The sequence below is a fragment of the Lactuca serriola genome, chromosome 1 (genome assembly GCF_051521515.1).
Source record: "Lactuca serriola cultivar US96UC23 chromosome 1, Lser_US96UC23_V15, whole genome shotgun sequence".
Lineage (NCBI taxonomy): Eukaryota > Viridiplantae > Streptophyta > Magnoliopsida > Asterales > Asteraceae > Lactuca > Lactuca serriola.
In genome coordinates this window covers 33,432,288-33,504,376 of record NC_136408.1, presented here as the reverse complement: position 1 = coordinate 33,504,376, position 72,089 = coordinate 33,432,288, and the positions used below count along the sequence as shown (strand labels likewise).

The 72,089-nt window shown below is 40.4% G+C and overlaps 1 pseudogene; it reads right to left on the bottom strand.

Moving 5' to 3' along the window:
* Window positions 1-13,610: 13,610 nt before the first annotated feature.
* LOC145053347 (very-long-chain 3-oxoacyl-CoA reductase 1 pseudogene) lies at window positions 13,611-63,592 on the bottom strand (annotated as a pseudogene).
* Between the last annotated feature and the right edge of the window lie 8,497 nt (window positions 63,593-72,089).

The following is a 72,089-nucleotide window of genomic DNA, read 5'->3' as shown; positions in this document are numbered from 1 at the left end:
CAGTCTGAAACAGACGAGAGATAAGAGCAAGTATCGTTTGTTTGAATCTGATGTACCATTGAATCATATCATTGAAGTATTTGATATCATCCGCTGCATTCTCTTTACACTGACGGATGATCGACAACACATGCTCTAGACAAGCAGTGGTATAAAGATGTTTATCCGCTAAAGCAAAGAGACATTTTTGTCCTTCTGCTCTAGTGAACATGACCGAATTACGCTTCGGGTCAATCTTGCCCATCTTCATTTGGTTGAGATCACTGGCCGATCCAACAAGAGATATCTTCGGTTTCTTCTTGAAGACTGTGGCTACCTCCTGATCCATCAAGGCTACCTCCATGATATAGCATACTAACATCCTTTTGAGATGGTCTATAACCGGACCATATTCAGCTTCATTCGTCAAGAGGATGTTATGCAAAACGATCCAATCATGGGGGTTGAGGCTCGGTAGATCTGCTAAGGATATAAGATGTTCGGTTCTTGCAGACCCTCGAATCACCCTGAACCGAACGTTGATGAATCTCCCTTCGGTATACGGCTTCAAAACCCGAACATTAACGATCTTCTGAGCGCTCCATGTTTGGTACTGTGGTTGAGCAGCCTTCAGATAGAAATCGATTAACTCCCTATCAACCTCAGGATTAGGATGAGGGACTTCAAAAATGTTGGAGAAGGCGTGGAAGATAAACGCCTTTCGAGTCAAGGGCATATCGAACTGCGAATCGACAGAATTGTAGCAGTCGAAGGAGATCACCGGTTCGAGCCATAGGATGCTAGGAGTATCTATGGCCTCCTTTATCATTCTCTCCCGAGTCCAAGCAGGGAAAAGAGTCTTCCTGCTCTCGAGGAGATCGTGGGCTTCTTTCTTCTTGCGTTTGGCTTCTTCAGCTTCTCGCGCCACACGAATGTTGTCATTATCAACATTGCGACTATTTTTGCGTTTCAGCAAGTCAGCAATGGTTTCTTTATCATCATCATCTTCTTCCTCAGCTATTTTCTTTCCTTTATCCTTCACACCCGAACCCGGAGTTTGACCAGTAGGAGGAGGTTCGGTGGTGTGAGCAGCTTTTGAGGAAGGAGGTGGTTTCGATCCGGACTTCACTTCTCCCCCTTGTTTCGGATCGGACACGAAACTAGGTAGCCCTTCTATTTTGCTGAGGAGGTCCAGGGCAGGAGCAAGTTTTTCAGCAAGGGTTCGCCTCACCGAATGATTAAGAATCGGATCGTGTGCTTCCAGGATGTTGGATAGGGAAGAGTGTACATCTGAAACACATGTTTTGATAACCTCCCGTTCGGATCGAAGAGCTTCAATCTGTTGCTGAGAGTTTGAAAGATGAGCGCTCTTGACCTTGAGGGCGGTGGTTTTATTAGCAAGAACGTCCATTAACGAGTTTTCGGCAGCGAGATCCTCTTGAAGTTTAGCGAGGCGCTCGTCAATGGAGGTACGAAGGGCCGAGTTGTCGTCGCTGATGGATTGGCGAAGGGTAGCGGACGACTTCAACTCCGTTGAGACGAACGTGGCCAATTGTTGAACGATTGGTTCCAAAGTTGTCTTTGTTGCATCAGCGTTCTCCTGAAAGGACTTTAACAGGGAAGAGGCTTCAGAGAATAGTTTATCGACTTTTGCGGTCGCTACCTCACATGCTTTTGTGGAGACGTCTATTGCTGCAGTGGCAGAGGCGACGGAATCATGCTGAGCCCTGGAGAAGGCATCAACAATCTTCTGAAGAGCGGCTTTAGAGAGAGAGGACTGAGTGTTGGAGGATGAAGCAAGAAGCAAGTCAACCTTCTCATTAAGCTCCTTAAGATGCTTCTTTGTTACTGGAGCATCGTTCTCGTCGTCGCTTTGAACTTGAAACGGACTAAAGTAGACCGAATCGAAGGTCATATTTTCCCCTCCAAGGAAAGGGTTATCTCCTTCAGAGGCATGACCAGGAGATGTTGGGGGTGGTGAAGCTGGGGGTGTGGTGGTATGTGTAGGTTTAGGTTGAGTGTTGGTGGGGGTAGTGTCGGGTGGTGGTTGAGTGTGGATAGGTTCGGTTGTATGTTGGGTTTCAGTTGTATGAGTAGGTTCGGTTACAGGTGGTGTTTCGGTTGCATCGGTATGAACCCCCGTATCAGATACGTTGGTTGTAACCTTTGCGGTGGCTGTTGTTGTTGTATCAGTGAAAATGGGTGGTGGTATAGGGAAAGAGGTTGAAGGAATGGTGGTAGTGGGAGTTATGGTGGGAATGGAAGTAGGGATTGTTTGAGTGGGTGAAGGAATGGGTGAGATATGGATTTCCATGTCTGGGGTAGGTGATCGGGGTGGGGTGTTGCCTCTTGGAGGGGTTTCGCCTCTTTGGGAGCCGTCCGAACCTAAACTCTCGCCTTCTGAGTCACTCGAAGAAGAAGGGATTATGAGTTTGCGCTTCGGTTGAGTCTTTCGCCTCTTCGGCTGCGGGGACGGAGCAGCTTTAGTTGGTTTCCTCTTCCTGGGAGAAGGACCTTTAGCAGCTTTGGTCACTTGCTTCCCTTTATCCGCCTTTTTGCCCCTATTAACAGGCTTGTCAGCATCATGGATGGACTTGAGCATTTCCTGTGTGAGTTCCCTCGGTCCAGACGCCTTGAACTCCTTAATAGTCCTGATGATCCTGCTGTCAGATGGAACATCGCCGTACATTGTCTCCGGAATGGATCCAATGAAAGAAAACTTGGATGCATCTGAGACGATGATCTTCGTGGTATGAAAAGTACCGATCGAAGACATCGATGCACCGACAGCAGTGGGGACATCGAACTTATCCATCGCCCATTTTGTGATGAGAGTCCAGAACCGGGCATACGACACCTCAGAATGTCGTGAAGAAGAAGAGAGGCTATGGATGAGTTGCTGCCAGAGAACAAACCCATAGTCAAGATTGACACCGTTGTAGACGCCATACATTATCGACAAGAAGAGTCGACTAGAACCATCGGATCCTGAGCTCCGTTCAGATAAGCCCTTGAAGAGGACTGTGAACATGCCGTTCCATTGTGGCGGCAAACAGGATTTTTTAAACTTCGCGACGGAGGTGAGCACCTCCGTGTACCCCATATTGTAAAACATGTTGTAAAGATGCCCAATCGGAATCGTCTCCGGATTAATCCTTGAAGGGTCAGCAGCAAACCCTAGCAGTGTACCAAATCGTTGCCTTGAAATCGAGGTCTTGTGATCAGAAACCTCGAAGAACACCCTGTCGACTGCTTTATCGTAATGTGCAGTCGCATACACCTGCGAGAGGAGCTCCATGGGCACAGTCTCAACCCTAGAAAGTGCAGGAGCAATTTGTGAATACTTCAGGCACTCCATGATCGGAAACATGTAGGAATCGTACGCCTGAGGGGCTAGGTCAATCACCAAACACTGTTGAGGGCGAATGGGAAGGATGTGTGAGGTGGCATGGACTGAGGATGATTCTGCCATTGTTGAAGTTGGGAAGAAGAAGAGGAACAGTAAAAGCTTTAGGGAATATTTGCTCTCTTGGAAATTCGGATGCAGTAAAGAGGTAAATGGGAGTGGAGACTGCCTTTTATAGTGGGTGTAAGGAGAGAGAAAAATATGTTCAAATCTTCTATGGAAATACGAAAAGGTTTTCCGGAATGACAGATGCGTGACAGTTAAGGCATGCGATGATCACGTAGGAGAGAGAGTGTCAGATTCCTAGGAACACGCCGCCCAACAAGCGCCGTTTTAGAAGAAACCGTTTCAATTCCACACGCGCCTTGATGTGCCAGAGAGGAACCGCTTGAAATTCGCACACACGTCCATTATGTCAGTTAAAGAATGGGCGTTTCAAATTCGCATGCGTCCCTTTTTAACCGCCGTTTGAAATTCAATCTTTTTATCTCCCGCCTGAGTCAGCAACCCTTCATCTTATCTTTTAAATGGCATCTTTTGAATTATTTTCCCACGTGGATGATTGTTGACCATGTCTTAATAATTAACCACTAATGCAATAAAACAACCTGTAATTATTAGTACCAGATTTTTGGAAAATCAAAGATTTTCGTGCTAAGAGTGTAAAAAGAAAAGAAATAAAGCAACTCTTTTTTTTAGGAATAAATGTGATGTCAAGAATGACATGAAACAAATGATCCCGGGCACGAATCTCTTCCTTCAAAGTCAAGAGAGACCTTAAAGTGTTAGTGTGGTTTCCCGTTGAATGACGATCAAACATTTATTAATAAATGTTGAAAGACTTCTTTTAATTAGGCTACGTAAGGGTGGCTTTCGCTTTGATGCAACAATTCTAATCTTGAAATAAGAAAGAAAGTGATCAAAGTACTTGTGAGACCGGTGTAGTCTGTTGAACAAGTAGGTAGGAATTAATTTTAAAGTGGCTTGGAAAACATGAAATCTCAACACAAAAAATGAAAAACTGGATCCCAAGGGAAGAAATGTTATGGGGTTTAACAATTTCATAGGAATCACACAAAATAAATTTTGAGATTTCATCAAGGTACATCCGTCAATTCTTTGGTGAAAACTTGAGCAAATTAATTGTTCACCGTCAATTCAGATTTGGTGTTGAATTTTGGGTTTCACTCAGCTCGTAGTGGCACGAAACTAAGATCATAAACACAGTTGTTGTGTAACCATAAACCTCAGTGGTAATTTCTGAGAGTCTCAAGGGTTACATTGATGAAACGAATGTAATGGAGATGGTGTAAGAAATTAAAGTACCTCAGCTGCAAAAATAAGGACCAAGCAGAAAACTCTGATCTCATATGAGAAGAGAGTGAGGTAGCTCACGATTAGAATAAATGTGGTAGCCTAATTGGGAAGACAAGGTTTGTTTATACCAGGTCATTAAGGCTATTATTCAAAATCTTATGAGGCTTGGGACACATACAGCAGCATGCTTCTAGGGACACTTAACTAATCCAACAATTTTTATCCCCATAGACGAACGAACACACAAATAAAAGAAAAAAAATATTTTTGGAGTTTTTGATATATGTAAAAAAAATAAAAATAAAATAAAAAAATAAAATAATAAAAAAAAAGAAGTAAGAAAAAAAACTTAGAAGGATTAAAAAAAACTTTGGAAAAATTTGGTAACCGAACCCGAACGTTCGGTTGGTTTTGGTTGAGAAAAGTTTTGAAAAACCGAACCCGAGCGTTCGGTTGGTTTCGGTTTTGAAAAATTTTGAAAAACCGAACCCGAGCGTTCGGTTGGTTTCGGTTTTGGAAAATTTTGAAAAACCGAACCCGAGCGTTCGGTTGGTTTCGGTTTTGGAAAATTTTGAAAAACCGAACCCGAGCGTTCGGTTGGTTTCGGTTTAAGAAAATTTTGGAAAACCGAACCCGAGCGTTCGGTTGGTTTCGGTTTAACAAAATTTTGAAAAACCGAACCTGAGCGTTCGGTTGGTTTCGGTTTAAGAAAATTTTGGAAAACTGAACTCGAGCGTTCGGTTGGTTTCGGTTTTGAAAAATGTTAGAAAACCAAGGAATTTAGCCTTGCAATAAGAAAATACTTTTGACAATAAGATAAACAACTTTGAACATGAAATGTACAACCAAGAAAACTACCTTTGTGGTGATGAGCGAGTCAGATTATTTAACCGAACATGAACGTTCGGTCAATTTCGCTTCTTACGTTTGAGGTTGAGAGGTAGTTGGAGGTACTGACTCTGATTCCATCATACCTAGCCCTTGTAAAATTTTGTTGAATGATGCTTCAGGAAGAGTTTTGGTAAAGACATCAGCCAGTTGATCAGTGGTTCGAACAAAGTGTACTTCAACGTTTCCATCTTCCACATGATCTTTGATGAAGTGATACCTCAGTGCTATGTGTTTGGTTTTAGAGTGTTGCACTGAGTTATGACAGATCCTAATTGCACTTTCAGAGTCACAATATAGTGGGATCTTCTTCATATTGAGTCCATAGTCGCGAAGTTGACTCTGAATCCAAATCACTTGGGAGGTGCAGGATGCAGCGGCTATGTATTCAGCTTCGGCAGTAGACAACGACACGCACGTTTGTTTCTTTGATTGCTAGCTAACCAACTTCCTGTCAAGGAATTGACAGCCGCCAGTGGTGCTTTTTCTGTCGAGTCCACATCCTCCAAGTTCTGCATCTGAGTAGGCTTGAACGAAGAAGCCTGAGTTGGAAGGATACCATAGACCTAAGGAGGCAGTTCGCTTGAGATATCGTAAAATATTCTTTACTGCAAGCATGTGAGGTTCGCGTGGGTTTGCCTGAAATCTAGCACAGTAACACACAGAAAACATGATGTCAGGCCTGGTAGCAGTAAGATACATTAATGAGCCTATCATTTGACGATAGAGCCTGATATCAACAGCCGGTTTGTCTAGGGATGGAGTTAGCTTGGTGCCGAATGCCATTGGGACTTTGACTTTGGAATCTCCCATCATTCCAAACTTTGCTAGGAGAGTCTTCGTGTAAGCTTCCTGATTAATGAAGATGCCTTCGGGTCCCTGTCTAATATTTAAGCCAAGGAAAAAGTTAATAGGACCCATTGAGCTCATTTCAAATTTAGTCTCCATCAGCTTTCTGAATTCAACTGTTAGGCTGGGATTCGTTGAGCCAAAGATGATATCGTCGACATAAATTTGAACGATCATAAGTTGGTTACCTTCCTTTTTGCGAAAGAAGGTTGGGTCAACCGAACCTTGTTTGAATTTAGACATCTTTAAGAATTTAGTTAGCGTTTCATACCAGGCTCTCGAAGCTTGTTTGAGTCCATACACAGCTTTATCCAGAATGTAGCAATGATTTGGATATTTTTCATTCACAAACCCAGGAGGTTGCTCCACATACACTGTTTCTTCAAGTTCTCCATTAAGAAATGCACACTTGACGTCCATTTGGAAAACTTCAAAGTTTTTGTGGGAAGCATAAGCAAGGAATATTCTGATGGATTCAAGCCTAGCTACAGGAGCGAAAGTCTCTTCATAATCAATCCCTTCCTCTTGACAATATCCTTTCACTACTAGACGAGCTTTGTTCCTTATGACATTTCCTTCCTTGTCCATTTTATTCCTAAATACCCACTTGAGACCAACAACAGAGGCTTCTGGAGGAGTTGGAATAAGGCGCCAGACTTTGTTCCTTTCAAATTCGTTCAGTTTGTCTTGCATTGCTTGAACCCAATCGGAGTGATCAAGAGCAGTGTTAACTGTCTTCGGTTCAAATTTTGATACGAATGAGTTAAACATGCAAAATTCAACTTTGGAAAATAAGGATGTCTGTTTTGCCTTGAGTTGTGATCGGGTTAGAACCTTTTCAAAAACATCACCAACAACTTGAGAGATAGGATGGTCTCTGGTCCATTTGGTGAGAGGTGGGTAGTTTGGATCAAAGGTTGGATCTAATTCAGCATGTATCATTTCTTCTGGCTCGGATTGGCTTTCGTAGTTGAATGACATATCAGCTTTCTCCCCCTCGATTGATGAGCTTTCAGGAATACTTTCAGAATCTTGAGCTTCAGAGGTTTCTTGTGGTGCTGGTCTTTCAGGCGTTAAAGCACCGTCGGATGGTGAAGCACTCTCGGTTAGCATAGTGCTTTCGGTTGGCAGAGTGCTTGGCTCCCCCTTAACTTGTGAGCTTGGCTGGGATGATGATGGTGGATTCTCCCTCTCGACTGAAGCATTGGGTGATGGAGGTTCGTCAGAGATTGATCCTCCTTCATTTATTCTCCTTGCAGCTTCTTCGACAATTTGCCTCATGTGATCTACTTTATTATCTGTTGCGCCTGCTTCTGAGAGTGTGGCTTTCTCTGGTTCGTCGAATAGCTCCAGAAACTTCTCGTATAGATTAGCGATCGAGACCGTAACCTGGCCAGTTTGAGGAAAGATTTCCCCTGCAGTGTTTACACAGGCCTTTAGCTTTTTGACATAGCTATCATCGAAGGTCACGTAGTAAGTCTCTTCAATTTTCTTGGAACGCTTGTTTAAAACCCTGTACGCTTTAGAAGTGAGAGAATAGCCCAGAAAGATTCCCTCGTCGGCTTTGACATCGAACTTGTTGTGGTGTTCCTTAGAGTTAAATATGAAACACCGTGAACCGAACACGTGGAAAAATTTCACATTGGGCTTCCTATTGTTGAGAATCTCATAAGGTGTGAGCGTGAATCGTTTGTTGAGATATGACCTGTTCTGTGTAAAACAAGCAGCAGAAATAACATCAGCCCAAAAATAAAGAGGTAAGGAAGCGAAACTTAGCATGGTTCGGCGGCTTCACACAAAGATCGGTTTCGTCTTTCGACAATCCCGTTTTGTTGAGGAGTGTAGGGAGCTGAGAAGTTGTGACTAATCCCCTTTTCTGCCAGGAATTCTTCGAATTCTCTATTTTTGAATTCCAGACCATTTTCGCTTCTAATGTTGAGAACGACCTTCTTCAGTTGTACTTCAATCTACTTGATAAACACCTTTAGCTTGTGAGTCGCTTCAGATTTAAGCTTTAGAAAGAACACCCATGTAAACCGCGAAAAGTCATCAACAATAACAAGAATATACTTGCTACCACCGATGCTTTCGATAGATGATGGACCACATAAATCAATATGAAGTAATTCGAGTGGTTCAACAACTTTCGTGTTAATTATAGATGGATGACTTTGACGACTCTGCTTCCCCATTTCACATGCAGCACACAAATGATCTCTGTCGAACTTGAGCAATGGAAGACCTCGAACATGACCTCCAGTGACAAGTTTGTTGATATCTTTAAAGTTGAGATGAGAGTCTTCGGTGCCACAACCAGCTTTCGTCAGATTGTGCTTTTGATAACATGCATATAGCTGGGTTTCCTTTGATGGGTTTGAGGTTTAGAGGAAACATTTCACCTTTGCGTTCAGATTTGAGAATGACTCTTTTCGTCTTCTTCTCAATTATTTCAGAACCCTCATCATCGAATGAGACTTTGAGACCGGTACCTCCAACGAGCTGAGATACACTGATGAGGTTGTGTTGTAGTCCTTCCACGTATGCCACCTTCCTTATAGTGAAATCACCATTGGTAATCATTCCATAGCCTTTTATGGTGCCAAAGGAGTTATTTCCAAATTTGACGTTTCCACCATTTGAAAGAGACCGGTATTCCCTGAGTTCTTCTTTCCTCCCTGTCATGTGACGCGAGCAGCCACTATCAATGTACCATTCTTCGTCAAACTGCTCGTCACTTATAACCTGCAAAAATCAAGCAGATTTAGGAACCCAAAGTTTCTTGGGTCCACGTGAGCCTTTCACAGGTACAGGAATAGTAAGAGAGATGTCAACAAGATATGTTCGTTTTATTAATGTTGTTTCATCTTTCTTTTTGATGGTAAAAACTTTGATTTTATTAGGATTAGGTGCGTTCGGTTTAGATTCCGGTTTGGATGCTGAAACCTTCTATTTGCCTTTTTGTTCAGCTGACGAATGAGATTTTTGAGAACGAACAGAATGAACTTTTGAGTGAGATGGAGATGAATTGGAAGAATTAGAAGAATTAGATGAGTGAGAAGGAGAGGGCTTAGATGACTTCTTGTCTGAAGACTCTAGGTGACCCTTTTGCTTTTGATCATTGGTGGGACTGACCTTAGAGTTTTGATCTCTTTTGATTTCAGAACCGAACCTTTGCTTTCGGTTGGAGTCGTTCTCTGAACCGAACCTTTGCTTTCGGTTGGTATTCTTTTCCGAACCGAACTTTGGCTTTCGGTTGTTGTGGGTCTCGTGCTTTTTAACAGGGTTATTCTCAAACTTTAGATTCTTGTCTTGATGTGAGAAATATGTATTCTGGGATTGCCAGAATTGTTTCCTTTCAGAGAGATTCTTCCTGTATCTCTGATTCCTTTGACGTTTCTGATTCCTCATCTGCTTCGGTTGATGATGGATGTTAACTTTCATTTTTGGTTTCTCTTTGGCTGGTTCACTTTGAACTGAGGAAGTTTCACTAGATGGAGTATCTTCTTTTTCCGGACTTCCATTTTCTTGAGGAATGTCTTTCGTACCACTAGTACTTGGCACATCAAAATTATCTGGCTTGTTCAAGGGTTCTGGTACATATCTACCTTTACTTTTCCATGAGGTCCTTTCAGATAACCCTACCGTTTCATCAGCATTATCGATTGGAGCGGACCAGAAAAACTCATCGCAGCCATCAACATTGTCTTCGTTTACAATTGCTGTGAGTTCAGCAGTTTGATGTTCGGTTACTCCTGTGACCTTGTACACTTGATTTGGAGTGGTCCTAACCTTTTGATATACAACGACTTTCTCTGCTAAGATCGGGGACTTTTGTTGGGACAATCGAGCGAACTCCATTGAATTTTCTGAAATTAGATTCTTGTGGTTTTCAGGTTCGCTTTTCACAAATTCTGAGCAGTCAACCGTGTCCTCTACCGAAATTTCACTCATATTGTTGTCCTCATTAAGCTCAGATGCATTTTCAACATAAATTTTGTTTTCTGAGCTCAAGTTGGAGTTTAAAGAGTCAAATTTTTGTATGGTTTCGGTTCTCAGTTTAAGTCTATCATTTTCATCCAAAAGGTTTTTAAGCATGTCCTTATGGTCCTTGGATTTAATGAAAGATTCTATTTTGTCCAGTCCATACATATAGGTCGGATTGACGTCATCAGATGATATCACACTCTCACAATTATAAGCTTCAACATCAATTTCATCCTCCTTAAACTCAAAGAAGGGCAAAATCATGCGATGAATCTTTTGTCCTATTTCACAATCCAAGTGAAGCTGAGTAATATTAGTGTAAAGACGTTTTGCAATCAAACAAAAAACATTTCGCTGTTTTAACAACTTTAAATTGTCTCTTTGTAAATAAATGTTTTCATCTTTTATTTTAACTAATTCTGAATCCTTCAACTCGATCCACATGCGCCGTTCCTCACTCTTCGAAGACACCCTGCTTAATTGATCAGTTAGGTTAGAATTGGTGACTCGAGTTTGAGTTAAACTACTATCTAGATGAGAAATTCGTGAATTAACACTTTTTAGTTCTTTTTCATATGAGCATTGTGGTACTTTAAATGAAACAAAAACCGATTGTACCTTCTTGATCAGTTCATCGAGTTCGTTGAACTGCACGCTGAGCGGTTTGGCTGTAAAGCACATATCCTGCTGCTCCTTCGGTTCATTGCTTCCACCATCAGTGTTGTATCCCCTCATCTGAGATACTTCGGACACCATCAAGCACCTTCCTCCACTGCTCTCCTCTTTTGCCACACAAGCCGTTCCATGAGAAGGCTTCCTCACTTCATCGTCTTCGGAGTCGGTTGACCAAACTTCCACGCCACCGAACTCGTCATCAACAACCGAACCCTGCACAATTAGAGCATTCATAGAAGGGTTAGCGGTAGATTTCTTCTTTCTTATCTCATCAAGCTTTTTCTGCAGCAACGCTTCCTCATCCTTTTCCTCATCCTTTTCAGCCATCTTTTTGAGGACACAATCCTTAGCATAGTGGTTTTTCCCTCCACAGTAGTAACAGCTTACTCCAGAGTCACCGTCTGCCTTCGGTTCCTTCTTAGACTCTTCAACCTTCGGTTCATCTTTAACCTTTTCTGAACTATAACTCCCCTGCCAGTTTCGGTTTTTGTTGCTGGGGAATCTCTTCTTAATGAACCTCTTGGGGTTAGACACCATCATAGCATAATCCTCAGACGTGAGGTCATACTCCTCCAAGTTGAGGTCTTCGTCCTCCATCACAGCTTTACTTTTTGACAGGAGGGCCAGCGAACCTAGGCTTGAGACAACATTCTTCTCCTGCAACACAATCTTCTCCTGAGATTTGAGAATGCCCACCAGTTTCGCCAAGGAATATGATTTAAATTGCTCATGGGCTTTAACTGTAGACACCACTGCTCTCCACTCTGATCTTAGACCATTTAAAAACGTAACCTTCTGCTCAATAAGCTTCCTTTCGATGTCATGTTTGATCATCTTGCTGAGAAGATGATTGAAGCGATCGAACGTTTGGGTCACAGTTTCTTCGGCTCCTTGCCTGAATTCTCCAAACTCATACAAGAGTAAGGTTTGGATAGAGTGTTCAAGATCCTCGTCTGTAGAGTACAATTCACGTAGCCTATCCCAAACTTCCTTTGCCGTCGTGCATGAACTTACCAACCTGAAAGTGTCAGACTGAAGGGCGAATCTGATCAATCTTAACGCCTTGATATTGCACTGGAATTTATCTTTTTCATCTTGCGCAATATCTTTAACATCTTTCAGAAGATCATTATACTCTTTTTGAGTTTTAATAATCCTTGAAGTTGCAGAATGAGAAAACGGTCCAGAAATAATTGCTTCCCAGATGAGGTATCCATTATCCTCAGATCCTATAACGTAATCTTCAAAGTGATGCGCCCAGACTTCATAATCATGGGTGTACAGGATGGGAATCTTCGTGGTAGATCCAATGCTGTTCGAAATATTGATGGGATTCGATTGCGACTCGTCCATAATGATCGAATAACTTGTTTAAAGATCAGACTTGTAATAAATCAGATTAGGGCAAAACAATAAATATCAAGATACGTCAATAATGAGATGACGGCTCAATAAATATCAGTAATTGCGGAAAACCCTAATTGAAACCTTTTTCACAGAAAAGAAGTGTATCGATTACACAGCCTCCTGCTCTGATACCAATTGATGAGATTAAAACTTAATCTTGAAGATCGATTAGATCTTAAACAGGTAAATAAAGATTAAACAGCAAGAACACGAAAACAATAAACAACTCAAGAATGAATCAAACGTGTCGAATGATTATAAAACAACCCTCAGAAGAGCTCGATCAAGAACATCAACTGTAGAGGGTTAAAAGGTTTACAGGAACGATGAAGAAAAATTAAAGCTATCGTAATTCTCTCTATTGTATTCTAGATCGTTAACCTAATATGCATGCAAGCATATTGTTATATAATAAACCTAAGAGGCTCACGGTTGGACAGGCCCAAACCGGAGTACAAAATAATTGGACTAATAACCGAGCCCAATGACGCAATACTTAAACAAATCTTCAACCCAACAAAAACATGTCTATTTAGTCGTAAAAACATTCCTAGTGCATGTTTATTGACTCAAAATTAAACCATGTATGCTTTTAATTTGATCGTAAAAATGAAAAAAAAGAACCATGGATCGAATTAAATTAAATAAAGAGACAATTAACGACCAACTTACGTTTTGTTGGCAGCATAAACGTAACAGCCCAGATTTTACAGAAAAAATTTCATTTATTTAATCATAAATACCAACCACATTTGTTTCTAAAATCCCATTACATAATCATAGTGTTTCTTTAAAAATCAGAGTACCAAAGACTAAGTGCGGAAATACTGGAGAATGCATGTCACACCATCAAGCCGGGCCCTTGCCCTTACGGTCAGAAGTACTTGAAACAACCAACAAACTGTAAGCATACGCTTAGTGAGTTTCCCAAAACACACATAACATATAATCACATAATGTCATGCACACATACACATAAACTTGCCATGGACCCCCTCGATGGTCTTCATATGGAATGCCATGGGCTACCCCCATGGTCTTGTATCCCCGAGCCATGGGCTCCCCCCATGGTCTTACCAAATGCCATGGGCTCCTCCCATGGTCTTCACATAAATCTATAATCAAATAGCAAACCATTACATATTCCAATACTAATCATCTCTGATCAATTAATGTTTAATTAGAGTAAGTCTTAATCCATTAAGCCCTTAAACTTTCACAACACAGTCCCAAAACACATATTTAATGAGGGATTTATTGCATGAATGGAACTGAGAAGCCAATAAAGTTTACAACTTTAAGTCAAGAGGAGTCATGAAGGGATCAGATCTAACTTATTAACCCCTGGAAACCTCAATATCTTGGACAACCCAACCAAAATCCCAAAATCATGGTAAAACTTTAAACAAAGAGATCTAGATGCATACAAGGCAAGATGTCAACTTTATACCTCAAGAAGACTACTATTGGTGAAGAGTTTCTGGATATATAATCCTTCTTCCAAGCTAGATGCTTCCAACTTCCAATCTCCTTCCAAAGAATCACCAAAATCAATTCTCTAAGCTCACCACAACTCACACACTCAAACTTGCAAGGTGACATACGAACTTAGGGTTTCTGGATAAGGGAGGCCGGTAAAGAGGCCAGCCAGGGGTTTTATGTTCTTTAAATAGGATGCAACACCCTAAAATTAGGGTTTCATCCCAGCCGCCAACTCGTCGAGTTGGGTCGTTAAAACCCGCGACCACAATATTCTCAACACGACGAGTTGGAGCTCCCCAACTCGTCGAGTTCCAACAATGATTTCTAATATTTTGAGAAATGTCTTATACCTGGACCAAACGTTACAATAAATCGCATAGAGAGGATGCAATGGTACAACAATGGCAGCACCCGAACCAATATTAGCAATGACACCTCTTTTCCTTTCAACCATTCCTTAAATCACAAGTCTTGTTACCAAACTCATACCTATCATAATCACTTTCATCACATGCATCCAAACTTCTTATTCAACCTCATGAAGAAACCTAGCTGCAGGATAAGTCACCCTGACATTTTCACCAAAATACCCACGTCCAGTTCGTCACCATAAATCACCTTCAACATATCCCTAACTCCAACCACCATATTCTCGGCGGAAAAATCCATAGTGAAAATCTTGATGTTAGTGGTTGGGTGCATCGATACAATCCCATCAGAAACTTCTTTAAGCTTGGGAAGGTTTACGCTAACCAAGATTAGGTAAAGACCCATTTAAGTTAGTTGGAAGGCAAAGACTTTGCCAATGTCGTTAGTTTCTTCAGTGATGGTAGCCCATGAATCATAGTTTTTTAAGTTCTCAGGTGGTCAGAAAAAAGTGATGACAACCCATTTGAGCAGAGTGGTAATGAGTTTGAAAACTGAAAAAAAAAACTAATTACATAAAATGGAGCAATTATGTATTTACATATGTTTATTTCATTTATATATATTTTTAATCTATTGTACATATATTTTATTATACTATAGGATAAATGGAACACTTACATGTTTTCATAAGTTTATTTCATTTATGTTGAAAATTTGAAAAAAAAATGAAACATTAGTCATAAAATTGGAAAATATTGAAAACTTAATGTAAAAAAAATACAGTGTCTTTTACGCCACATTTTGTTTTGCTTCTTACGCATCATTATGGTACGTCACTAGTGACAACTGGATGACCAAAAACAAACCGGTCAACTGGTCAGAATTGCAACAGATTGAAAACTTAGTGACTTAATTGTAAAAGAAAAAACATTTTGTCAAAATCGGAAAAAATGAAATGTTAATGACTTTTGTGCAATTTACCATATATAGAGAAATCTCTACAAAAGTCCCAATATTTTTGGCTGGTTTACGGAATAGTCCAAAATTATTATTATTTTTTTAAAAAGTCCTAAAACCCGGTAATTTTTTTTTTATTCTGACTCTTTTTCCGGTTCAGCCCATAACAAATTAATTTAGGTTTATTTCGTAAATTGGCCAAAAATATTGAACCTATTTTGTAAACTAACCTAAAATATTATGACTTTTCTGCAAATACCTTTATTTATATTTTTGTTTTTTTATTGAAAACTCAAGTAAATATATTTGTTATTATCAATATTATTAATTAAATCCATATATAAATATAATTTAAATACATATTTATACATATAAAAATGTATTTATATGTAAAAATACGTATAAATATAAGAGAAAACTACAATAAAGCCTACATATTAGCCTCATAATCGATTTACTCCTTATATATATATATATATATATATATATATATATATATATATATATATATATATATATATATATATATATATATATATATATATATTATTCAATTAAGTCCCAAATATCGGTAATCGTATTCAATTTAACCCTTTGACCCGGTCAACAGGTCATCCAACTTTCAAAAATTATATTTTGGGCCCAGCTTTTAAAACTTATTACAAATTTGGTCCAAATTTTACACTTTTGGCCCAGATTTTAAATTTTGTTACAAATTTGGTCCAACTTTCATAATAAAATTGTAAAATTTGGGCAAAGGGGGTAAATTTTGGACCGAATTTGTAACAAAATTTAAAATATGGGTCAAAAGTGCAAATTTTGGACCAAAGTTGTAATAAATTTTGAAATTTGGGCCAGAAATGTAATTTTTGAAAGTTGGATGACCTGTTGACCGGGTCAAAGGGTTAAATTGAAAACGATTACCAGTATTTGAGACTTAATTGAATAAAAAAAAATATATATATTGACTAAATCGATTATGAGGCCAATATGTAGGGACTTTATTGCACTTTTCCCTAAATATAATAAATAAACATGAAAGACATATTTATGTATTTTATATCTTAAAAACGGTTTTAAAGTTTTTTTTTCCATTTAAACATATTTATACGTTGTTAAGAAAAAGAATTGGATGATGATAGAACATATCGGTACAACGAACATATCAGGTCATGGTTAAGTATGGTAGACCAGACTATGCTTATGTATGGTGGACTAGAAATGTATGGTGGACAAACGACCATACTCAATGTAACACCCCAAATTTTTGCAAACTTTTTCGAGACTTTAAAATGCTATGGTTTTAACAAAATCATTACAAGTATTAACCCACATTTAACAAAAATCGGTCCCACAAAAACATTTATGATTAAAACATCAGGTGTTACCATTAAATATCAATACAACCATAGCACACGAATAATAATGTAACATCCCGGAATATCAGAAGTAGAGTTGAAGGGCTAAAAGTGTAAATGTGAGAGGGCAACTCGGCGAATCCACGAGTGGACTCGACGAGTAGGGTCGCGACTATGGTCGCGTGTTAAGTGACCAACTCGGCGAGTTGGTGCTGAGTGGAGAAAACCCTAATTTCGGAAGTTGAGCCCTATATAAAGAGCATAAAACTTCTTCCCCAGCCTCTTTACCTTCCCTTTGAGTTCCAGAAACCCTAAATTCGTGTGAGCCTTCCTTGGTGAGAGATTAGAGCCTTGGAGGAGGTAATCTTGGAAGGAAATTGAAGAGCAAGAAGAGTGGAGCAAGGGGCTTTGCAGAGAATTCGTTCATTCATCAGTAGGAGCCTTCATTTGAGGTAATAATCTTCTGTTTGAGCTTTTGTGCATCTAGATCTATCTTTTGTGGGGGTTTTGGGGCATAAATGAGCTCCATCTCAAGTTTGGTGTAAGATCTGAGGTTGCTACCTCAGATCTAGGTTGTTAATGACCCAGAAAGCCATAAAGTCTATGCTCAAGAGTTGTTGGTGAAGTTCTTTTGTCCTAAACCCTAGCCTTAGAGTGTAAAATGCCTAGATCTCCTTGGATTCACGTAAAGTTTGCCACTTTACGTGATGGATGGCTTGTAGAAGAGGTAGATCTATAGTTTAGAGCTTCTGCATGGCTTGGAAAGCCTCTTTATGGTTTCCGATCTAGGGGTACTCGGCGAGTCACAACGGTGTACTCGGCGAGTTGCTTGAAGATAGGATGGAACTCGACGAGTTGGATGATGATGGGCAGGAACTCGGCGAGTTGGAAGAACAACTCGGTGAGTTGGTTGTAGATAGCCTTGCACTCGGCGAGTCTATTCTTGGACTCGGCGAGTCTGGTCGTAAGGTCCTAACCTTTCTTCTGGTTGAGCTGTGAATCGGTGAGTCGAGTATGAAATGACTCGGAGTTGTTGGACTCGGCAAGTCTCGGGGTGACTCGGCGAGTTGAGTCGCGGATTGGGAAAGTTCTGTGCATGGGGACTCGGCGAGTAGAGTCAGTCAGGGGTTGACTTTGACTTTGAATTTGACCAAGGATTGACCATGTAACAGCCCGGAATTCCAGGTATCGTTATATTTATGATTTTGGGTGTTTTAAGAGGGGACTCGGCGAGTTGGAGCTCAGACTCGCCGAGTAGGTTCGCGGATCTGGTCGCGGGTTCGCGACTGGACTCGACGAGTCCGGATATGGACTCGGCGAGTCCGCGCTGTTTAGCGAAACCCTAACCGTTCAGGTTTGGGACACATATAAGGGGCCTTATGGGCGTCATTGTTCACCCTAGTCTTGTGAGTGAAACCCTAATTCGATTGTGAGCATCTGGAGCAAGGTAGAAGACCATTATTGATCTTTGAAGTGTTATTTTGCAAGGAGGAGGAGGCTTGGTTAAGGGAACAACAGGAGAAGCCATATTCTGAGGGTTGGGGACACAGAGCAACGTTATTCAGGTAATAATTTCGAGTTGATCCCTTCTATGTTGATGTGTATATGGATTTAGGGTTTATTGAACCCTTTTGTGGCTAGATTGAGTGTTTCCTTAGTCCCCCAAGCGATTGGAACCCTATATTGGGACCCTTGGAAGTCCAGAGCTTCTAGGGAATCAATGGAGGTTTTGGATTGGAATCCTTATGCCTTAGGTCAAAACGTAAATTATGAGTCATGGGGTGTATTATGAGCACCGAAATGAGGACTTTACGTGATGAATCAGTCTAGGAAGGCCAGACCTATGAATGGTAGGACCAGATCTGACCTTAGAAAGCAGTTTGAGCGGTTGCATGGCATGGACTCGCCGAGTCCGATGAACAGACTCGGCGAGTAGCTTGAAGATCAACTGGGACTCGCCGAGTTGTTCTTCAGACTCGGCGAGTTGAGTCGGGGTGGCCCCGCGATTCTTCCAGGGGGAACTCGTCGAGTCAAGGGGGATACTCGACGTGTAGAAAGGGAATCTTAGAGAATTGGTGAGGACGTCTAGACTCGCCGAGTCGCCCTAGCGCTCGCCGAGTCCGGTCAAGTTGACCGTTGATCGTTGACCAGAGTTGACCTATGTTTGACTTCTTAGGGATAGTCAAACTTAGAAGATAAAAGTGTTAATAAGAGATGTATGATGTTATAGGGAGATTGTAGCTCGGCGGATCGAGCACGAGTGACTTCGGGATTTGCTAGCTTTCGATATTCACGAGGTGAGTCTTCTCATTATACCGTACCCAGAAGGGTTTGACTGTGTGACCGGAAGGTCGGATATGATATGTGATATATGTGCTATATGTGATAAGATAATTGTTATGCGTGCTATGTATGTTTATGTGGGCCGGAAGGCATTATGTTATGGGCCGGAAGGCGTGTAATCTGGACCGTAAGGTTGGCGTGGGTAGGACCGGAAGGTTTACCCAGCAGGGACGGAAGTCCCCTGAGACACAAGGACCGGAAGGTCAGGGCCTGGAAAGGCGTATGTGCGTAAGTTGTATTTTGGGGAACTCACTAAGCATTTATGGTTACAGTTATTGTGTATGTGTTTCAGGTACTAGCGAGGACCGTGGGAAGGCGCCGGCGTGATCTGTACACACTGATAGATGTTTTGTGATCTTGGGATTCATATGATTTGTATTCTGACATGACACTTGGAATGTTTATGCCTTGTTTTGAATGAAAATACTTTATTTTGAAATGAAAATTTTGTTTGAAAATTTACGTTGTTACAAATTGGTATCAGAGCCTTGGTTTGAGGGATTCGGGTGCACCTTCGGGCGTAACTGAACTCAAACTGAGGATTTGAGGAAAACTTTTAAAATAAAGGAATAAAATTTTGTAAATGATTTTGTGGTAAACAAGAAAGAAGCAGTGTGTACGATCAGTCAGCGCCCGAACGGTAAAGATCCCCAAAATACCTTACAATGTTATGTTAAGAGATAAGATATGATGTGAACTGTTATGCATGCTAGAAGACTAGGTATTCATGATAGGACTAGAGTGGCCTGATTTGTGATGCCTTGGTCTAGGGAAGTTTGCCAATATGAGATGCTTTGATAGCGTGCAGATAGATAGTGCATATCAAAAGTAGAGTACTCACTATCCGGGGTTTGGGGAGGAAGATTTGGGATGAATGCTGATGCGGTGTGGTCGGTAGTATTGGGCCCGTACTACCGAAGACACCGGGTCAGTGGGAGACCCAAGTAAGAATCCCTGGATATCGGAGACTGAGTAGGGTTGCGTTATCGAGTGCAATTATACTCGATGGAGTCTCTGATAGTTTTATGTTGTATTTCAGAGACATCATGGTTAGACCACGCCACGGACCGAGTACGAGCGGTGTGAGTGATGAGGAGATTCGTCAGATGATTCATGAGGAGGTGGCTGCAGCGATCCGGGCTGAGATTCCGGAGATGTTTGGGTCTATTAAGACCACCTTGATGGAGACTTTTGATGAGCGGTACGCCGCATTGACTGAGGCTGCAGCCACTGCAGCTACCGCAGCTGTGGCCGCTGCCAGGCCACAGGGGGGTGACTTGTTGCTGTTTCGGGAGTTCAGCAACACGAAGCCACCTGAGTTTGATGGGACGCAGGATCTGATTGCTGCGATGAGGTGGATCGCTGATATTGAGGGGTGCTTTTACACTTGTTCATGTCCGGAGCATCTGAGGGTACGGTTCGCTTTGAACCAGCTCCGCCTGGGAGCGAAGGATTGGTGGAAGTTCGTGACAGCGAACTTCACTTTGGCAGAGATTTCAGCAGTGACATGGGAGGGGTTTACCTCTATGTTCAGAGACGAGTACGTTCCCCCGGTAGAGAAGGAACGATTGGTTCAGGAGTTCTTGACCCTCAAGCAGGGTACTGATTCGGTTGCAGTGATCACGCGGAAGTTTCATGAGAGGGCGATGTTCTGCCCCGAGCTGGTGTCCACAGAGCAGGCTCGGATGAGCCGGTACTTGGGTGTTTTGAGGAGGGATATCCGGGAGTTTGTGTCAAACTCCACCTATCATACCTTTGCTGAGCTTCCGGCGAATGCCAGGAAGCGCGAGATCGAGTTGGAGACTCAGGCCAGGGAGGAGGCCGAGTCTCAGCGGGTGGACCGGCGGCCGGCTCAGTCTCAGCCGGCAGCCAAGCGGACTAAGTCCGCCGATTCGAGGACGGGAGGTCCGAAGGGCCGCACTTGCGGGAAGTGCGGCAAGGGTCACGAGGGGACATGCCGATCTGGTGCTTGCTACAAGTGTGGCAAGTAGGGGCACATCGCTAGGGATTGCCCCAAGGGGTTTATGGTTTGCTTTCATTGCAACCAGACAGGCCATCGGAAGGCCGAGTGCCCTCAGCTTCTTCAGGGATCTGCACCTACTGCCAGGGCTACTGAGACTCGACCGGTGAAGGCCGAGGCCCCGAGGGCTCATGGGAGAGCCTTTCAGCTGACTGCAGAGGAGGTCCGCGCTGCGCCCGATGTTGTGGCAGGTACCTTCCTTGTGAATTCTGTGCCTGCTTTAGTGTTATTTGACTCGGGTGCGAGTCGGTCTTTTGTATCTCTGGCCTTTAGTCAGCATATCAGCGTTAGTCGTGAGTCGTTGAGTCGGCCTCTGAGAGTTTCTATAGCTGACGAGAGAGTAATTTGTGCCACGGAGGTTCTCCGGGGATGTGTGTTAGAGATTTTCGGGGTTCAGTTTCCGATTGATCTGATTCCTATTGCGATGGGTGATGTCTGTGTCATTGTGGGCATGGACTGGTTGAGCCGATTCGGCGCCGTCATCGACTGTGAGCGTCAGCTGGTGACTATACGAGACCCTAGTGGGGGAGTTCTTTCGGTGTACGGCGAGGGTACCCGTTCGGGATCAGCTTTTTGTTCGGCCGCTAGGGCGAGGCAGTGTCTACAGCAGGGCTGTAAGGGTTTTGTGGCATATGTAATGGATACGCGGGAGGTTTCCGAGAGACCGAGATCAGTTGAGGAGGTCCCAGTGGTGCGTGAGTTTCCAGATGTTTTCCCCGAGGAGCTGCCGGGAGTGCCTCCTGTGAGGCAAGTAGAGTTTGGTATCGATCTGGTTCCGGGGGCCGCGCCTATCGCTAAGGTGCCTTATCGTCTTGCACCTCCAGAGATGCAAGAGTTGTCCTCGCAGCTTCAGGAGTTGCTGGGGAAGGGATTCATTCGGCCGAGCAGCTCGCCGTGGGGAGCACCTATTCTGTTCGTCAAGAAGAAGGATGGTTCACACCGGATGTGCATCGATTATCGGGAGTTGAACAAGTTGACGGTCAAGAACCGTTACCCGTTACCGAGGATCGATGATTTATTCGATCAGTTGCAGGGAGCATCTTGGTTTTCCAAGATCGATCTGAGGTCGGGGTACCATCAGGTGAGAGTGCGGGATGAGGACGTCCAGAAGACAACGTTTAGGACGCGATATGGGCATTATGAGTTTGTGGTGATGCCTTTCGGGCTCACCAATGCCCCGGCCGTGTTCATGGATCTCATGAACAGGGTATGCAGGCCGATGTTGGATCGGTCAGTGATCGTATTTATCGATGATATTCTAGTGTATTCGAGATCTAGAGAGCAGTATGAGGAGCATTTGAGGGAGGTCCTTGAGGTATTGAGATCGGAGAAGCTTTATGCAAAGTTCTCCAAATGTGATTTCTGGTTGCGGGAGGTCCAGTTCCTAGGACATCTCGTTAACCAGGAAGGGATTCTGGTCGATCCGGCCAAAGTCGAGGCAGTGATGAGTTGGGAGGTGCCGAAGTCACCATCGGAGATCAGGAGCTTCCTTGGGTTGGCAGGGTATTATCGGAGATTTATTAAGGATTTCTCCAAGATCGCAGTGCCGCTCACCAGATTGACCCGGAAGGGTGTTGCATTCACATGGGGTCCCGAGCAGCAGACCTCCTTTGAGACACTTCGCCAAAGGTTGTGCGAAGCCCCGGTATTAGCTCTCCCAGAAGGGATGGAGGATTTTGTAGTATATTGCGATGCATCGATTTTGGGGTTGGGTGCAGTGTTGATGCAGAGGGGTCATGTGATAGCTTATGCGTCGAGGCAGCTGAAGCCTCATGAGGCGAGATATCCCACGCATGATTTAGAGTTGGGGGCAGTAGTGTTCGGTCTCAAGATTTGGTGTCACTACTTGTATGGGGTTCGATGTACGATATACACGGACCATAAGAGCTTGAAGTATTTGATGGATCAGCCCAACCTAAATATGCGTTAGAGGAGGTGGTTGGATGTGGTCAAGGATTATGATTGTGAGATCCTGTACCACCCAGGCAAGGCTAATGTAGTAGCCGATGCATTGAGCCGCAGGGCGGAGAGCGCTCCACTGCGAGATGTATGTTTGAGATTGACTGTGATAGCTCCAGTGTTGGATGCTATTCGTGGGGCACAGGCCGAGGCCGTGCGACCAGAGATGCAGAAGAGAGAGCGGGTCGTTGGTTTGGTTTCAGAGTTCGTTACGAATGGACGAGGGCTTATGACGTTTCAGGGTCGGATTTGGGTACCGTTCGTGGGTGGTACGCGTATTACTTTGATGGAAGAGGCTCATCAGTCGAAGTTTTCGATCCATCCGGGGGCTACGAAGATGTATTTGGATTTGAGGAAAGAGTATTGGTGGCCCTGTATGAAGAGGGACGTCACATGGTTCGTTGAGAGGTGCTTGACCTGCCGCAGGGTTAAGGCCGAGCACCAGAGACCGCATGGCAAGTTGCAGCCATTGGAGGTTCCCGAGTGGAAGTGGGAACAGATCACTATGGATTTCATCACCAAATTGCCGAGGACTGCCAGAGGAGTTGATGCAATTTGGGTGATTGTAGACAGATTGACGAAGAGCGCTCACTTCCTTGCCATCAGTGAGAGTTCTTCAGCGGAGAAGTTGGCGGAGATATACGTGAGAGAAGTGGTATCTCGGCATGGGGTGCCGATCTCGATTGTTTCAGACCGTGATGTGCGCTTCACTTCTAGATTCTGGAAGAAATTCCATGAGGAGCTGGGTACTAAATTGCATTTTAGTACCGCATACCATCCCCAAACAGACGGTCAGAGCGAGCGAACGATTCAGACGCTGGAGGACATGCTTCGAGCGTGTGTGTTAGATTTCGGGGGTAGCTGGGATGCGTATTTACCCTTGGCAGAGTTTTCCTACAACAACAGCCATCATTCGAGCATTGGTATGCCACCCTTTGATCTGTTGTATGGTAGGAGGTGTCGGACCCCCATTTGCTGGGGAGAGGTGGGACAGAGAGTGATGGGCAGTACAGAGATCGTGCTTCAGACGACAGAGCAGATTCAACAGGTTAGACAGAGGTTATTGACCACCCAGAGCCGACAGAAAAGTTATGTAGACAGACGCCGGTCCGAGCTTGAGTTTCAAGTCGGCGACTTCGTACTCCTGAAGGTCTCTCCTTGGAAAGGAGTGATTCGATTCAGGAAGAGGGGCAAGTTGGGGGCCCGGTATATTGGGCCTTTTCGTGTGATTGCGAGGGTAGGACGGGTGGCCTACCGTTTGGAGTTGCCAACGGAATTGAGACAGATCCATGACACTTTTCATGTGTCGCAATTGAGAAAGTGTATAGCCGATGAGTCGGCAGTGGTTCCATTAGAGGACATTCAGGTGGATGCGAGCCTGAATTATGCCGAGAGACCAGTGGTCATCAGAGATCGGAAGATCAAGGTTCTAAGGAATAAGGAGATACCTCTGGTGTTAGTTCAGTGGCAGCACCGGAAGGGATCGGAAATGACCTGGGAGCCGGAGCATGAGATGCGGGAGCAGCATCCGGAGCTATTTTCGGAGTGAGACTTCGAGGGTGAAGTCTAGTCCTAGTGGGGGAGAGTTGTAACAGCCCGGAATTCCAGGTATCGTTATATTTATGATTTTGGGTGTTTTAAGAGGGGACTCGGCGAGTTGGAGCTCAGACTCGCCGAGTAGGTTCGCGGATCTGGTCGCGGGTTCGCGACTGGACTCGACGAGTCCGGATATGGACTCGGCGAGTCCGCGCTGTTTAGCGAAACCCTAACCGTTCAGGTTTGGGACACATATAAGGGGCCTTATGGGCGTCATTGTTCACCCTAGTCTTGTGAGTGAAACCCTAATTCGATTGTGAGCATCTGGAGCAAGGTAGAAGACCATTATTGATCTTGGAAGTGTTATTTTGCAAGGAGGAGGAGGCTTGGTTAAGGGAACAACAGGAGAAGCCATATTCTGAGGGTTGGGGACACAGAGCAACGTTATTCAGGTAATAATTTCGAGTTGATCCCTTCTATGTTGATGTGTATATGGATTTAGGGTTTATTGAACCCTTTTGTGGCTAGATTGAGTGTTTCCTTAGTCCCCCAAGCGATTGGAACCCTATATTGGGACCCTTGGAAGTCCAGAGCTTCTAGGGAATCAATGGAGGTCTTGGATTGGAATCCTTATGCCTTAGGTCAAAACGTAAATTATGAGTCATGGGGTGTATTATGAGCACCGAAATGAGGACTTTACGTGATGAATCAGTCTAGGAAGGCCAGACCTATGAATGGTAGGACCAGATCTGACCTTAGAAAGCAGTTTGAGCGGTTGCATGGCATGGACTCGCCGAGTCCGATGAACAGACTCGGCGAGTAGCTTGAAGATCAACTGGGACTCGCCGAGTTGTTCTTCAGACTCGGCGAGTTGAGTCGGGGTGGCCCCGCGATTCTTCCAGGAGGAACTCGTCGAGTCAAGGGGGATACTCGACGTGTAGAAAGGGAATCTTAGAGAATTGGTGAGGACGTCTAGACTCGCCGAGTCGCCCTAGCGCTCGCCGAGTCCGGTCAAGTTGACCGTTGACCGTTGACCAGAGTTGACCTATGTTTGACTTCTTAGGGATAGTCAAACTTAGAAGATAAAAGTGTTAATAAGAGATGTATGATGTTATAGGGAGATTGTAGCTCGGCGGATCGAGCACGAGTGACTTCGGGATTTGCTAGCTTTCGATATTCACGAGGTGAGTCTTCTCATTATACCGTACCCGGAAGGGTTTGACTGTGTGACCGGAAGGTCGGATATGATATGTGATATATGTGCTATATGTGATAAGATAATTGTTATGCGTGCTATGTATGTTTATGTGGGCCGGAAGGCATTATGTTATGGGCCGGAAGGCGTGTAATCTGGACCGTAAGGTTGGCGTGGGTAGGACCGGAAGGTTTACCCAGCAGGGACGGAAGTCCCCTGAGACACATGGACCGGAAGGTCAAGGCCTGGAAAGGCGTATGTGCGTAAGTTGTATTTTGGGGAACTCACTAGGCATTTATGCTTACAGTTATTGTGTATGTGTTTCAGGTACTAGCGAGGACCGTGGGAAGGCGCCGACGTGATCTGTACACACTGATATATGTTTTGTGATCTTGGGATTCATATGATTTGTATTCTGACATGACACTTGGAATGTTTATGCCTTGTTTTGAATGAAAATACTTTATTTTGAAATGAAAATTTTGTTTGAAAATTTACGTTGTTACAGACCAGTTGACTTCCAGGGACATTTTGGTAATTGTTGTCATTTACTTTGAGTTCAGTGTTTTGGTGGTTGGCCAGTGGTGGAGATCATATCAGTGGTCGGAGCAGCTTGGGTTTATATGTTCAGCTGGCAGTTGCGAGGTGAGTTATCCTCACTATATCGACAGGGTCTACGGCACCAAGGCCGACCCTTTATTGGATTGTGATCTGGGTATCGTTGTTATGTTATTGCTTTGCTATGTTGCATCCTGGTAGTTAGGATGGTATATGTTAGAGACCTGGTTAAGGTCGGAATCCTGGTATATAGGATGATGCTATGCTAGTGACCGGTTAGGTCAGTATCCCGGTTAGGATGATGTTATGCTTTGTGATCTGCTAGATCGGTTTGATTGGATGCGATATTATATGTTTGAATGTTTATGTGCACATGGTTGTTGGACTGAGGTTGGGTTGAGGCGGGACCTGCTTTGTGCTGTAGGCTAACATACCCAGGGCGGACCGGTTATCCCGAAGGCCCAACGAGCGGTCCGGATTGGCTGTAGGCCTCAAGAGGGCGGACCAGATGTGCCGGGGCTCGGAGAGTGGACCAGGCTGACTGAAGGCCCAGTGCGGGCGGACCAGTCATACTATAGACTCAGAGAGTGGACCAGGTGGATTGAAGGCCCGGTGCGGGCGGACCAATCACACTGTAGACTTGATGTATGTGGTTAGACTCGATGTATGTGGATAGACTCAGAGGCTGGACCAGGTGGACTGAAGGCCGGTGCGAAGGACCATTCACACAGAAGACCCGAAGTGCATGGTTGTTCTGTGTTCTGTTATGATATGGCATGTTATGCATGTATGGTATATGTGGTTGGTATTTTGGGGATATCTCACTAAGCTTTCGGGCTTATAGTTGTGGTTTAATGTTTTTCAGGTTCTTCAGGAGACCGTGGCAAGGCAAAGGCGTGATTGTACCGCTCCTCATGATTGTGTTTTATGATGTGGTTATGGGAAGACTCTGATAATAATTGTATTGAAAACCTTTTTGTAATAACTTTATGAAAATGGGTTGTTTTTGAAAAGTTTAAATTGATTGAAATTTTTAGACCGTTACAAGTTGGTATCAGAGCCTTGGTTTGAGTGAATTGGAGGAACATTCGTGTGAATCCAGTCTCAAATCGAGGAGGGTTTTCAAAAGAGAATTTATAATGGTTTTCAAAATGAGTAAAGGAGGACGCGGAGGTACGATCAGCCGGAGCCAGTAAGTAACCCCAAAATACCATACATGTTATTTGTTTTTGAGCTTTGATAGAACAGCATGCTAGTACTAGGCGAGGGATCTTCTGGATTTCATGATAATGTTGCCTGATTTATGATGCCTGTTAGCCTAGGGTTTCCTATGTGGGAGACTTCCAGTGTTCCTCTAGGAATGAGGTTTGAGTGCTTGTTATGTATGTTCTTCACTAGGGTGTTGTGGTATAATTGATACAAATATGGGTAGGTGTGGAAGGTAGTATGGGCCCGTACTACTAAAAGCACAGGACCCATACGTGTATCAAAGAAACCATAACCTCTAGGGATGGGTTGGGGGTTGGTTCCCGAATTAGTGGGAAGTATCTGAGATCTTGCGGTGTTTTTCAGTATGGAGGTTTCGAGGCATGCTAGGAGTGGATCCGGATCGGGATCGGGAGCAGGAGAGGGCGGTTAGGGTGGGTCAGTACCGCCCGAGGTTATTGGTCAGATGAGCACAGACGAGTGGATGCTAGGATTCGTGAGATCCTGCATGATGAGGTTGTTGCATTGTTCCGGACCGAGTTGCCGGAACTGTTTGGGTCGATCAAGACCGCCATGGTTGAGTATTTTGATGAGCGCTATGCGGCTCTCACAGAGACGGGTGCCGCGGCGGCTACAACGGTTGTGGCAGCGGTAGGGGGAGGAGATGGTTGGGGTTTTCGGTATCGGGACTTTGATAATACGAAGCCTCCTACCTTCGATGGGGTTCAGGACCCGATTGTTGCTATGAGATGGTTGTCGGATGTGGAGGGGTGTTTCTTCACATGTTCATGCCCTGCTGATCATAGGGTGAGGTGTGCTATGAACCTGTTGAGGCTCGGGGCAAAGGATTAGTGGAGATTGACCACGGGGTCATATTCGGATGCGCAGAGGGCTGCGGTTTCTTGGGATCAGTTCCGGGAGATGTTCAACAGTCGTTATGTTCCGCAGGTTGGGAGAGAGAGGTTGGCTCAGGAGTTCCTGGAGCTGAAGCAGGATTCTGAGTCGGTGACGAAGATCACCAGGATGTTCACTGAGAGGGCGATGTTTTGCCCGGAGTTCGCTTCAGAGCAGGCTCAGATGTCCCGATATCTGAGTATGCTCAAGAGGGATATCAGGCAGTTTGTGTCTACGCAGAGGTGCGAGACCTTGTTGGAGTTACAAGAGGCCGCCAGGCGGCGTGAGTTGGAGATTGAGTTGCAGTTGCGAGAGCAGAGGCAGGCTCCGGTGCAGTCGCAGCCAGCACCAAAATGGTCCAAGATTGTTGATTCTAGATTGGGATATCAGGGAAGCCACACTTGTGGTAAGTGTGGGAAGGGTCATACCGGAGTTTGTAGGTCCGGTGGTGCATGCCGCAAGTGCGGAAAGGAGGGGCACTATGCGAGGGGTTGTCGGCAGACAGCTCCGGTTCTGGATCTGAGGATTTGTTATCATTGCCATCAGGTTGGACACTTGAGGGTCAACTTTACACAGCTTGCTGCAGGACCGGTGCAGGCTCCAGCACCGGCCACTTTGAGGATTACGGGTGGAGGTCAGGGTGGAGCGGAGCCCCCAAGGGCTCAGGGTCGTGCTTTTCAGGTTACAGTAGAGGAGGTTAGGGCAGTGTTGGATGCAGCTGCGGGTATGTTTCTTCCTTGATGTCTTGTTATTTTGTTACTATTTTGGAGTATTGTATATCTGCTAGTCTCGTTGTGTGGTTTCTGGTATTGTATTTGTTGTTGCTTGAGGGTTATGGTATGGTTAAGGGTTTGGTGTTGGGAATTTCGTTGGTTATCATTCGTGAGGGCTATTAGTGGGAATCTGGCTTTTGGTCTGAATGTCGGGTAGCATCTGCAGTCTGAGGAGTGGTTAGCTGAAGGTCGGGTTTCTTTCGAGCCGAGATGATCCGTGTTGATATGTGATTTTGTGATGGTTGCTCGTTCTAGTGGGAACCAGTTCGCGTGTAAGGGACTGTGTTGTGTAAGGTTGATAAGGGAGGTCGGTGATGGCGACCGGTGGTTGATAGTCAGTGCTCTAAGTGGGGGAGAATTGGAAAATTCTCCGGAAGATCGATGGGCATGAGAGGTTGTTTAGCTGCTTGGGATTTAGCAGTGGTTCCGTCAGTCGGGCGTAGGCTGGTATGAGCAAGTGTCAGTCAGACGGGGCGGGATACAGACCAAGGGTGATTGATTGTGGAAGGCCTGAGATCGGGCCGGGATTGAGTATATAGGATGGAGATTGAGTTCAGAACCCCTAGAGGGCTAGAACAGTATGCATAAGAGAGTTTCCCAGAGGGATAACTCGGAATGATGAATGCTAGTTGAGCGGTCCGGATAGACTGAAGGCCGGTAGGCTCGGAGGATGGTCCAGACAGGCTGAAGGCCCTGGATGGCGGTCCAGACCTACTGAAGGTTCTGAGAGTGGTCCAGATTGGCTGAAGGCCTGGTAAGGCGGTCCAGTCATGCTGAAGACTCTGCATGTGTTGATAGATCGATACGAGGAAATGGATTGAGTATGTCGCGATGTTTTAGCATCAGAAGGTCTGGCCCCGGGTATTAATCATGATTAGTGAAAGGTAGTACATGGGCTCGAGAATCCTTGCGAGCAGATTCAGAGCATGTGTGGTGCATGGGATAGCGGTTATGCTATAAGAAAATGGTGTAGTATTGAGTGAGCACTGTGGCACTTGTTGTAGTGACAAGGCAGCCAAGTGGATTTCCTTGGTAAGGAAAGGGAAAGGAATGTAGCTCTGAGAGGGAGTGTAAGTTCACGGAAGTGAAAGGAGTAGTGCAGAGTTAGGATTGGGGTGTTCCAATCATGGTTGACGAGCAGTGTGTCTGCGGCTGTGGTATGGAATCACATCCGGGATGGATGTTTGCTGAGGTCACGAAAGGAACTTCCGAGGGTGTAGAGCCAAAAGGATCGGAAGGAATGCAGGGATGGAATCTTGGATTTCCAGTTTGATTTTGATCAAGGATTTGTGTACGCGGTGGAAATTCATCCTGGGGGATGTTTGGAGGTATCGCCAGCGTATCGGGTTTTCCCAACCCGAAGATGTTAGAGCCAGTTCAGCATGGGTATGAGACTGTGGTGGAGAACTCATGGGAGTTGCTCTGAGGCTGAAGGATGTGTCATCCTGTCAGCATGGAGTGGATAAATTTGGGCTCAGGCCGGGAATTCCGGTGGTTCATGGTTATTTCTAACTTGTATAAGTCGATTGATTGTTGTGATTTGGAGCGAGTGATGCATCATGGGGTGGTACTCAGTTGATAAGTGTGGTCATAAGAGGGTGAGGCTGGTGGCCGGCTTGAAGCGGTGGTCAGAACACCGCGGAAAGGAAAATTGAGTTTTGAGTTCCGATGGTTGTGCTTTGAGGAACCTAGTCTGGTTAATGCCAGGTAGTGCATTGCGAGAATAGTTCTGAAGTTGTGTTGCCGCAGGCTTCGAGGACGAAGCCTAATTTAAGTGGGGGAGAATTGTAACATCCCGGAATATCAGAAGTAGAGTTGAAGGGCTAAAAGTGTAAATGTGAGAGGGCAACTCGGCGAGTCCACAAGTGGACTCGGCGAGTTGGTGCTGAGTGGAGAAAACCCTAATTTCGGAAGTTAAGCCCTATATAAAGAACATAACACTTCTTCCCCAGCCTCTTTACCTTCCCTTTGAGTTCCAGAAACCCTAAATTCGTGTGAGCCTTCCTTGGTGAGAGATTAGAGCCTTGGAGGAGATAATATTGGAAGGAAATTGAAGAGCAAGAAGAGTGGAGCAAGGGGCTTTGTAGAGAATTGGTTCATTCATCAGTGGGAGCTTTCATTTGAGGTAATAATCTTCTGTTTGAGCTTTTGTGCATCTAGATCTATCTTTTGTGGGGGTTTTGGGGCATAAATGAGGTCCATCTCAAGTTTGGTGTAAGATCTGAGGTTGCTACCTCAGATCTAGGTTGTTAATGATCCAGAAAGCCATAAAGTCTATGCTCAAGAGTTGTTGGTGAAGTTCTTTTGTCCTAAGCCCTAGACCTAGAGTGTAAAATGCCTAGATCTCCTTGGATTCACGTAAAGTTTGCCACTTTACGTGATGGATGGCTTGTAGAAGGGTAGATCTATGGTTTAGAGCTTTTGCATGGCTTGGAAAGCCTCTTTATGGTTTCCGATCTAGGGGTACTCGGCGAGTCACAACGGTGTACTCGGCGAGTTGCTTGAAGATAGGCTGGAACTCGACGAGTTGGATGAACAACTCGGCGAGTTGGATGATGATGGGCAGGAACTCGGCGAGTTGGAAGAACAACTCGGTGAGTTGGTTGCAGATAGCCTTGCACTCGGCGAGTCTATTCTTGGACTCGGCGAGTCTGGTCGTAAGGTCCTAACCTTTCTTCTGGTTGAGCTGTGAATCGGTGAGTCAAGGGATGACTCGGTGAGTCGAGTATGAAATAATTCAGAGTTGTTGGACTCGGCAAGTCTCGGGGTGACTCGGCGAGTTGAGTCGCGGATTGGGAAAGTTCTGTGCATGGGGACTCGGCGAGTCATCGGGTTGACTCGGCGAGTAGAGTCAGTCAGGGGTTGACTTTAACTTTGACTTTGACCAAGGATTGACCAGTTGACTTCCAGGGGCATTTTGGTAATTGTTGGCATTTGTTTTGAGTTCAGTGTTTTGGTGGTTGGCCAGTGGTGGAGATCGTATCAGTGGTCGGAGTAACTTGGGTTTATCTGTTCAGGCGGCAGTTGCAAGGTGAGTTATCCTCACTATATCGATAGGGTCTACGGCACCAAGGTCGACCCTTTATCGGATTGTGATCCGGGTAGCGTTGTTATGTTATTGCTTTGCTATGTTGCATCCTGGTAGTTAGGATGGTATATGTTAGAGACCTGGTTAAGGTCGGAATCCTGGTATATAGGATGATGCTATGCTAGTAACCGGTTAGGTCGGTATCCTGGTTAGGATGATGTTATGCTTTGTGATCTGCTAGATCGGTTTGATTGGATGCGAATTATTATATGTTTGAATGTTTATGTGCACATGGTTGTTGGACTGAGGTTGGGTTGAGGCGCGACCTGCTTTGTGCTGTAGGCTAACATACCCAGGGCGGACCGGTTATCCCGAAGGCCCAACGAGTGGTCTGGATTGGCTGTAGGCCTCAAGAGGGCGGACCAGACGTGCCGAGGCTCGGAGAGTGGACCAGGCCGACTGAAGGCCCAGTGCGGGCGGACCAGTCATACTATAGACTCAGAGAGTGGACCAGGTGGATTGAAGGCCCGGTGCAGGCGGACCAATCACACTGTAGACTTGATGTATGTGGTTAGACTCGATGTATGTGGATAGACTCGGAGGCTGGACCAGGTGGACTGAAGGCCGGTGCGGCGGACCAGTCACACAGAAGCCCCGAAGTGCATGGTTGTTCTGTGTTCTGTTATGATATGGCATGTTATACGTGTATGGTATATGTGGTTGGTATTTTGGGGATATCTCACCAAGCTTTCGGGCTTACAGTTGTGGTTTAATGTTTTTCAGGTTCTTCAGGAGACCGTGGCAAGGCAAAGGCGTGATCGTACCGCTCCTCATGATTGTGTTTTATGATGTGGTTATGGGAAGACTCTGATAATAATTGTATTGAAAACCTTTTTGTAATAACTTTATGAAAATGGGTTGTTTTTGAAAAGTTTAAATTGATTGAAATTTTTAGACCGTTACAAATAATTACACCAATACAATAAATAAGGAACTTAACAAAGTTTCACTTCATTCCCCATCTCATAACCTCTACTTCCATCTATCATCTTTACCCTTGAATACAACCTTGGATATACGACATTAAAAAGAGACACGCAAGACAAAAATGTCTTGTGAGCTACGTGGGTTTTAGACCATAAAACATTTCAATCATTTTCAATAAATAATACTTTCATTCATACTTTAAAGTATTTTCAATCATTTACATGAAAATCATTTCATACATAACATAACATAGTTTAGACCATAAAACCTTTTCAAGAATTTTCAAGGGAAACTCTTTTCATGCACGTCATATATATCATTTCATTTCAAAAGACATCTTTCCACATTCCATTCTCTTTTATCATGAAGGGCTACTAACGATGTTCAACCGTTGCCATTTTTATACTTAGGGCTGAACAATATCTCACAACGGGGAACCGCCACCCTGATAGATTCATTTATATCCCGTTAAAGGGACATCATGTCTCGAGCAATATATTATTTTCATAACTTTCCATGCTTTATACATTCTATATGTAACGTCCCATTTTTCACAACCTAAATTTTTCATTTTATTAAGGTGAAAATTCCCCATTTATAAGTCTATTAGTAAGAAAAACTGTTTATTCCAAATTACATTTATTAAAAATCAGAGTATCATAGAAAATGTTAAAGCCTCAATGTTGCTAATAAGTGTACAGTCCCGCATCCACAAGTTACAACTAACTTCCTTGGCACTCTTCCTAGGATTACCCTTGCTCCTACACCATTGGTTGCTTTTGTGCATGCTTGTTGTACACAACACGGGGTTAGATAGACTGTCGAATAATCAAATCTGCCCTAAACCCACAACCAAACAAGGAACAAGAAGTAAGGCCAAGTCGATCATTCTAAGGCTATTCAATCCAAATCATATACAACTAATTAACTTGTAACATCCATAAAATTCAAGCCAATTTAAAAGTTTTTCAACATTCAAAAAACCTTATTACTTATTACAAAATATTTTCAAAATAGTTTGATACAAGAGTATCCCAGAAATCAAATCATAAAAATGCGAGGAGGTGCACGATCACGCCTTCGCCTTCGCCTTCACACGATCATCCAAAGTACCTGAAACAAAATCCGAAACTGTAAACTCGAAGCTTAGTGAGTTACCCTAAAATACCAACACCATACAATCATAATCATATCATATCAAATAAACAACATGCATACAGAGTCTACAGAATGACTGGATTGCCCTCACTGGGCCTGCAGTCTATCTGGCCCACTCTCAGAACCTTCAGCATGTCTGGTCCGCCACCCGAGCCTTCAGCCTGTCTGGACCGTTCTCCGTGCATTCGGCCTGACTAATGTGCCCTACTGGGCCTGCAGTCTATCCAGATCGCCCTGGGTATGTTGACCTACAACATAAAGCAGGTCCGCCTCAACCCACCCCCAAACACAATCAACACATAGATAACAATGCTAGCATATACAACAGTCAAACTGATCTAACATATCACTAATCATGGCAACATCCTATATACCATGATACCGACCTAATAGGTCACTAACATAGCATCATCCTATATACCAGGATACCGACCTAACAGGTCTCTAAGCATATCATCATGCAATGAACCCGGATACAAACAGAAAGGGTCGGCATTAGTGCCTTCGACCCTGTTAGTATAGTGAGGACAACTCACCTCACAATGTTGATTTGAACTGAAATATCAAACTCCTGAAACATGGATCCAAACACCAACACCTACAACCACCAATGATCAACTTCCATAAATACCCAAATTACCAAATACCCGAAGAAGTCAATTCGCCAACCATTGGTCAAATTCAAAGTCCATGGTCAAGGTCAACAGTCCATGTTGACCCAACTCGTCGAGTACAGCCATTGACTCGTCGAGTTCCTTCAGAACTCAAAGAATCATGAAAACCCTAGTCGACTCGCCGAGTTTCCAGATAACTCGTCAAGTCCATGCAGTGTCCAAAATGTCGGGAAAACCCTAACTAACTCGTCGAGTCATCTCACTGACTCGTCGAGTCCATGCAGAACCAAAAACGGGAAATCTTCATCCGACTCTTCAATTTAACCATGCAACTCGCCGAGTCCCTTCATTCCTTTTCTTATTCAGAAGCTTTTAAGCAAAACACGGCTCCAAATTGTAGATCTAGCCTCCTTGGGCAAAGTTACTATGTAAAGTTGCAAACTTTACATGCATGCAAGGCCTTAAATGCCAAAACCAAGCTAAGGAAGAGATTTAAGCCAAAGAGAAGGGCCAAATCATGATAAATTCGATAAATTTATGACTATGAGGGCTTAGAGGAGTCCAGATCTGAAGTTACAACTTCAGATCATGCTCAATACCAGGAATGACCCACAAAATGGCCTTAAACCCTTGAATAAGGAGATCTAACACTAGAATGATCAAGGTAAAACATCCTTACCTTCAAACAGAAGCCAAGACGAAGTAGGTACTGGATCTACAAGCTTCTCCTCGATCCAAGCTCTTGAGTCTTCAAGTTTCTTTCACTAAAACCGCCTTCCAAGCTTTTTCACACACAAAATGAGGAGTAATACACGATTAGGGTTTTCTGAGGTTGAGGGGGACGATAAGAGAGGCATAGGGTGGCTAATGAGCCTTTAAATAGGGTGCAAAACCCTAGAAATTAGGTTTTCATATTCCAGCTCCAATTCGTCGAGTTGGGTCCTCCAACTCGTCGAGTAGGTTCTAGAATCCACGCGACTTTAACCTTCTCTACACGACGAGTTGGGGCATCCAACTCGTCGAGTAGGTCTAAAAACATTAATATAAAAATTTAAAATTTATACCTGGGAGTCGAGGTGTAACAATTCTCCCCCACTTGAACTAGACTTCGTCCTCGGAGTCTGCTGTGGTGAACAACTCCGGGTAAAGCTCCCGTATCTCTGCCTTCGGCTCCTAAGTCCACTTGGATCCCCTCCGATGCTCCCATTGTACCATTACCAAAGGCACCTCCTTGTTCCGTAGAACCTTCACTTTCCTCTCCAGAATGGCCACTGGCCTCTCCACGTAATTCAGGCGCTCATCGACATGAATATCATCTAATGACACTACTGCCTCCTCATCTAGTATGCACTTCCGCAATTCCGAGACGTGAAAAGTGATGTGGATCTGACTAAGTCTATACGCCACCTTGCTAACCCTGGCAATAATCCTGAATGGCCAATGTATCGGGGACCCCAACTTTCCCCTCTTCTTGTAGCGAATCACACCCTTCCAAGGTGAGACCCTTAGCAGTACCATGTCACCCAACTAGAACTCCAGCTCAGATCGGCGTCTGTCGGTGTAACTCTTCTGCCGACTCTGAGCGGTCTGCAGCCACTTTCTGATCTGTTGTAACCTCTCGGTAGTCTGTAGAACAACCTCTGTCCGTCCCATCACCCTATGACCACTCTCACCCCAACAGATTGGGGTGTGATATCTCCGTCCATACAACAGCTCATATGGTGGAGAATCAATACTGGAATGAAAGTTTTTTTCATAGGAGAACTCTGCAAGGGGTGAGTAGGAGTCCTAGCTCCCACCGAAGTCAATAACGCAGGCTCTCATCATATCCTCGAGAGTTTGTATGGTCCGCTCACTCTGGTCGTCTGTCTGCGGATGGTAGGCTATACTGAAGTGTAGCCACGTGCCTAGTTCCTCGTGGAAATTCTCCCAAAAACGGGAGGTGGACCGAACATCAAGGTCTGAGACAATAGAGATCGGTACCCCATGGCGAGCAACGATCTCACAGATATACAAGTTGGCCAACTTCTCGGCCGATGAACTCTCCCGTATCGCTAAAAAGTGGGCGCTCTTGGTCAATCGATCCATGATGACCCAAATAGTGTCGAAGCCCCTTGCCATCCTCGGTAGCTTGATGATGAAATCCATCGTGATCTGCTCCAATTTCCACATGGGAATCTCCAGAGGCTGCAGCTGGCCATGCAGCCTCTGATGCTCGGCCTTGAACATTTGGCAGGTCAAGCACCTCTCAATGTACCATGCGATCTCCCTTTTCATGCATGGCCACTAGTAACTCAATCACAAATCCCGGTACATATTGGTGGCCCCGGGTGAATAGAGAAGCGAGACTTATGAGCCTCCTCCAGAACAATCTGTCTGACCCTATCAGATATCGAAACCCAGACCCGACCGCAACAGTTCTACAATCCCCAGCTATCCTGCACAAATCGGATGTTCTTGTTGGATTAATGTCTAAGTCCATAACTATATTTGGTAAGACTTGACCCGACCCGGTATGGTCCATTTGGGTTGCATGGCATCATGCACTTGGATAGACTAGAAGAGAGAAATAAGACACTTATGGTTATTAATATATTATAAGTTCTAGTATATTAATAATAAGAATAATAAGATTATTTAATTAGTATTGATCAAGAATTAATCTAGGATTAATTAAGTGATCAAAAGAAGACTAATTAAATATATGGGTTGATTGTGTAAATCATCCATACTTGTATAGTGGGCTAATGCTCCATGGATAATCAAGTTGGGCTAAAACCCATAGGATGGTCCATGGATGCTCCATGGTGTATTTGTACCCATGGATCCAAGGAAATGGAAAGCCATGACAATTAAGAGTTTACCCTAATTGTAACACTATATAAAGATATTATTCTTGGCAAAATCGAACTAGTATTATTCTAGAGAGGGCTAGCCGATTTCATGAAGTGTAGAATTCTCTCTAAGTTATTCCAAGTGTATTTGGTGTTGTGTGAACCATTTGAGGTGTCACACTTGGGGCACTTGGCACTCAAGCTTCATGAAGACTTTCTACATCAAAGAGGTATGTATTCTATCTTGCTATAGTTATTGTTTTGTATGCTAGATTAGGATAATACCTTGGAAGTTCTTATTTGCATGTATAATAGAGAAAACATAGATCCAAGGTATTTAGGGTTGCATGTACACTTAGGAGTGTTAGAATGCTCAAAACCCAACAGTGGTATCAGAGCCTAGGCTTGTTTTCTTGTTATACTTGCAAAAGAAGCTGGAAAATCGAGTTTTGATGCTGTTTGCCCAGCAGACTCGCCGAGTCCATAAATGGACTCGCCGAGTCCAAGGCAAAATGCATCCAACTCGCCGAGTTGGTTGATGCCACTCGCCGAGTAGGAGCCCCAGACAGCATATATTCGAGGTTTTTGGCTAGAAATGGACTAGGAACATTACCCTAAGTTGTTTTTGAACTTATAAACTTGTTTTTGGTGTGGTAATGTTCATGCTAATCCATTTTCAAAGATAATTGTCAATAGATTCATGTTTTGTATTAGTTTAAGGTTTAGACTAATTACATGAAAAAGTTTGATTTGAATTATCTTGTTCTTGTGAGTTGCTTAGATTAATAGAAATGTTGAGTGAAATAGTTGTTTTCAATCCATTTTAATCTAAGAGTTGAGTATAAAATGTGTTTGTGTAACTTGTCCTCAAGTTACATGAAGAGTCACATTAAAGACTCATAAAACTCATAATAGTTGGCAATGGTTACAAAATGAAGAGTCTTGTGTCATTGAATGTTTTTTTTATGACTCCATAACTTGTCCTCAAGTTATGGAAGTTCAAGAGTCACTTCATTAAAAGAAAAATATGTAACCATAATTAAATCCATAAGTTATAAAATAAAGGAAAAGTTAGTTCTTTTATTAGTTTAAAGTCTTCCATAACTTGTCCTCAAGTTATGGAACTTGAAGAGTTTTTGGATTAAAACTACTTTAAACACATAAGTTATGGAATTAATTAGTTTTGAATAGTTTCAAAACTTGCCCTCAAGTTTTGGAATTTGAAAAGTTTTCAAGTATGAATACTTTAATTCCAAGTTAGCCCTTAGAATTTTAAAAGTTAAAATTCAACCCTTATACTTTATAATATTATAAGTTAATAATATATATATGTATAAGAGTAAAGTCAGTCTTACCGCTAGTACGCCTCATTCACGAAGCCGGTCTATAAGGTGGGTATAAGGTTGTTGCCTATAAAATGGCAACTTAATGGGTGTCCACTCTCACCCACCGCTTGCTTGACTGGTGGAGGGTCGTTAGCCGAACGGGTTTGACAGGACTAGAATTCTCCCTTCATTAAAAGTATTAATGAAAAATACTAAGTAACTAAACTCTTAATAATACCCAATCTTAGTTACTTAGGAAAAATGTGAATAAGGTGCTAATCCATGAAATTACACTTTGCACTTTGTTTAAGTCGTTAGTGGAGCGTGTGTGGTTAACCGGCACACTAAATTGGACTTAACAAGGTAGGTAAAGGGTGACTTAATATTTATCATAGTATCGATGGAGCGTGTGTGGTTAACCGGCACATCGATTGAGGGGTAATTTATTAAGGGAACCAAGTGATTTGCATGGTTACTTCACACCTCGTTTTGTGATCCTCGGCATCCCAGTCACAAAACTTGGAGGGCACACTCGAGATTGAAACATGCCATTGAATAGTTCAATGAATCTCAAAGATCTAGGAGTTTCAAAACCAATTAAAACCTAATAATACATTTCGTTTATCTTGGTGGAAATTGGTGAATCGTCATTCACCTACCTTCAAATATTTTATAGCTTGGATTACGGCATACCTCTTCCAAGTTATAAAATAGTTTGTTGGGTCCTAGCCTTAATATTTCATATTGGGTGTCATATTAAGGACTTAAAATCAACTATCTTGAATATCTCCCAAAAGATGTCTGGTTTAGACATTTATGATCTTCCCAAATCTCTTGAAACAAGGTTTCCTAATGAAGATGATGTCCCATGGATATCATACTTCTTTCACCTCCTCCAATTATTCTCCCTAAACCCACAAGTTCTTGAAAAGTTTAAGGTCACTCAGGCCCTATTGGCAAGGCAAGGTCTAGGTGTGATCACATCTTGGAGATGTAGTCACATGTTGACAAGCCGGGAGAGTTGGGTGTCAAAGTCTTGAGAAAGTTGGTGGTTCAATCACTTTCTAAGTCACATAGTGAGTTCCTTTGGGACACCTATGAAACCGACTATGACAAGACCCTTAATGATCTTATCTATTTGTTAAGATCAACTTCCTAAAACTTTATGGACATTGACAATGATGACATTGGATATCTAGTAAAGCATTCTCTTCCCGATGGAAAGGGATCGGCCATAGTCAACTCGGTTGACCAAGTGGTAAAGAGAAAAGCTAAGTCTGTGATAGTCTCGTGTACCATTATCAAAGGGTCCATATGTTTGTATTGCCAAAGAAAGGGGCATTGGTTGCAAATCTGCCAAATTTACCTAAGGATGTTAAAGTCAATAAGTTTGACTCTACTTCAGGTAAATTCCACTATCTAACTCTGTTAAGTTTCTACTCTGAGATTCTTGATACATGATGTGACTGGGTCACATGGTGATGTTTTAAGAATGAAAGAAAAGTGAAGAAACTTAAAGAAAGAATATGTTGAATCTGATGGCGTAGATGGATTTCTATCGCATAGTTTGAAGATCGGATTCTTGAGCTACTTCTCAGGAGTTATGAGATATTGCTTAGGAATAGATAACAACAAGTTTTCATATGGATTGTAAGGATAAGTTTTTCCGCAAAGTTTTAAAATAAAAGAAAAAAATTTTGTTTTTATTTATTTTAAAATATCCTTACAATGGCATTTGAGGAAAAATTGTTGCTTATATGATTCCATTAAGAGCAAGAGTGGAAATATAAAATTGATTCTTCCATTTGTGGTAATGTCTAAATTTACCAAATAAGGAAAGATTCTCATCACCCAAGTTTCAAGTGGACCGGAACTTGGAATCATGCAAGTTGTATAGCATGATGAATGAGAACTTTCAAGTTTTGGAAAATTAAGACTAATTACTTATTCACATGGATGTGTGAGTCAAGTAATGGACTAAGGGATCGAGTACATAGTCTTGTGCACTGATTTAGTCCACCACAAAAGTTTGATAAGACTATTCGTCATGATTTACTTAAGTTCAGTAAATATGATTATACTTACAAGCTTAAGTGTAACTCTGAGACATTGGAAAAAGTTTCAATGTATGGCAGAGCGAATAAGAAGAATCAAATTAGGCAGAAGGATAAAAGTTTCTCAAATCTGAAAAAATGGGAGAGTACTTTAGTATCCGTTTTGTGATCATCTTAATGATTAAGAAACCATAGCACAATTAGTTCTCTAAGAAAATCTTAGTGCATTCTTATGACTAAGAAGAGGATCTTGAATTGTTGAAATGGTTAAATCAAGAAGATGAGTCATACTTCGTTCCAATACAAGTCTTAGAGTCATACTACAAGATTGTAACTTGAGTGACATGTCTTAAAGAAGGTTTAAAACACTTGTCAAATGTAAGAGTAAAAGTTTCTACTCTTGTACATTTGAAATTGGTAAGTTGTGATGTTTTGGATAAAACAAAGACCAACTTAGGCCAATTGTGTGAAGTGTTTGTCTTGATTAGAATCCACACTATCTCTTGGATATTTGACAAGGGAGTCTTATAGGTCAAGAGGACAGTGGGAGTCTTAAAGGTCTTGAAAGTCTCAAGAACTAATCAAGAATAAAACCTGAAGTTCTTCACTAGCACACGACTTGAGGTTTATAACCTATCGTGTTCTATGCCCATTCCAGTTAAAGTTGACTTTGCATATGAGTTCTTAGAGTTCTCAATGTGTTGCATAACAACTTGGAAGCAATGGCAGGCCCTTGAGCTGCCAAGTGGCAAGAAGTTAAGATTGAGTTCAATCCATATGGTTTTGGAGTTGTCATTATCTTTGTCTTGTGACTATGATTTTGACAATTCACATGGATAAGAACACATACACCAGTAAATCTAAGTGTCATAAGGTTTCTCTCCGATTCATGAAAATGATGGTGAGGAAACACTTTCACTAAGTAGATTTTATCTAGATAGCAATTGTGATATTTGCATTCTCAAAGTCGTTAGTGGAGCGCGTGTGGTTAACCGGCACACTAACATGGACTTGTGAGAAGTGGCAAAAAGGTCTAAACATTATGATTACGGCATCCCTCTTCATAATTGTTTAGATACACAAGTGTGCTATCTAAGGGAAGGTGTATGATTTTGATAAAGTCTTATCAAAACAATCTAGTATCAGAAATCTGAACTTTGGTAAGAAAGTCAGCTGATTTCTGAGTACATGTCAAAGCTAGTGGGAGCATAAGTGTTATGCTAATAATCATCATGTTAGTGGGAGCATGATAATTATGTTAAGTATTGCAAGCTAGCAATGTTAATTATAGAAAACAAAAGTTTCAATTGGGAAAAAGTTGTTTTGCTATAATTAAGGGAGAGGAAATTATACTTCGTCTCAAATCTATAAGCTTAGATCTTGAGGTTTTAATCATTTAGTCAAGGATATATATATATATGAATTTCATGTTGGAATGGCTCAACATAAGGAAATTCTGTATATGGGTCCATTATTTGCGTTCTAAAATTCGATTATGATTACGGCATCCCTTTTCATAATCTGAATTATGAGAACTTGGCAAATTGAAATGGAAATATTATAGCAAAAGACTGGTTTAGTCTTTATGTAAGACATCATGAATCGTGTCCCATATGCTTCGTATATAGGATCGATTACATGTGCTATAATCATCCGTTCTAAAATTTTCCAAATGCCTTGGGCATTAAGAAGGGAAAAGGTTTAGAACTGGATATGACTAAAAGGATTAAACAATTGTCGAGGACAATCTAAGGTTTACCAAAGATTGATTGCTCAAGGATAGTTGGAAGTATAGTGATAATTCTGGAAGGACCATATTGACATAATCTGTAAGGAGGCAACTCTTATTCAGAAGTGATAGTCAAAATGGAATCTGGAAATGTTTCAAAGTTAGAATTTTCAATCTGTGTAAGATTAAGGAAACTTAATGCAAGAAGAATATTTCCAAGGAGTTGATCTCCTTTGGAATACTCTGTAATGATTGTTGCCAAGTCTTTATGACTTTGTGCATAATCATTACAAGAGGATCAATGCATATAAGTTTAGAATCTAACAGATTTCAGTAAATGGCATGAATTTGGAATTCTTGCATTTGCGGTAAGGATTTGGGAGTGTGAAAAGAGAATCATTGAAGTTATGTTCAATTGATCTAGTTCACAAAGTAAAGATCATAGACAAACATAGTATGCATACTTGGTGTGTGGCATGACTAGTGTTTAAGAAAACATAGTGTACATGCTTGGAGCATGGGACAACTATTGTTTTAAATTCAAGAATAAAGTTGATAGCTGAAACAGTATACAATGAATAATGTGTAATCATATGGTGATAAATAAAAAGTGTTTTATTTATATTCATAAGTTCTGAGACCATATTGGATTCAATTATTATTGTGTTTCATTTTGCATGTTTTGACTTCCCGAATAAACTGGGTTATTCTTCTGGAATGACTAAGTTATTCAAACCATCCACAGTCGGTCATATTTTGGAAGTAGATATGAATTAAGACTGTCATGGGTTGGCTTGTAGAGGTCTAAGCTGTTGGACAAGGCTACAACACTCATGAGTGCTCATAAGTTCTGAGTATTGGATTCAACCCGTGCTCATTGGAATCACTTCATGGATTTTATCACGAGTGATCATGAGACGATAATATCTTATATTCTTCAAACCTAGAGATATGAGTTGTTACTATGAGTTGATAGTACATTGATAGCACGAAACCGCATTTGGTAACTCGGTGCTATAAAACGTGCTTTTGTGTATGATTCAACAAGTAGTAGAACAAGCCATATGAGTCGAAGTTTATCCGTTCCTTTTACCTTCGGGATAAAAGTGATATCTGTGGGCCCCTCGATGATTTGATGATGACAAATGGAAGTGCTCGGCCGGGCCAGGACTGATTTGATTTGTTCAATTAGTCAGTCGTCATAAATCGGAAATCGGGAAACAACAAATGGACAGAGAGAATGATTATAATCCATGTCTCAGTCCATATGATATCTAGAATGGAGGAATATATGATCCCTTATCTAATGGACAAGTCACTGACAAAGGTCAGAGTTCATCTACAAGGTCAGAGTTCGACAGAAGCTTTTGAGAGCTACGATTGCCGGTTGGTTCCTGAAGTCATACGCAATAATAGTTTTAGACTTATCCAAGTGGGAGACTGTTGGATTAATGTCTAAGTCCATAACTATATTTGGTAAGACTTGACCCGACCCGGTATGGTCCATTTGGGTTGCATGGCATCATGCACTTGGATAGACTAGAAGAGAGAAATAAGACACTTATGGTTATTAATATATTATAAGTTCTAGTATATTAATAATAAGAATAATAAGATTATTTAATTAGTATTGATCAAGAATTAATCTAGGATTAATTAAGTGATCAAAAGAAGACTAATTAAATATATGGGTTGATTGTGTAAATCATCCATACTTGTATAGTGGGCTAATGCTCCATGGATAATCAAGTTGGGCTAAAACCCATAGGATGGTCCATGGATGCTCCATGGTGTATTTGTACCCATGGATCCAAGGAAATGGAAAGCCATGACAATTAAGAGTTTACCCTAATTGTAACACTATATAAAGATATTATTCTTGGCAAAATCGAACTAGTATTATTCTAGAGAGGGCTAGCCGATTTCATGAAGTGTAGAATTCTCTCTAAGTTATTCCAAGTGTATTTGGTGTTGTGTGAACCATTTGAGGTGTCACACTTGGGGCACTTGGCACTCAAGCTTCATGAAGACTTTCTACATCAAAGAGGTATGTATTCTATCTTGCTATAGTTATTGTTTTGTATGCTAGATTAGGATAATACCTTGGAAGTTCTTATTTGCATGTATAATAGAGAAAACATAGATCCAAGGTATTTAGGGTTGCATGTACACTTAGGAGTGTTAGAATGCTCAAAACCCAACAGTTCTCACCCCTGATCCTATCAAGCTTCCAGTTCTCCGGCCGCATACCCTTAGCCTGAGCTTCCCTAATGAAGGTCACGAGTGGAGAATCCATATATATCCTCATACATGCAACTGGAGTAGAAGATCCATCTGACTTACGGTTTAGGGCGTCTGCAAGCACATTCACTTTACCAGGATTGTAAAGGATCTCGCAGTCATAATCATTAACTACGTCGAGCCACCTGCCCTGTCTCATGTTCAGGTTCAGCTGATCCATGATGTGTCTCGGACTCTTGTGGCCCATGTATATGGTACAGCAGACCCCATAGAGGTAATTTCTCTAGATCTTGAGAGCGAACACTACCGCTCCCAACTCAAGATCATGTGTGGGATATCTCGTCTCGTGCAACTTTAGTTGCCGCGATGCATATGCTACCACCCGTCCTCTCTGCATAAGGACTACTCCCAATCCGGTGATCGATGCATAACAAAACACCACAAAATCCTCAACTCCCTCAGGGAGTGTCAACACTGGTGCCTCACAAAGTTGTTGTCTCAGCGTCTCGAATGTAGTCTGCTGCTCAGGGCCCCATCGGAAAACCACCCCCTTCCTCATCAGATGAGTGAAAGGTACCGCAATCTTGGAGTAATCTTGTATGAATCTCCGGTAGTACCCTGCCAATCCCAAAAAGCTCCTGATATCCGAGGTAGATTTGGGAACCTCTGTTGGATTAGTGTCTAAGCCCGTAATCATATTTGGTAAGTACTTGACCCGGTTGTGCATGGTCCTTTTGGGTTGCCTTCACCAAAGCAACTTGACTGGAGAAATAAATAAAGAGAGAGGTTATTATGATTTATTAATGTATTATAAGAATAATATATTAAAGGATACATCATATTTGTTTAATTAATATTGGTCAATAATTAATTAAGAATTAATTTTGTGATCAAGTGTAATTAATTAAACTAGAGGGACTGAATTGTAATTATGTGATAGTTGCAAAATAGGGCAATGGTTATCCTAGTTGTAGGATGGACGAATTCAAGGGATAAGATATCCTTGAAATTGTCCAAAGGTCCAAAGGGATAAGGGTTATCAAGGCTTATCTTTTGATTGCTTGGTGGGCAAGTAACTAGATAAGGATAAGGACTGAAACCCTAATCTCTACCCTATATAAAGACCCCTAAGGCCTTAAGAATTCGTCCACTTGCTTCTAAGAGATCCCAAGGCCGATTTGTACCTCTACCCTTCTCTCTCTATAGCTTCTCCAACTGCTTGTGGTGTTTGTGAGCCATTAGAGGTACTACACTTGTGGTACTTGCTTTCAAGACTTAGGGTTTGAAGATTTAAGTTGTTATTGCAATATAACAACAAGAGGTATGTGATCTAACCTTCTATTAAATTTCGAAAATAGTAGGCCACATTAGGGTTTTATTCATGTGTTCATAATGTTGTGTATCTAATAGTGAAAACATAGATCCAAATCTAGGGTTGCATGCACACATAGGATTGTATGTATAAAACCCATCAACCTCCCACTACATAACTACCTGGATCTTGGCCAGATCAACCAAAATCCCTCCTGGTTAATGAGATGTCCAAGGAACTGAACCTCTCGTAACTAAAACTCGCACTTCGAGAACTTGGCATACAACCGTTATCGTCTCAGAACTCCCAATAACTCACGGAGATGCTCCTCGTGCTGCTCTCTGGTCTTGGAACACACCAAGATATCATCTATGAACACAATGACCGAGCGATCGAGGATCAGTATGCAAACCTGATTCATCAGGTCCATAAATATAGTTGGCGCGTTGGTGAACCCAAACGACATAGGATTGTATGCACACATATGATTGTATGTATAAAACCCATCAGTGGTATCAGCGCCTTTGGTTAACTTGTTTTCAATTAGTATTATACAATTGTATGAACTTGACAATTAGGGTTTATAGCTAATAAACCCTAGGAGGCAAGAAATTTCAAGATTAGGGTTTCCTAACCCTAATTTGCGAAATTTATGAAAGGGTTTTTAAATCCTTTCCTTTAGTGCAAGATTTCGAAATTTAGGGTTTGCAAACCCTAGGATTTTCGAATTAGCCTCCTTCCCCAAGATAAGATCCTAAATTTTAGGGATTTGGATAATCCCATATCTTGTAATTATCTTTTAATGGTTAAATATGGTAATTAAAGATTTTAAATTATCCCCTCCCATTATTTTCGAAATTTAGAGGGATAAAAGGGATTAGGATAAGTTAATTGTTTAAATGATAATTATCCTTTAAGATTTAATAATCCCTTATGATTTAATAATTTAAATTAATAGTTTAATTTGAGATAATTATTAAATCAAGAGTTTTAATGTTTAAAATTTTGATTTAAATGATATTAAATTTCGAAAATTTTAAATTGAAAATTAAAACCCTAGTATTTTGAAATGTTTAAAATACACCCTATACTATTATATTATTACAAGCTTAATGGATATATATATATATATATATATATATATATATATATATATATATATATGTATAATTAAAATGCTAGTCTTACCGTTACTAGGCCTTATTCACGAATCCGGTCTATAAGGTGGGTATAAGGTTGATGCCTATAAAATGGCGCTTAATGGGTGTACACTCACACCCACCGCTTGCTTGACTGGTGGAGGGTCATTAGCCGAACGGGTAGGATAGGGCAGTCCTCTCTTCATTAATAAGTATAGTGAATCTATATAAAGTAACTAAACGTTTTTACAAATTCCTAATCCTAGTTACTTTAGGCAAAAGTAAAATTGATGCAATCTCATGAAATTACACTTTGCACCCTTGCTAAGAAGTTAGTGGAGCATGTGTGGTTTACCGGCATACTAATTGGTTCTAAGCAAAGGTGGCAAAGGGTGGTTCATTGTTTGTCATACTTCGATGGAGCGTGTGTGGTTTACCGGCACATCGAATAGGTGATTGTAACAATGAATGCACCATGTAGATTTGCATTGTTATTCACACCCACTTTGTGATCCTCGGCATCCCAATCACAAACGAGAGGGGCATATCGAGATTTAAACATGCCATTGAAAAGTTAAATGAATCTCCAAGAAAATCTAGGAATTCTCAAAAACATTTAAAACTTAAGCTTATGTTTTTCATGGTGAAGAATTAGTGAATCGTCATTCACTTACCTCCAAATTATTTGCGTGTTAGATTACGGCATCCCTTTTCTAATATGTAAATAATGTTGTTGGGTCCTAGCCCTAATTTTTCATTTTGGGTGTTTAATTAGGGATTCAATTCTAATCAAACTTTGTCCTTTCTATTTGTAGATGGCTAACGCGAACAACGTTGCTGCTAACTCATTCACGCTAATGAGTCTTTGTCAAAAAGTGACTTTAGATGGATCGAACTTTAGCGAATGGATAAGATACATTCGCACGATTGCGCGCTACGAGGACAAAGAGTATGTCCTCGACGAGAAGCTCGAGAAGATCAATCCAGAAATCGCTACTCCCAAGGAAATGGATGTCTTTAAGACCCACGAACATGATGCAACGAAAGTCCATTGCATCATGATAGCCACAGTGAACTAAGAATTCCAAAAGTCCTATGAGGACATGTATTCATATGAAATGCATCAAGACTTAATGGAGAGGTACCACCAAAGCACGAGGAAAGAGCGCTATGAGATCATCACAAATATGATCACTGCTAAAATGGGAAGTGGAGAATCTCTTACCGTGCACTTGCAAAAGATGCAAAGATATGTTGATCGTCTTCGCAAGTTAAATGTTAACTTTAGGGAGGATTTGGCCATCGACATTTTTCTTCACTCCTTGCCCTCATGCTACAACCAATTTAGGATGACCTACCACATGAACAAAGAAGAAGTCACCCTAAGCAAACTCCAAGGGCTCCTAAGTACTACTGAGAGCAACCTCAACGAAAAGTCTGTTGCACCAACTCCCGCTCCACCCGCTGTTACTGTTTTGGAAATTAGGCAAAGAAGAGTCAAGAAGAGGAAGGCTCCGTCAAAGACCCACCACAAGGGAAAGTCCCAAGATGGTTCCTCTTCTAGTGGGACCAAGGATGGCCCTGCTAGGCCTAACTCTAACCCAAAGGAGGCAGAGTGCCACCATTGCCACAAAATAGGGCATTGGAAGAGAAGTTGCTCGGAATATCTGCAAGCCATCAAGGATGGGAAGATCAAGCCGTCTTTCGTAGGTATTTACACAATTAAATCTAATGATTCATCTCATGCTATTTCTTGGGTTCTTGATACAGGATGTGGTTACCACATTTGTTCTGATTTGCAAGGACTAAGAAGAAATAGGGATATGGAGCATGGAAGAATAAATCTAATCATGGGAAACAAAAGATCGTTGCCTGTCACCAAGATTAGAGTGTATTCTTTAGTGCTTAGTAATGGATTAGGTTTAGATTTAAATAATTGTTGCTACTCGCCAGATATGGCAAGAAACATCATTTCATTTCATGGTTTGTTTAGACAAGGATTTAGATATTCGTTTAATAATGAGAATGGTTCTATTTATGCTTATCTAAATGGTGTTTTATACTTTGAAGAAATGACTTGTAATGGAATTTATGAAACTGTTATGGTTGTAGATAACCTAGGAAATGATGTGTTGTGTATGGATTCTTCCAATAGTATGGATAAAGCATGTTTGTGGCATTTTCGTCTTGGACATGTCAACAAGAAGCGCATAGACCAACTCCAAAAGGATGGAGTGTTGGAGTCATTCGACCTTAGGGAAGATGACACGCGCGAATCTTGCTTACGTGGAAAGATGGCCAAGTCACCCTTCACTGGCACTTGTGAGAAGGGTGAGGGTTTATTGGATCTCATACATACCGATGTATGTGGGCCCTTTAGATCCACCACAAAGGATGCGAACCGCTTCTATGTGACTTTCACCAATGATTATACTAGATATGGGTATATTTACTTAATCAAGCACAAGTCAGAAACGTTTGAAAAATTCAAAGAGTTCAAACATGAAGTGGAGAATCAATTGGGCAGGAAAATCAAGATGCTTCGATCCGATCGAGGAGGAGAGTACCTAAGTCTTGAATTCCACGACTATCTCAAGGAATGCATAATAGTTTCGCAATTGACACCACCTAGGACACCGTAGTTGAATGGTGTGGCAGAAAGGCGTAATCGAACCTTGTTAGACATGGTCCATTCTATGATGAGTCGTGCTTCACTACCTATCTCATTCTGTGGGTATGCCTTAGAGACTGTCGCCCATATCCTTAACCGAGTCCCTACAAAGAAGGTTACCAAAACACCTCACGTGATGTGGATAGGGAAAGCTCCCTCGTTGGCACATATCAAGGTTTGGGGCTGTGAGGTTTTTGTAAGACAAGAGACTCACGACAAGCTCGAACCTCATAGTGAGCGATGTAGTTTCATCGGCTACCCGCAAAGATCCTTTGGATATCTCTTCTATAGACCGAGTGACAATGTTGTCTTCGTTACGAGGAGAGGGGTTTTCCGAGAGAGAGAACTCATAAACCAAGGAGACAGTGGGAGGCAGATTGATCTTGAAGAGATTCAAGAGTCGAGTGATGAAGAGACCTCTACCGCTGGCGTTCAACCCGAGGAGGAAACTCCGGTTGAACCAATTGACGAGTCCTTACCTCTTAGACGTTCCGAAAGAGTTAGAGTTCAACCCCAGTTTTATGGTTTTGATATTACTACTGAAGGGGACACATATATTAGTGATGGTACACTAAAAAATCTAGATGAAACTAATAGCTATAAGGAAGCCATGGCAGACCCAGAGTCTGCAAAATGGAAAGAGGCGATGGACAGCGAGATTCAGTCCGTGTATGACAACCAAGTTTAGAATTTGGTTGACAATGTGCCCGGACATAAGACGGTTGGGTGTAAATGGATCTTCAAGAAGAAGACCAACGTGGATGGGAATGTGCACACGTATAAGGCACGACTGGTGGAGAAGGGCTTTTATCAAACTCCCGGAGTTAACTGTGATGAGACCTTCTCACCAGTTGCTAAGATAAAATCTATTAGGGTGATGCTAGCCATTGCTGCATTTCATGATTATGAGATATGGCAGATGGATGTCAAGACCACTTTCCTTAATGGGAAGTTGGATGAGGATGTTTACATGGCTCAGCCAAAGGGTTTTGTCGATCCAAAGCATCCCAATAGAGTGTGCAAGCTTGAGAAGTCCATTTATGGACTTAAGCAAGCATTTCGCAGATGGAATCTTTTCTTCGATGAGAAAGTCAAAGAGTTCGGATTTGTACGAAGTGAAGATGAATCATGTGTATATGTCAAGGCCAGTGGGAGTATAGTTAGCTTCCTCGTTTTGTATGTTGATGACATACTACTCATAGGAAACGACATCCCGACTCTACAGGAGGTTAAGTCCTGGCTCGGGAAGTGCTTCGCTATGAAGGACCTCAGAGAGGCTTCCTATATTTTGGGAATAAGGATAGTGAGAGAACGAAGTAAGAGACTAATAGGACTTAGTCAGAATACTTACTTGGATAAGGTACTAAAACGTTTTAGTATGGAAAACTCGAAGAAGGGAGAACTACCGATACAGAGTAATGCCAAGTTGAGTAAGACTCAAAGTCTGAGTACCGAAGTCGAGATATCAGAGATGAGCCGAGTAACTTACACTTCCGCAGTTGGTTCGATCATGTATGCTATGACTTGTACTCGCCTTGATGTGGCCTTTGCTTTGAGCATGGTCAGTAGATATCAAGGGAATCCGGGCAAAGCTCATTGGATTGCGGTCAATAATATACTTAAGTACCTTCGGAGGACCAAGGAATGGTTCTTAGTCCTCGGAGGGAGTGATGACTTAAAGGTGCGAGGGTATAGTGACGCAAGCTTCCAGACTGACAGGGACAACTACTGTTCGCAGTCGGGCTGGGTCTTTACCCTTAATGGAGGAGCAGTGACTTGGAAAAGTTCCAAACAAGAAACCGTAGCTGATTCAATGTGCGAATCAAAGTACATTGCAGCGAGCGAAGCGTCAAAGGAGGCGATATGGTTGAAGAACTTCATTGGTGACCTTGGAGTTGTGCCTGCCATAAAGGAGCGAAATTTTATGTGATAATGAAGGAGCGGTTGCCTTGACCAAGGAACCGATGGATCATGGTAGATCTCAGCATATCGACAGAAAGTATCATTTTATTAAACATCGAGTAGAATAAGGACACCTCGTAGCTAAGAGGATATCATCAGAAGATAACCCAGCAGATCCGCTTACGAAAGGACTGAGTAGGGTTAAGCACTTGCAGCACACTTAGAGCATTGGGCTGAAGGATGATATTAGTTTGGATTAGATAGTTTAGAAACATGTAATAGATAAATGTAATTGACATTTGATGATTAAATAAAGGAGTATTACTTAAGGGTTTTGTCTTATGTTAATTGTTTAACTATTGTTTCACTTTGCATGTTTTGACTTCCAGAATAATTGAGTTTATTAAGAATATTCGAATTATTCAAATAGTCCATAATCATTCATATGTTGGAAGTAGGTATGAATGAAGATTGTCATGAATTGGTGTGTAGATTGTCTAAATGGTATTAGACATAGAAAAGGTTTGCTACAACGTTCATGAGCGCTTATGACAAGTTTTGAGCATTGGAATAAAACCACGCTTGCTGGAATCACTTTATGGAATGTACCGTAAGTGATCGGAAGACAATAATATCATATGGTATTAAAACCAAGATATATGGTTTATTGTTTACTAATTGGTTGTGCATTGATAATGCAAAACCGCATCAGTAAATTGATGTCATAAAACGCATTGTTGTGTATGATTGATTAGTAAATAATAAATGCATATAAGTCGAAGTTTATCTGTTACTTCTATCCTAAGAGGGTAAAAGCGATATCACGGCTGCTCGATGATTTGATTTGACTTATGTGTCGGGCCCGGTCAGGACTGAATTAATGTGTTCAATTAAGTTCTATGTCAAATAAATATGAGATCGAGAAACTAATTGCTAGACAATAAGTATGACAATGCTTCATGAGATTGTCTACACGGTATCAAAACAGAGGACTGTACGATCCCTTATCTAAAGGACAAGTTACTGATAAGATCAGAGTTCGACAGCGTCTTTGAGAGCTACGATTGGTAATCTAGTTGTACGTTGCATTTGTGGTTACTAGACTTATCCAAGTGGGAGATTGTTGGATTAGTGTCTAAGCCCGTAACCATATTTGGTAAGTACTTGACCCGGTTGTGCATGGTCCTTTTGGGTTGCCTTCACCAAAGCAACTTGACTGGAGAAATAAATAGAGAGAGAGGTTATTATGATTTATTAATGTATTATAAGAATAATATATTAAAGGAGACATCATATTTGTTTAATTAATATTGGTCAATAATTAATTAAGAATTAATTTTGTGATCAAGTGTAATTAATTAAACTAAAGGGACTGAATTGTAATTATGTGATAGTTGCAAAATAGGGCAATGGTTATCCTAGTTGTAGGATGGACGAATTCAAGGGATAAGACATCCTTGAAATTGTCCAAAGGTCCAAAGGGATAAGGGTTATCAAGGCTTATCTTTTGATTGCTTGGTGGGCAAGTAACTAGATAAGGATAAGGACTGAAACCCTAATCTCTACCCTATATAAAGACCCCTAAGGCCTTAAGAATTCGTCCACTTGCTTCTAAGAGATCCCAAGGTCGATTTCTACCTCTACCCTTCTCTCTCTATAGCCTCTCCAACTGCTTGTGGTGTTTGTGAGCCATTAGAGGTACTACACTTATGGTACTTGCTTTCAAGACTTAGGGTTTGAAGATTTAAGTTGTTATTGCAATATAACAACAAGAGGTATGTGATCTAACCTTCTATTAAATTTCGAAAATAGTAGGCCACATTAGGGTTTTATTCATGTGTTCATAATGTTGTGTATCTAATAGTGAAAACATAGATCCAAATCTAGGGTTGCATGCACACATAGGATTGTATGTATAAAACCCATCAACCTCCCACTACATAACTACCTGGATCTTGGCCAGATCAACCAAAATCCCTCCTGGTTAATGAGATGTCCAAGGAACTGAACCTCTCGTAACCAAAACTCGCACGTCGAGAACTTGGCATACAACCGCTATTGTCTCAGAACTCCCAATAACTCACGGAGATGCTCCTCGTGCTGCTCTCTGGTCTTGGAACACACCAAGATATCATCTATGAACACAATGACCGAGCGATCGAGCATCAGTACGTAAACCTGATTCATCAGGTCCATAAATATAGTTGGCGCGTTGGTGAACCCAAACGACATCACCACAAACTCGTAATGTCCATAACGAGTTTGAAACGCGGTCTTCTCCATGTCATCCTCCTGTACCCTAACCTGATGATACCCATACCTCAAATCTATCTTGGAGAACCAAGATGCTCCCTGTAGCTGATCAAAGAGGTCGTCGATCTGTGGTAGTGGATAACGGTTATTTACCGTCAACTTTTTCAACTCCCGGTAGTCAATGCACATCCGGTGTGAACCATCCTTCTTCTTGACGAAGAGAATCAGGGCTCCCCATGGAGAACTGCTCGGATGGATGAACTGCTTGCCCAACAGTTCCTGCAGTTGTGATGACAGCTCCTGCATCTCTGGTGGTGCCAATCGGTACGACGCCTTGGCGATAGGGGCCACACCTGGCACTAGGTCGATCCTGAACTCGACCTGCCTCTCTCAAGGCACTCCGGGTAACTCCTACGGAAACACATCAATGAACTCTCTGGCCATCGAAACATCCGAAACTTAAACCTGATCCCTGACTTGTGTATCCACCACATACGCTAAGTTACCCACACACCCGTGCTAAATATACTGCCGAGCCCTGTTAGCTGAGCAAAACCTGATCCCAATCTGGTGCCCTAGCCGTAGATAACTAGTTCTCCCACACTTGGAGTTCGAACTACCACTCGCTGACCCTCGCAGTCGATCATGGCACCGAAGTGAATAAGCCAGTCCATACCCACAATCGCACATACATCTCCCATGGGAATCAGTATCAAGTCTATCGGGAAGGATACCCCAAAGATCTCCATAACGCAACCCTGATAAACTGAAGAAACAGAAACCTCGTGTTCGTTGGCGATAGAGACTCGTAACGGACAATCTAACTCTCTTACTGGCAAACTGAACTCCCTACTGAACGATTGAGAGACAAACGACCGAGTCGCCCCCGAGTCGAATAATACCAAAGCAGGTAAGGAGTTCACTAAAAACGTACCTAATCATAGATACAACACACATATAAGCATAAAACAAATTTAATCAACAAGATAAGGGATAGAAACATACCAGCGACCACATCCGGTGCTATCCTGGCCTCCTCGGCTGTAATCTAGAAGGCGCGTCCCTGAGCCTTCGGAGGCTCTGCTCTACCGTGAATCCCGTCAATAATCCTCAGTGTAGCCAGTGCTGGAACCTACGCCGGCCTGACAACGAGTTGTGGAGTGTTGGTCTTCACGTTACGGACCTGATCGCTGTGATAGCAGATCCTCATATCCTAAACCAGGGTTGGCTGGCAAAAATCCTGCGCAAAGTGCCCTTCTTGCACTTCCTACAAGTGCGGATGCGCTGGCCCACATACCTATAATCAGCGGTCTTGGGCCACTTCGGCGCAGGTTGTGACTACACCGGGGCCTGCCTCTGCTCCTGCAATTGGAACTCAATCTCCAGCTCATTCCGCCTAGCAACCTCTTGTAACTCCAACAGTGTATCATAACGCTGGGTAGCAACAAACAGACGGATGTCGGTCTTGAGCATGCTCATATAACGTGTCATGTGAGCCTACTCAGAAGCAAACTCCGGGCAAAACATCGCCCTCTCAGTGAACATATGGGTGATCTCCGTCACCGTCTCCACACCCAGCCTCAAATCCATAAACTCTTGTGCCAGCCGCTCGCGCTCAACCCGTGGAATGTAGCGAGTGCGGAACATATCCCTGAAATGCTCCCAAGTAACTGCAGCTCTCTGATCATCAGTATAATACCCTGTCATCAACCTCCACCAATCCTTGGCTCCGGACCTCAGCAGGTTCAAAGCACACCTGACCTTCTGGTCAGCAGGACATGAGCACGTGAAGAAACATCCCTCCACGTCAGATAGCCACCTCATGTCTATGATCGGGTCATGAACCCTATCAAAAGTCGGGGGCTTCGTGTGATCGAAGTCCCAGTACTGAAAAGATCGGATGGTCCCACCACCAGCGGCTTCGGAGACTACAGTGGTAGCCGTTTCCACAAGAGCTGCATAGCGCCCATCAAAGTACTCCACCAGAGCGGTCTTGATAGACCCAAACATATCCGACAACTGTGCCCGGAACAGAGTAGCAACCTCATGATGTAGGATCTCTCGAATGTTGGCGTCCAACTCATCCGAACTCATCTGACTAATGACCTCGGACACTGCTGGTCCCTCCTGGCTGTCATCTCCTCATCCTGATCCGGATCCAGTGACAAATCGTCTAGTAACCACCATGCTGAAAATATACCAAGAGGATATCTGACATTTCATATAGTAATTTGGGAACCAACTCCCAACAAAGCACTAGGGTTTGTAACTTCCTTGTTACGTGTATGGGTCTTGTAATTTTAGTAGTACATGCCCATACTACCTTCCACACCTAGCCATATTTGTCTCAAGTATCATCACAACGCCCTAACAACATACGTAAGCATGGCGTGCGCTCAATCCTTACTCCTATAGGAAGGATAATTATTTCATAACTGGCTGACTGACCCCGTACAACTCACATATGAAACTCCCACCAATCGTGCAGCGCTCGCGTATGCTAGTCATACACAACGTTGGACCCTATAGACCTTCAAATATTTGATCCTACCCTAAGCCCTTCATTAAACAAGAATAGGAAATAAGGCCAAACCAAACATTATCAGGCTATAAGATCCTAATTATGTACAACTATGATGCACACACTAAGAAACTACAGTAATGATGTCAATTTCATATAAAGAAAACCCTAGGCTATCAGGCATCATATAATCAAGCAATTATATCATGCAATATCTGAATATACGAGCCTCACCCACACTTAGCTATCTCAGAGATACGGGGCTCGCCCACACTCTGATAACTAGGAGATACGGGCCTCGCCTACACTCAGCTGCCTAGGAGGTACGGGCCTTGCCCACGCTCCGCTATCTAGGAGATATGGGCCCCCCGCCCATACACTGCTAACTAGACATACGTACAAGTATCACGCAGACAACAAGTATAACCATAATCTACCATTTAATATTCATACTTAAATAATACTAAGATACGGGTCCTACCCACACTTAACTACTAATCATAAACAAGTCTGAGATACACGCCCTGCCCACACTTAACTACTAATCATAACTTAGATCTTGGTCTATAAGTCATCCATACTCCAAACTAAAAACATATAAACAGAGATCTAGGCCTTATGCATCATTTGAACTCGTAAAGCTTCTGCCTTTTCCTCCATGCATGGCCTTTTGGGGTTTAAATGGCCAAGATGACATCTTAGAGCTTGCATGGGGGCTCTAATGGCATAAATTTTTCACCTTTATGCCATAACAGTCCTTAATGATTCCAGATATGAAGGTATCCTCACTTGGGACGTCCATATCCCAAGGATCAAGCTTCTTGGACCAAAAACCCAATAAAGTGAAAATAAGGAGATCTAAGAAACTATTAGGAAAGTTAGAGACTTGATTACCAGAAAATGACGAGGATGGAAGGAAGTCTTTGGATCTACTATCTTCTCCTTGAATCCTCTAGCTTCTTCTTCTTCTTCCAAAAGCTTCAAAAACACACAAAGATCACTCAAAAATGTCTCACAAGCTCACAAATGTGTTAGGGTTTCTAAAACTAGGGTTTGGGACTTGGAGGTTGGATATGAGGCCAACAAGTGGGGATTAGGATGCTTAAATAGGGTGCAAAACCCCGAAATTAGGGTTTCATCCTGGCAGCCCTACTCGTCGAGTCGAGGCTCTCAACTCGTCGAGTAGGTGACTTAAAATCATGCAACAAATCTGGTTCCTACTCGAGGATTTTAGGCTACCAACTTGTTGAGTTGCTTCATAAAAGTGAATAAATTATGATTAAATGCGTACCAGGAACCAGGTGTTACAATTCTCCCCCACTTGTCTTAGACTTCATCCTCGAAGTTTCCTGCGTCGGGAAACAACTCCGGGTAGTGCTCCCTCGTCTCCTCCTCGGGCTCCCAAGTCCACTCTGAATCCTTACGGTGCTGCCGCTGCACCTTCACCAGCTCAACCCTCTTGTTCCTTAGCTCCTTCGTCTTCTTGTCAAGAATAGCTACTAGTATCTCGATGTAATTCAGGCTGTCATCAACCTGAATATTAGACTTGTCAAACGTGTCGTGTCATGTCAGGTTTGTGTCGTGTCAAGACATTAAACGGGTTGAAAGGGATTGACCCTAACCCGACCCGTTTAATTATTGTGTCGTGTCATGTCAACCCGTTTATTTTCGTGTCAGGTTTCGGGTTAACGTATAGACCTTATAAATATGTTGTGTTATGTCTTCTTGAAACATTTTAAAGGTTGGAAAGTAGGAGTTATGGATGCAAAAATGAAAAAGTGAAACATTGGAGTTAGGAGATCGAATGATTTTTTTTTAGTAAGTTTAGAAGGCAAAATGAAAAGAGTTGAAGTTGGGGAGCAAATGGGATATGTGGTGAGGATGAGTAAAATTAAGTAACTTTGAAAATTTGAATATTATTTCTAATTTTTGAGTTTGGCCCACTACAAGTCTATAACATATAATATATTTTTAAAAAATATGAAATTTATAATAAATAATATATAATTAAACGGGTCATATTCGATTCATCTTCATGACCCCAACCCTACACGTTTAATTATCGTGTCGTGTCGTGACAACCCGTTTACATAAACGTGTCAAAATCTCTAGCCCTAACCCGCTAATTTCGTCTCGGGTTCATGTCGGGTTTTCGTGTTGTGTCTTGTTTTGCCAGGTCTACTGAATATCCTCTAGAGGCACAACCGCTGAGTCATCCACTAAGCACTTTCGTAGCTGAGAAACATGGAAATTGTTGTGGATCTGGCTGATATCTGCTGGAAGATCCAAACGGTAAGCAACCCGGCCTACCCGAGCCAACACCCTGAACGGATTGATGTATTTGGGGCTCAGCTTTCCCCGCTTCCTGAACCGGATGACACCTTTCCAAGGTGACACCTTCAGGAGAACCATGTCGCCCACCTGAAACTCCAAGTCTGAATAGCGCTTGTCGACATAGCTTTTCTACCGACTCTGAGCAATCTGGAGCCTGCTCTGAACCTGTTGGATCCTCTCAATCGTCTTGAGTACTACCTCAGTACTCCCCATGACTCTCTGACCAACCTCTCCCCAATATATTGGGGTCCTACACTTCCTCCCCTAGAGCATCTCGAAAGGGAGGTCGGTCCATGCTAGCGTGGTAACTGTTGCTATACGAAAATTCTGCTAACGGAAGATACGTATCCTAACTGCCACCAAAGTCCAAAATACATGCGTGTAGCATATACTCGAGGGTCTGTATCGTCCTCTCGCTCTGTCCATCCGTCTGAGGGTGGAAACCGGTGCTGAAGTGGAGACGAGTACCCATCTTGTCGTGAAACCGCTTCCAAAATCTAAAAGTGAAACGAACATCCCGGTTTGACACCGCTGAAACGGGCACTCCATGACGTGCCACCACTTTGCGAACGTAGATCTTGGCTAGCTTCTCAGCCAATATACTCTCCTGGATCGGGATAAAATGGGCGCTCTTGGTCAACCGTTCCACGATGACCCATATTGAATCTACTCCACGTGCGGTGTTGGGAAGCTTGGTGATGAAATCCATGGTGATATCCTCCCATTTCCGCACGAGAATATCCAGCGGCTGCATCTTGTCGTGGGGGCGTTGGTGCTCAGCCTTGACCTTCCTGTAGGTCAAGCACCGCTCCAGATACCATGCTACGTCCCGATTCATGCAGGGCCACCAGTAATCAGGGTGAATATCCCGATACATCTTCGTCACCTTAGGATGGATGGAGAACCTCGACTTGTGGGCCTCATCCATCTGAACCTGTCGTACTTCGCCCCAGTACGGAACACAGACCCTCTTATGCAGGGTCAACAACCCGCGACTATCATAATCAAAGGAGACCACCTGGCCTATGATCCACTCGCACTGTCGACACTCCTCCTTTAGGCCCTCGACCCGCGCCTCCCAAATCTGCTCTAGCAACGGGGTAATCACTGTCATCCTCAAACATATATCTCGAATCGGGGCCGCCACTGCCTTGCGGCTTAGGGCATCGGTCACCATGCTGGCCTTGAGCCTCCCAAATCTACTCTAGTAATGGGGAGGAGATTTTTTAACCTTGCAAGCCTTGATTCCTTTTCTCATTTGCTTGGTTGCTTAATTCACCAATTGAATTAAACACTAGGTGGTAAGGAATTAGGAAATCACCATGAGAGGGTTTTCTTGGATGCAAAACACATTTGAATAAGGATGAAGAGAGTGTGTGTGCATCTTATTTCCTCATTTCTCATTTATTTTAAGACATATAGTCTCATCATGTTCCAACAATGTTAGGGAAACTAAGAAGCCTTATCGAGTCCTTTTAAACATTTAAGCCATCATTTTTCTGTTTTCTTACTTAGGTTCTAATTTACCTAAGCATGTCCCTTTGTGATCAAGCACGCCACCAACATTCCATTCCCAACTAATTCCATTAGTTAGTCATTAGCAATACTTAGATTTCGATATATCTTTTCATCTACCTTTCTTCCTGAAAGTCTTACTTTAGGTTACAAAAATGATACTTTATCCTCAACAAGGTCTATACGTCTTGTTTTACTAATGATATTTTCCTTCAATGTTATTAACAAGATAACTCAATCATATATAAATTTCGTTCTCTACTACCTTTTTGTACTAACGGGTACCATACTATTGAAGTCCTTATATACTTCTTGAATGTTGTCCTTATACCATTTCATCCACTTTAACTGATGTGTCAAACCAAAATATCATTTCATGAGTTAACACATTTCTCAGGCTTATAAGCCTAAGAATACCATGACCAAAAGATCTAAAACACATGGTGTAGTTTCAACTCAACTTTCAAAATCTTGTGTCCGAATGGTCTCATCACTTGTAACTTCTTTCTTCCCAACTATCTACCCCTTAAAATAAGCAAGGGCATTTTTTAAGGTTAAATCACAAGATGATCCTCATCATGTAGCAATATATTTCATTTGTTTCTTCACGAAAATTCATTGCCTCACATTTACTCCTCATTGAACTTGAAATCTACATTTGCTTTTCACCATTAATCATGTATAGCTTCTATCATAACTTCAACATGCATGTGTTCTTTAACATTTCTGCTCGAGTACTCGACTCTTCCATTCAACAGTTTGTTAGTTTAGCTTCTCATGTAACGTCGTACTTTACTTATTTTTATTTCTTGTTCCTTCCTCGTAAATACACAACCAACTATTATATTAATTGATTTCACCATCCTTTAGTCACAGTCAACTGACCCATAATGCTCTGAGACAAAGTTCCATTTTCTATACTCATTCATAATAGAAGATCTCATTATCATAAGTCTACCCTCTCTTTTTCCGGTTGTCAAATCCAGGTTAGAAGCAATAATTAAACTTAATACTTAATTGTATTTGAGTGTACTTGGTTTGTTCATGTCACTCATAATTCCAGGAAATACGTTTTGTTCTTAATCAGTCTCTAAAGTGTTGTGAGCTCTTATGACATCACATCATCCCAAGTTCGTATCCTTCTTACCATCTAACCCTTAAAATAAATAAGGGCATTTATTTTAAGGTCCAAGCTAAGCAGTTATCACGGTAAAAAATGTAATAGCGGTCACATGTCGCTATTTGAAATCGCGGTTCTCGCGACGGTATAGCGGTGATATAGCGTTTTTTATATTATTTAGAATTTATATATATTAGAGTATTAATCATTAAATCATACTTTAAAGTTCAACCCAATCCAGTTAATTAGTTAATCAGTAAATCATAATTCACAGATCATATTTAGTTAATGATACTTCACATATCATAATTAGTTAATCATACTTCACAGACTAGTTACCAATGTCACGATTAATCATACATTAACACAATCAACAAGAAAACATATGAAATACTTACTATTTCATCATATTTTAACACAATTATAGTTACCAAGTAAAATGATTAAGTAATCTCATAGTTAATCATAGTGTAGTACTTTAAGTTTTTAACATAATTAGCAAGACTACACATACAAGGTTTTAATGGAAGTCATGGCAGTAACAAAATTACAATTTTATTCAATGGAATGACACAAAAGTTTTGGTTTGGGCTAAGTAAAAACAATTTTATTCAATGGAATGGCAAAAAAAACATTTTTTTATGTAAAATTTCCCAAAAATGGAATTTATTCAAATAGCGGTTATAGCGCCGCTATAACGGTGACCTTAATCGCGGTAAATAGCGGTAAATCGCGGCGCTAATAGCGTCAATGCTATTCTAAACCGCTATTTTGAAATAGCGTTTCTTTACCTCCGCTAACCGCTATAGCGCCGCTATTGACTACATAAGGTCCAAGTCACCCTATAATTCTTACACTATAGTAGTTTGCCTCTATGAATCGTCCATGGGAATTTCAAAAATTTCCTTTACTCGTCATCGTCTTTTTGACAATCCTTTTTAATAAACTTAAAGGGTTTATTCATATCCATACCTTGTTGGTACTATAAGATCCTTGATGTTCAATTTGCATTCTACGATATTCCATCATGGGAAGTCGTCTTCCTCCTTGATCGATCATAGAACATCTTCCAAATATTGCTCCTTCATCATCATGTTATCACATCTTGAAGCCTTATTTCTTTTGACGCCCGCATCACGTTCTCTACATAATTTTAACTTTCCATCACCATTCATACAACCTGTAAGTAGGGCTTACCTTTTGGGTTCACTAAAGGCGGAAGTTTGCGTAATTTATTTCATTTTTGTCATTTTAACAGGTTATCCGGTTACCAACAGGTCACCTACACGTGACTTGAAAACTTAAGGGTAACAACGAATATTTTTAAAAACTTAAGAGCTTTTATGAAATTAGCCAAAAAATATATAAAAACGTTTTATATGTATTTAAACGTAAAAACACACACACACACACACACACACACACACATATATATATATATATATATATATATATATATATATATATATATATATATATATATATGTAAAGGTTCAAATGAGAACCTCTAAAGGTTAAGAACCTAAGAACCTCTAAAAAAACATCACTTCATCTTTCTAACATAAGCATCATCGGACCTTTTTTTCACCTGACTTCAAACATATCTTCATCTTTATTTCTTCCTTCATCAGAAAACATCCACCATTTCCGCCGTCCTTACCACCGACGACTTGCTCCGACGACTTTGTTGCCGCCACCATCGTTGTTGAGGACAGCCCAACGTCCATCTCCCCCCTCCTTCGTCGCTAGCCTACTATCTACAGCTCCATTCTCTGTAGTGATTCCAGATCTAAAGAAATAGGGGGCTAACACCACCACCGGCGACTGCAACACCACCAATGACTGCTGCTATCTTCTTTCACACCTGATCTGGTCAAATCTAATGTAGATTTGAGTATTTTGGTGCTACTTCATAAAGGTTTTTGTTACTATTTCATCATTTTGTCGTTAGATCCACATCAGATTTGTTCTCATATCGTTGATGTTGTCGTCGGAGCATCACAACTCACAAATCACAATCATCATGGAAACCTACAGGTGTTAATCTACTATTTGAACTCGTTTTTTTATTTGTTAGTTCCTCACCAACGAAAATATTAGTTGGATCTATACCAGATCTGTTTCTCTCTAACTCAGCTTCATATGTTTTTCTCTGATCTATTGTCAAACACAACCAGATTGTTATCAGATCTAATATGTTTGTGCATTTTCATGTTAGATATGGTGTTTGTGTATGTGGTCTATTTCATGGTGGTCGGCAACGCTTCCACCACCGCATCAAATCTGGTCTCCAATTATGGTGTTTACATAAATTTTTTGCAAAAAATGATGCACACAAGGTGTTTGATGAAATGCCTCAATGAAATTAGGTTAATTATTAAGTTGTGAATTCAGTTGTGAATGTGAATGCTACTGGTGAAGTTTTTTTAGAATTTAAACAGTAAATATGGTAAATTAAGCTATAAATGAGTATATAAACTGTTAATTTAATATCGCCTTATATATCTAGTAAGATCTGATGTTTAATGGTGATTATGGATTTGATGTATATGGTGCACACAAAGTTGTTAAGCCGTGAATGTGTTTTTTATGTATTAATTTGTGAATATGTAAGTTATAAAGCCATGCATATGTATTTTTTGATGCACTAAAGTGTGAATTAGTGTCTAAATATTGAATTAAGCTATGAACTAGTGTCTCAAATGTTGAATTAAACTGTGAATTTGTGTGGTGCACACAATGTATCTGATGAATTTTGTATATTAAACTATGAATTGTGTATTTATTATATTAACGTATAAATATAAGTTTTAATTTGAAAATATGGTTGTAAATATAAATTTTTTTGTCTTAAATTGTGAATTTATTAAACTGTGAATAAAAGTCTAGAAATACTCTATTAAATTGTGAATTTGTGTGGTGCATTCTCAAAATGAGACTCATAAACTATTTTATTAAATTGTAAATAAAATTCTTGAAATGTAAGTTTTAAGTTGAAAATATTTTTGTAAATATATATTTTTAGTGTACTAAATTGTAAATTTTTTAAATTAAGCTGTGACTTTTGTGTATTAAATGTGAAGTTACTGTATTAAGCTGTGAATTGACTATCTTAAGCTGTAAATTTGCTATGAATTTTATGTTTGATTCTGAAATATGAGATGAAAGAGGAAATATACACAAATCTAGTCTTCCCCAATTTTGAATAAAATACATAAAATTTGAACTATAAATATTATGTAAGATAAACTTAAAAAAACACTAACCTCTAAATATCAATGTATAAATGTAAGTTTTAAGTTAAAAATATGGTTGTGAATATATAATTTTTGTGTATTAAATTGTGAATTTATTGTATTAAATATGAATTGATTGTATTTAAGCTGCAAGTTGACTGTATTAAGCTGTGAATTAATTATATTAAGCTTTGAATTATTATTATTATTATTATTATTATTATTATTATTATTATTATTATTATTATTATTATTATTAATTATGAATTTTATGTTTGCTTCTAAACAATGAGATGAAATAAACATTATACACATATATGTTTTTCTCTAATTTTTTGAATAAAGTGCATAATATTTAAATATTGAATATTCTGTAAATTAAAATTTGAAAAAAAAATATTAGCCTCCATATGTATATATAAATATAAGTGTTCTGTTGAGAATACAGATGTGAATGAAATTTTTTCGTTTATTAAAATTTAAAATTATTGTATTAAGCTGTAAAATTTTGTATATTAAACTGTAAGTTGACTGTATTAAACTGTGAATTTACTGTATTGAGCTGTGAATTTTTATAAATTTTATGTTAAAATATGAATTTTTTATGTATCAATGTTTGTATTAATTTTCTTGTGAATATATTTATTATTTGTGTTGTATAAATATGTAAGAATGTAATGGTTTTTATTGTTTTGCATTAAAATTAAAATGAGTGAATATTAAACTGTGAACGTAGTATTTAACTTGTCAATGAATAATTGTATATGCATATCTGATTTAGAAGGAATCATGGTTGCAACGGTGACACAAATGGTTGTTGGCGGCATGTGGTAGTTAGTGGTGGTGGTAAAATTTGGGTTTGACTTTTCTGAATCTTTGAATTAGTGTAAAATATATTGTATTAAGTTGTGAATTTTGTTTATTAAATTAAAATGGACTATATTATATTGTGTATTATCTACATATTCTGTGTTAAAATAGTAATGCAAATATTAGATTATAAAAATTATGATTTTTCAATTTTCTCACCAAATAGGACAAAAAATAATCATGATTTTTACATATTTAATAAGTATTCACATGTTTAATAACTATGAATTTGAGGTTCTTACGGTTCTTAACTTTTTTTGGTTCTCATTTGAACCACTCCCTAATATATATATATATATATATATATATATATATATATATATATATATATATATTAAAAGTCAAAGCTTTGAGGGTAAGTATATGGACCCAAAGGCTCGAACCCACGACTATCGTTAGAGGAAGCTAACACCCCTATAGTACACCTATATGTTTATAAATTTAAACATATTTAACATATTTATATATATACACATTACATATAAAAACCTTCTTATGTGTATTTATACATAAAAAATATTTAAAGGTATAAAAAAACATATGTTTAAAGTTATAAATGTATTTAAAAGGTATAAAAAGAGTATTTTGCACAATTAAATTTATTTATAAGTATTTTATATGTTTAAAACATATTTATACTTTTAAAAATATATTTTTTATATGTATGGATATGGTTTGTATGCTTAAATTTATATAATAACATTTCATACATATTATAAATATAGAGATTTGATAAGTATTTTTAAAGTACATTTATATATATATATATATATATATATATATATATATATATATATATATATATATATATATATATATATATATATATATATATATATATATATATATATATATATGGGGGCTAATGTCATAAAACCTTTACGTTTTCAAAAAATATTCGTTTTTATCTTTAAGTTTTCAAGTCATGTATAGATGACCTGTTAGTAACCGGGTCATTTGCTAAAATGGCAAAATTAAAATTTTTATGTAAATTTTCGGTTTTGGTGAACTCAAAAGGCACCAAAAATAAAAACGAATATTTCTTGAAAACTTAATGACTTTTATGAGATTAGTCATTTGTTTTTGTTAAATGTTGCGGTGTTTTGTGTTTAACACATTGCATCTAACTTAATTTTTGATTTTTTTTTTTAATTTTAAATGTCATCAGCAGCCAAAAGTATATAAACTAACTGTTTAAAGAATTATTATGATAATTGTTTTAATGAACTTGCAAATTAAAAAAAAAATCAAATACATTTTTTATTAGTTATAATATTAAATCGATTATCTACAAAATAGAATTATGTAATTTTATATGTCTCAATTCTTTTATCAAACACCCCTTAAACTACTTTTGAAAAATAACTTTATCTATTTATTTCAAGTTTCAACCAACATGATTGTTGTGCCTTGTGAATGGATGCTTGTACACTAACATGTCGAAACCCACGGCTATTTTAAGCAGATAATGACAAACTTCTCAGGGCATATGGTTTGCCACTATCTAAAAAAGGGACAAACGTTAAATGTCTTATCTAACCTTTTCTCCTTTTGCCAATAGAAGCTAGAACTTCTTATCGCAAAAGAATCTATTACCCATAGACGATACAACTTAGAAGATACATTGATTAGGGTAATTGTGACTTTTTAATACACAAAATAGGGGTGGAGGAGGTCCCAATTGGTATATCATATGAGGTTTTTTTTTTTTTTTTTTTAATGACAAACTAATCTAAATTTTAACCATCAGTTATGTCTTAAATGAAACTTGAACGCATGAAAAGACCATTAATTATCGTTAGCTCAAAAACTCTTTAGTTATTAGTTTTTCTTTCATTTTCCAATTTCAACACCTTTCTCTTGCAACATAAAGAAATTCATCCTATCATCCATCCATTCAATTATAAGATTCTCAAAGATATATAAAAGTATGTTATTGAGTCAAACTCATATAGCTCACGAGTTTTCGAACTTACGTATGTGTGTGCTATACATATAAGCAGGAGACGAAGTGTCTGAAGTATATTGAAGGGAAAGATGTCAAGAGAACAGAAGGTTTATAATCCTTTTCACTTGCGATATAGTTGTTGATATTGATGTAACATCAAAAGCTATAAACTATGATAATGTTTTGATTTTTTTTTTTGTAAAACCGTATTTATATTAATATAGTATGGTGTTGTAAAAGTAAGTTGTTACAACCGTCCTTATAATTTAAATAAAAGGTCCTTGTTTTAATTTTTTATAGTAAATGGTATATTTGTTTAAAAATTTAGAAAAATGTTTATTGTTTAATAGAAAATTTACAAATTATTCTCTTCATAGAGCTTACATTGAAACTAATGTTTGTTAAAAGCAATTAGAAATTACCGATCCGTCCCCACCAAGCGAAAAAAAAAGCAATTTCTAGTTATATAATTATATATAAGCTTTCCATTTTACTACGTCCATAGTAACAAAAATCAATATCATGGTTGATGCTTTTTTTTCTTCAAAATGACTCTTTTCCGTAAACCACACTAACTTTTTTTTTCTTATCTCAAACACGATTGTTTGTAAAACAAAATGGGATGGTCAAAAAAATACAATCATTAATTTTTCATAGAGCCAAAGTTCTTGGATCCAGAGCAATGTACAATATACAATGCATGATTAACAACTTGATGATGCATAGTTCCCTGGATTATATTTTTTTAATCTCTGAAAAAAAACATTTAACTTTTATTAGGAGGGGCAATTGTGCTTCCCACTTCACGTTCTACAGTCTACAATTCTTTATATGGCCCTTAATTCTTTGCACAAAGACCCCATGCTAGAAAAAGCGAATAGTGTTCTTTTGAGAATATTTGGCCCATAAAGTGTCACTCATAAATGCTTTTTGTAAAGGTGTCGTGCCCTTGGTACAGTTGATTCTCTCTCACCACGTTGAAATAAGGGTATAGAGTATCTATTAGTGTTAAATTTCACAAAATCTGATGTAATGTATAACTTTTAATGCATATGGTATAAGTTGTTGTAACATGGTTTATTTTGTTTGGTGGTTTCAACCTAGAAACCTAGTTGCTTTATAGGGAGAGATGTATATTGCCTTGGATTTAAGGACTTAATTTAATATAAACACATTAAATACATATGATTAAATGCATAAGATAAACAATTCCATTCTTTTTAGGTTTAGGATTTTGTAATCTAGAGTAATATTGAGGAATGACTTGGATATCATGTAGTGAGAGATGTATGTTTCTATTTGAGAACTTTCATTTAGAAGAAATAGGTGCAATGTACAATTTTAATGCATAAAGTATAAGTTGTTTCAAACATGATACTATTTAGTCGCTTTTAACACAAAAAAGATAGTTGCTTTTTTAGGTTTATGATTTTGCAATATAAATTCGGAATTTCGGATGACTTGGACATCATGATGAATCATATATTTATAGATTTTTTTTTGGAAAGGGAACTTCCCTAACGACGGTTTCCGGGCCAGCTTACGCGCACCGACTAATCCCCCGCTGCAAACATGAGACTTTGCCTCATGCCCTGGAGTCACTGCAGGCGAACCTCCATGGCCAATCACAAGTGGCTTTCTAGGCGTTTTTGGATATTGGAGCGGATATCTATAGATTTAATAGATATATTTAGGTCATCTTCAATGCATTGAACTCTTAAAAGTTTTAATAGATTGTCACATCAATATTACACTACCTATATAATTTTGAGAAAAATTACAAAAATAATGAATTTCTTTAATTATTTTGTAGAAAATAGCAAAAAAAAACTCAACATTACAAAAATAACGATCAAAATCCCAAATGGATTAAGCTCATCTACGATTTCCACATTTGATATGTGAATGTACAAGTCGTTAAAACACAGGCTGCCAATTATGAGTTGTACGTTTGCAGATGTTTTTTTTAGTTTTTTTTCCAGTATAAATACCCTCACACATGACTAAAATCGCAGATGAACTTAGTCAATCTACGATTTCCTTTAAAGTTCATCTACGATTTTGGGTTTTTTGTTTTTTTTTTTTTTTAATTTTTACTACGAAATTGATATGGTTTTGATTACGAAACAACCATATTATATATATAGTCTTGCAAAAAATTATCTCATAAACTATATCTATATAAACGATTTTTCCAAAGAAATAACAACTAAAGTGATAATTTTGCAAAACTTTATATATAATATGGTTGTTTCGTGGTCAAACCCTATCAATTTTGTAGTCAAACTAAAAATAAAAATAAATAAAAAAAAACGAAAAACCCCAAAATCACAGATGAAATTTAGAGGAAAGCGCAGATGGACTAAGTTCATCTGCGATTTTAGTCAGGTGTGAGGGTATTTATACTGAAAAAAAAACTATAAAAAATCATCTGCAAACGTACAACTCATAATGCGCGTCAGCGCTTTACCGACTTGTATATTCGCAGATCAAATGGGAAAATCACAGATGTGCTTAATCCATCTGCGCTTTTGATGGTTATTTTTGTAATGTTGGGTTTTTTTTGGCTATTTTCTACAAATTAATTAAGGAAATTGACTATTTTTGTAGTTTTCTTGATAATTTTATCTATTAAACTCTTAAAAGTTCAATAGATTGTCACATCAGCATTTTATTATATTTTTTATAAATGATATTTTATATTTTTATATATTTTTTATTGTTTACAATAAAAAAATATAAATTAACTTAATAAATTAAATTATTGAATATAAAATAAAATAAATTATAAATTAAATAATAATAATAATATATATGGTTTGTTTATTACAAAAAATTAAATATTACTTTCAATATAAATTATTATATTAAAATGAGAAATAATAAATAAATAAATAATAAAAAATAAAAAACAATTCCCATTACACAGTTGAATGGAGATTAAACCTCACATTAATTAAACTCAATCATTAAACTCTCCATCAAAACCCCATTGAGTATGGCCTTAGTTAGGTTAATGACCTAGAAAGGTAACAAACTTTAGGGTTTGTCCACATTAAGGTAACGATTTTTTTTTCATATACATTTGTCAATTGAACTTGTTTGACCTATTCAAATTTAGGTAATATGACCGTTACCTTAGGTTTAAGTTGATTTGGCACGTTACGTGGCTTATTCACCCTCAATACAAGGAGGAAATCATTTTTCAGATCCACACATATCAACATTCCGTTGAAGGATCCTATCGGTGCTTGTTCAAATACATCGACGTTTGGGATTGGTGCTGGCAATTGTTTATACGAGAGATTGGTTGTAACAAGTTTTCGATTTGAGAAGGTACTTCTACTAACAAATCATTGTTTCTCATGTTTGTTTAGCTTACACATTTCCAATTGTTATTGTTATGCTTCCATTCAGATAGTTCGCAGATACATCATGAGCTCGAAGACTAGTTAAGTGACCAAAACTTGTAGGTATTTGTCCACTAACTGATTGTTACTGAGATTGAGATCGAACAAATTGCTTAAAATAACGCATTTCAGTAGGAATTTCTCTAATGCTTGGATCTAGGTTTCTCTATTGTACATGCAATTCAGCCAAGACTTTAAACCCTAGATCTAGCATATGATAATCAATATTAACATAAGAATTAGGGTTTAGATCATACCTTGATTGTTATGTAGCAATAACAATCTCAAATCCTCCTTGTAATGACTTTAGAAGGCTTAGAGTCACAAATGTCACTCCTCTAATGGTTCACAAACACCAAGAGCAAGAGGATGAATAGGAGAAGAGAAGAGACACCCAAAAAACGTGTAGAAACCCTAAGGATTCAGCTGCCCACGTTTTTGGTGCCCAAGGGGTCCTTAAATAGTGAGGCTATTAGGGTTATCTAACAAGGAAACCCTAATTTGGATGCTTAAGCCCTAAGCAACCCATGGACTCCTTCCTTAATAAGCCTTGGACGATTTCTAATGGGTTTCCCCATAGAATTCGTCCAACCTTATATTATAAGGTAATCCATAGCCCAGTTGCAATTATCTTATAATTACAATTCCAGTCCCTTAAGTTTAATTAATTCTTTTAGCCACAAAATTAATTCTTAATTAATTATTGACTAATATTAATTAAACAATCTGATTT